This window comes from Triticum urartu, chromosome 4A (genome assembly GCF_056163025.1).
Source record: "Triticum urartu cultivar PI428250 chromosome 4A, HENAU_Tu73, whole genome shotgun sequence".
Classification (NCBI taxonomy): Eukaryota; Viridiplantae; Streptophyta; class Magnoliopsida; order Poales; family Poaceae; genus Triticum; species Triticum urartu.
The window spans coordinates 556,702,103-556,772,804 of record NC_141876.1 but is presented as its reverse complement, the minus strand read 5'-3'; the positions used below and the strand labels follow the sequence as shown (position 1 = coordinate 556,772,804).

At 48.6% G+C, this 70,702-nt stretch overlaps 4 protein-coding genes across 4 annotated transcripts; 2 read left to right on the top strand and 2 right to left on the bottom strand.

Moving 5' to 3' along the window:
* The first annotated feature begins 4,172 nt into the window (after window positions 1-4,172).
* On the top strand, window positions 4,173-10,419 carry BGAL3 (beta-galactosidase 3). Its single transcript, XM_048716413.2, has 19 exons — window positions 4,173-4,737; window positions 5,175-5,270; window positions 5,374-5,486; window positions 5,660-5,726; window positions 5,819-5,911; window positions 6,204-6,347; window positions 6,675-6,763; window positions 6,912-7,017; window positions 7,117-7,204; window positions 7,364-7,482; window positions 7,571-7,732; window positions 7,846-8,024; window positions 8,218-8,327; window positions 8,417-8,526; window positions 8,611-8,721; window positions 8,809-8,922; window positions 9,008-9,210; window positions 9,420-9,756; window positions 9,877-10,419. Exons 1-19 carry the CDS (start codon window positions 4,552-4,554, stop codon window positions 9,994-9,996), a joined length of 2,547 nt encoding a protein of 848 aa, XP_048572370.2. The 5' UTR covers window positions 4,173-4,551; the 3' UTR covers window positions 9,997-10,419.
* Window positions 10,420-19,212: 8,793 nt separating this feature from the next.
* Window positions 19,213-20,712, bottom strand: LOC125552744 (small ribosomal subunit protein eS27). Its single transcript, XM_048716414.2, has 4 exons — window positions 20,556-20,712; window positions 20,339-20,440; window positions 20,200-20,228; window positions 19,213-19,591 (listed from the first exon to the last, which is right to left on the bottom strand). The coding sequence occupies exons 1-4, from the start codon at window positions 20,556-20,558 to the stop codon at window positions 19,465-19,467; spliced, it is 261 nt and encodes an 86-aa protein (XP_048572371.1). The 5' UTR covers window positions 20,559-20,712; the 3' UTR covers window positions 19,213-19,464.
* Window positions 20,713-34,632: 13,920 nt separating this feature from the next.
* LOC125552745 (BEL1-like homeodomain protein 7) lies at window positions 34,633-38,112 on the top strand. Its single transcript, XM_048716415.2, has 4 exons — window positions 34,633-34,951; window positions 35,381-35,449; window positions 35,776-36,963; window positions 37,050-38,112. Exons 3-4 carry the CDS (start codon window positions 35,870-35,872, stop codon window positions 37,732-37,734), a joined length of 1,779 nt encoding a protein of 592 aa, XP_048572372.1. The 5' UTR covers window positions 34,633-34,951; window positions 35,381-35,449; window positions 35,776-35,869; the 3' UTR covers window positions 37,735-38,112.
* Window positions 38,113-38,227: 115 nt separating this feature from the next.
* Window positions 38,228-47,497, bottom strand: LOC125554869 (protein CHROMATIN REMODELING 35-like). The gene is made up of 8 exons (XM_087520909.1): window positions 47,068-47,497; window positions 44,640-44,817; window positions 43,146-43,734; window positions 42,760-42,849; window positions 42,024-42,257; window positions 41,320-41,487; window positions 39,130-40,901; window positions 38,228-39,016 (listed from the first exon to the last, which is right to left on the bottom strand). Exons 1-8 carry the CDS (start codon window positions 47,495-47,497, stop codon window positions 39,013-39,015), a joined length of 3,465 nt encoding a protein of 1,154 aa, XP_087377035.1. The 3' UTR covers window positions 38,228-39,012.
* Between the last annotated feature and the right edge of the window lie 23,205 nt (window positions 47,498-70,702).

Here is a 70,702-nt window from a genome sequence, read left to right as displayed (position 1 = left end):
CGGCGGCAGGGCAGAGCCTGCGTCCCGCCGGACGATGGATCCCACTTTGCACAGACGCGAGTCGGGCTGGGACCTGAGATACACACGACACGAGCAGGACATTATTTACTTGAGGTTCATCAGGGGCACCGTTTACTTTCCTTGTTGTTTTACCGTTGGCTTGCGCGCGCGCGCGTGTGTGCATGCTGAATCTGTGATCACACTTTCTCTCTAAAGACACCACGGCGCCGTGCTTGCTTGACCGGTTGGAGCACGCAGATTTGTTTGACCATCCGCTTTTGGACATGGAAGTGCTATCTAGTGGTATGCTATCAGCTTTGTGTGTTACTGCCTGGGGCATCTGGTGTAGTAAAACATGCTGGAGTAGTAGTAGTAGTAGTAGAATAACGAGGTTTTTTAGGCCAATTCCATCACGCGACCTCAAACGGACGTCCGGATTGATCGGATTTTGTCTCTTTGGGCTCCGATGGATTCGCCCGTGTCCGGCTTTGTCGGACGGGTCGTGCGTGTGCCCACCGCGGGGCCGCACCCCAAATCGTGTCCGGGATGGACGTGGATAAAAAAATATAAAAACTAGAATGAGATAACTAAAAAAGTAAATAAACGCATTTAAAAAAACATAAAACATATATAGGGGTTGGCCACATAACGGCCCAGTTTCCACGGCCACTTAAAATGCCCAGTTTCATAATTAACATATAAAAAATAATAAAAAAAGCCTCCCGCGCGCTCCTGCCGTGCCCGTCGGTGCCGTGGCCATCGCCGTCTTCACTGGCCGCCGGTGTCGTCGTCGTCGCTGACGAGGTCGACGTAGGCCGACGGTGTCCACAGGTGGGCCGGCGGTGCGTGGTAGACGGGGGCGGGTTGGACGACCGGAGGTGCCTGCACCACCTCCTCCCGGGGCGACGCCTCCCGCTCCGGTGACTGCGGCGGAGTGGGGCACCAGTTCACGCCCACGCCGGCGGCCATCTCCGGAGCAGTGCAGGACCAGCCCCACCCCTGGCCCAGCAGCTGTTGGAACGCGGCCGGCATCGCCTCCTCCGTCGCCTCCTCCGTGACGGCCGCCATCTGCAGCTCCGGGAAGGCGACGTCCCCGGCGGCAGAGAGGGCCATGGTCTTCTCCAGGCCGTTCCACTGCCGCTCGTCGTGCGTGTTCATGGAGTCGTCCATGACATGCTGCAGGAGACGGGCCTCCTCCTCCGCTGTCATGCGAGGAGGGGGAGGTGGCGACGGAGAGGGGGAAGGCGACGACGTGAGCGTCAGGCCGCGCACCCAGGTACGCCCCCGCTCCTGTCGTGGCCGCCGCGGCCCCGTCGAGGTGCCGGCGAAGAACGACGCGCGCCTGGTGTCGTGCTCGTCACAAAAGCAGGTGTCCCAGAGCCCGGAGTCGGGGCGTACCTGCAGTCGTAGAAGAGGTCGTCGGGGAGGCGGCGGCGGCGGCGCTCAATCTCCTTGTCGCGCGCACGGCCGCTCGTCGGGACCGGCGGGATCGGGACCCGGTCAGCGGAGAGATGCCAGTTATTGGGGAGATGGACGTCGCTCCAGGGGAGCGGCGTCCTCGTCTCCCAATAACGGCGGCACACCGACGAGCGGACGTAATGCCGGTCGCGCTCGCCGGTGAACGTGGGCGCGATGGAGAAGGCGGGCGGTGCGGGGGCCCGGCGTGGTGGCGATGGCGAGCCGCGGCGGCGTCCCGACGAGGAACCAGCCTCGCGGTCGTGCATGCCTTTGCGGCCCATGGCTGCGGGCGGCCGGCCGGCGAGGTGTTGCCTAGGGTTTGGGACTGGGGCTGTCGGGTTTCGAGGAGGACGCGGGATGGTGTGAGACAGTGTGGACGACGACCCGTCCATACTTCCCACTTAAAGAAGGACGGCGACCGTTCGACGTGTGGATGACAAGTGGGGCCGCCCGTTCGTGTGCATTGATGTGGGCGGGTGAGAGGTAGGTGGCCGTCTGCCACGCGGCCCTGACACGGACGAGGCGCCCGTCCGTTTGGTGTCCGTCGCGACCTAAACCCGGCGTAAGTTTGCGTTTGAAATGGATCTGCCCACACATTGTTGGGGGCCGCCTGCCCGATGGACCCGGGAGGGAGGGGCTCCTCTCCTCTGCGCGGGCATGTGGCCGTGGCGGTCAAGAGCTGACTCGGAGCACCACATGCATGCGCGGAACACGGGCCTGCACCTGGACGGCCACTGTGACAACGTTTGCCGTGTCCTATTTACACGTCGCTTTTACCATGCTCCCACCCGCCCAGCTCCAAGTCTGCAATCATCCACGACCGTGCCGACGCATCCAGCAAATCCCAAGCCATATTTCGTACTCAGGAGCCTGGACCACGGACGTCGACCGCGACGCGTCCACACAACTGTCCCTGTTTGATCGTACACGTGCAACAACACGGCGTACGCAGGCGCGCATACGCTGTGCATGTGACAACAACATACATTTGAAACGGATGGTTGGACGCCTACGAGTGATCGATCGAGCACCCTCGCCCACCGATCGCCGCGCAGGCAGCACCGCACGGCCGCGTCGGCACCGCCTCGTCCTGTTGCGACCTGTGAGGATGCTCTGGTCAATGACTGGACGTGCGCCGCAGTGGAACGTACACGCGCCTGGCCGTCCCCATGCCGCCGCGCTCTCCGTTCCCAGGCGGCCCTTGGCGCCGAGCGTGGGCGCTGCGCGCCGTGACGCGCCACGCCGGCCACCGAGCAGGCCCAGGCCACCACGAGAGCACCGCTAGTACTGGCACTGCACACGACGCGGAGGGGGAGATGGGCACAAATGGCTGGCGTGCGCGCGCAGGTACGTCCCGCCTGGACACGAGGCGAGCGCGAGCGGGTGGGATGGGTATGCCCTGCTCTGCTCTGCCCTGGTGGTTGGGGCTCGGGATCACGGGGCGTGGTGGCAAACGGTGTGGCCACGGCACACACACGGCCGCGGTGACCGATCATGGGGAACGGCGTGCACCGTGCATGCAAATGTGCTTTGGGTCGTTGGTTCAGCACAGCGTGGTGGGCCGCCTGTGCCGCCACTAATGAATCGCCTCCGACCTCTCTCTTTTCCTCCTTTTAATCCGCCCCGCTTTGCACAAAGGCGCTGCATCCTCTCTGGTGTTTGTCGTCAGCGGCCGGGGAAGGGATCGGTGGGCGCAAGCGTGCGTGCGTGCGTGCTGTTTCCGGTGCATCTTCGCGATGCGAATGTGCATCCATCTTCGTCCGATCCATCTTCGTATGTCCGTCCACTGACGCCTTTGCCTTTCCCTTGCACTGCCTGCCGCTACACACGCCTACACCATGCCTACATCGGTGCAACGTAGCCTGACCTCGACCTGCATTTCCAGGCTCGCTCGGCCACGACGAGTGAATTCAATGCGCTTGCATAATGACGACATACGCTCTCTCCAGGCTCCTGTGCCACCGTTTAGACACACAGAGGAGGAATGCGGCGATGGATGGTCTCTACAACCTACCGCGCTCTGCTCGCTGGGTCACTCTCGTTCGTCCCATGTGCCCTCGTCCAGAGGCCTCGCCGTACCGAAAGATGCCTTTCTCTTTCTCTTCCTCTTTTCTTTTCTTTCGTTCCCGTTGCATCAAAACGGCCGGTAACCAACCAGTCAGTCAGGCTTCCCAATGTGGAAGTAGCAGCAGCGAGAGCGAGGCGTCTGTGTAAGAGGCAGCAGAGCCGCTGCCGCTTTCGCTCGCCACTTTCTTTTGTTGGAACGGGACGAAAGCGGGTTCCGGCGCCAAACACTCAACGAGCACCGCATGGCCATGGCCTCCATTGCTTGCTGGATGCAACCAAGCTTAGCTCCTAAGCTACACCTACGAGCACAGCAGCAGTAGTACGTTGCAGCCTCGTGGCTGCGTCTTATCTTGGCTACACCCAGAATATCCATGCGTGACACGCTTACAATTACTATAGTTGCCAGTAATCATGTTTTTAGCAGGCACAACACACGCAGTTGTGAAGCTCCTTTTGATAAACGGACAGAGTGTGTACTCGCTCTGTGACGGAAAGACGAGCCCGGTGTCAGTGGCTCGCCGTGCCAGAGCTGGCCACGTCCATCTAGGTCATCAACACCGCGCAGGCACGGGGAGGGAGGCCACCATGGCATGCATCGCATGATGAGCTGCCATGTTTGTACCATTGCTAGCGCCACTACTCCGCGCTGTCCCACACACACACGCGCCTACAGTGGGTGGGACTCTTCTCTTTTCTTCCCTCTCCCTCCCTCCACCCTCTCTCACTCTCTCCGTCCAAGCAGTTTCGCTCGCTCGGTGTAGAGATTATAATATCACGATGGGCCAAAAGCTCCAGTGAGCCGCTGCCCCCACCGGCCGACGCTCCTCCCGAGAACCTCGCCAAGGAATCCTAGAATCCAAGAAACCCACCAGCAAAACACAGGCCAGCCAGGTCCGTCCGTGGTGGTGGTGGAGGGAAGGGAAGAAGACCAGTGAAGACCACGCAAGGCACAGGCGCATTTGCGTGCGCCCGTCCTCGCGTGCTGTCTTCTCCTTCCTCCTCCGACCGCCGCCTTCCCGGACAGTGATGGCGCGGCGGCGGGCGGCTGCGGCCCTGCTGTGCCTGGCCGTCCTGGCGGCGGCGGCGGCGGCGGCGGCGGCGGCGTCCGTGCTGGCGGCCGCGGTCACCTACGACCGGAAGGCGGTGCTCATCGGCGGGCAGAGGCGGATCCTCTTCTCCGGATCCATACATTACCCCCGGAGCACCCCAGAGGTAGCCCCCAGCTGCGTTCTTCGGAGACCGTCTCCTTTTCCTTTCCTTTTCTTGCTTTTTCCGGGGAAGGGGACGGGGGTTTCGTGTGTGGCTGGTTAATGGCGCGGTTCCCGGTTTCTTGCTTGGTAGAGCTGCCATGAAAGAAAAGTGAAATGCCGCTTGCTTGCCCGTACGTTTCCCCCTCTTTGCTTTGCGCTCAATGCTTTCAAGCGACAGATATCGACATTTCCCTATCCTTGCGGGCTCCTTTTTTTGTAGATTTTCTTGAAATGCTGCTCGTTTTGCTTGCTCCTGCGACCATTTTTGGGGCATTTTGCTTCCCCAGCACCGCTAATAATCTATAGTAGCTTGTTACTAGATTTTCGTTCACATATTTCCGAATCTCTGGCTGATTGACCGACCACTGACTGCCCATTGACGCTGCTCCTGTCCATCAGATGTGGGAAGGGCTGATTCAGAAGGCGAAAGACGGAGGCTTGGACGTGATCCAGACCTACGTCTTCTGGAACGGCCACGAACCAACCCCCGGAAACGTACTGCATCCACACTTATCATCACCTACCATTCAGACATTCAGTGTGAGCTGCTACTATAAGAGGTGTGGAATTCCAGTGGTAATTTTCTCGCTTGGTGCAGTACAACTTCGAGGGGAGGTACGATTTGGTCAAGTTCATTAAGACGGCCCAGAAGGCCGGGCTGTTCGTGCATCTCCGCATCGGTCCCTACATTTGCGGGGAGTGGAATTTTGGGTATGCACATTTACTCCTCGCCACCACTTGTTAAGATGAATCACCAGCACAGTAGAAATGGCACTATTTACTGGCATTGTGCTGCTGCTTCCAGTTTGGTGAATGCGTGTGATTTGCTTTTGTTTGTCACTCACTTCACTTGACTTGTGTCTGTCCACATGCAATTTATGCAGCGGCTTTCCGGTCTGGCTCAAGTATGTTCCGGGCATCAGCTTCAGGACGGACAACGAGCCTTTCAAGGTCCGTGGGAGTCCTCCACAATTTCTGGATCTTGTCTGGGATGCAGGTCTTCTTTTGCTTAGGTTTGTGGCAATGACCCTTTGTTTTTGCAGGCGGCAATGCAGGGGTTCACTGAGAAGATTGTGGGGATGATGAAGAGCGAGGAGCTCTTTGCTTCCCAAGGTGGCCCTATTATCCTTTCTCAGGCAAGTGTGTATAAACATTCTCTTCGAGCTAAATGCAAATCTTTGACATGGCATGGTTGTTTACTGCATGTTGAGATAGTTGCCAACTTGCCATTGTACATAACGCTGAAATAAATAAATTTTCTTCCATGACACGCGAAACTGCTCATTCATTTGTTGCAAGTGCTCTGCTTATTGTTGCCTTCTTTTCTTGCTTGAAGTTAGTGATTCAGCATTTGTCAACATGGTTTGTCTTAATCTGCATATTTTCCCTGGTTGCTCATGGTGTTGGCTGTTGTTATTTGGAGTGCAGATTGAGAATGAGTATGGGCCAGAAGAGAAAGAGTTTGGGGCTGCTGGCAAGTCATACAGTGACTGGGCGGCAAAGATGGCCGTGGGATTGGACACCGGTGTGCCGTGGGTGATGTGCAAGCAGGAAGACGCACCAGATCCAGTGGTATGTTGATCTTGTCCCATGCCGAATTAAAAGGATCATGGCGCAAATGTAGCAAACTGATGATTATTTGACATCTTAGATTCTTAAGGGTATTTTTCTTTTTCTTTTTTGGTCATGTAAGTTCACGTGTTTATTTCTGTGAGCTCAGTGCAGGTTATATCCATAAGGCATTCCATTTAGTGTTTTAGGTTTCTAAAATACCTGGTTCCAGTTCGTATACAGAATATAGACTCGTTTTACAACTATAATCAAATCAGTTTGTATGCTACATCTTGTCGAACTTGTTGAACTAGTAGTTCAAATTACATTTAATTGTCCTTTGTACAGATAAACGCATGCAATGGTTTCTACTGTGATGCATTTACACCGAATGCGCCTTCCAAGCCTACGATGTGGACTGAAGCTTGGACTGGTTGGTAAGTTCTCTTTCGAGGGAAATATCCAATCTACTGTGAGAAGTATACAGCTACAGTTTTCATTGATGCAGTTCACATGTTCATCATTTAGATTCTGTTGATCCTAGTGTTTCTTTGTACAATTGCATTAATATGAACAATAATGTAGGTTTACTGAATTTGGTGGGACCATCCGTAAACGACCAGTTGAAGATCTTTCATTTGCTGTTGCTCGCTTCGTGCAGAAGGGTGGTTCTTTTATCAACTACTACATGGTATGACAGAAAACAAGTTGTAGATATGCTTATTACCATTCGTAAGTTTTCTTGAAGCTTCCTGCGGGGAGATATTCACGTTTTTTCTTCTGAACAAAGTATCATGGTGGAACAAATTTTGGGCGCACCGCTGGGGGTCCCTTCATTACAACAAGCTATGATTATGACGCTCCACTTGATGAATATGGTAAGTTTAGAAATATAGTGTTGCTGTCAGTATGGTCACTATCTGTATCTATTATTTGTCTATTTTGAGCATGGTGGTGACTTTTGACATATAAATAATTGAATTTTTGCTAAATGGGCTAGATAATTCTTACCCAAACTCTGCTTTGTTATTAACCAGGACTTGCAAGAGAACCAAAGTATGGACATCTTAAAGAACTTCATAGAGCTATTAAGTTATGTGAGCCGGCATTGGTTTCTGTTGATCCAACTGTGACTTCCCTTGGAAGTATGCAAGAGGTTTGTCTTGATTACCTTTTCCCATCACTGAAGTGCATATATCCTATATGGCTTGATCTGTCACTTACATCTACAACCTATAATTCAGGCCCATGTCTACCGATCTCCATCTGGTTGTGCAGTTTTTCTCGCAAACTATAATTCTAACTCTCATGCGAAAGTTGTCTTCGACAATGAGCATTACAGTCTACCACCTTGGTCAATCAGCATCCTTCCTGATTGCAAAACAGTTGTTTATAATACTGCAACAGTAAGTTCCACTTGTGCTTATGAGTATGGTATTACGTCGTTCTCCGGTCTTGTTATTTCAATCCATTATATGTGGAGGTTGTTTAGCTGGTCCAAACTGCTTTATCTCCACAGGTTGGTGTTCAGACATCTCAAATGCAAATGTGGTCCGATGGGGCCTCTTCAATGATGTGGGAGAGGTATGATGAGGAGGTTGGTTCACTGGCAGCTGCTCCATTGCTCACCACAACTGGTCTACTGGAACAGCTTAACGTCACAAGAGACACCAGTGATTATCTTTGGTACATGACCAGGTAATTGCCACACGAATAAGTTACAGGCCTCTAAATCCAACTTCATGGGAGTTTGATCTGTTTGTAAAACTTTCTTCGTTTTCTGTTTATGAAAAAGCGAGGTTCATGCTTTTTGTTTTAGAAAAGGAGGATTATCACTGGCCTCTGCATCCTTTCATGCTGAAACATAATATGCTTAAAATGATTATTGTAGTGTGGATGTAAGCCCCTCTGAGAAGTTTCTACAAGGTGGCAAGCCTTTGTCTCTCTCTGTGCAATCTGCTGGCCATGCCTTGCATATCTTTATCAATGGACAGCTACAAGGTTTTCCACTTGAAACTGCTCTCTTGTCTATACAACACCAGCACTGTGGAAACTGAATAGTGAATAAAATAATTTTTGTTCTGGTGTAGGTTCTGCTTCTGGAACCAGGGAAGATAAAAGAATCTCATACAAGGGCAATGTTAACCTTCGTGCCGGTACTAACAAAATTTCACTGCTGAGTGTTGCTTGCGGGCTGCCGGTTCGTTCCCTCATCGCTGCATGAATTTATAAACTTACAGCTAATGATCTTGCATATATGACTGAACTATTCTTGTCCCTGTAGAATATCGGGGTTCATTACGAGACATGGAATACTGGTGTCAATGGTCCTGTTGTGCTTCATGGTTTGGACGAAGGTTCGCGAGATCTGACCTGGCAGACATGGACCTATCAGGTGAGTGCAGCATCTAGTAACTTTGTTGTTGACTAATTTATGTTCAAGTAAGAAAGAAGGTAAATAAATGTACCTTATCCATTCTAGGTTGGTCTGAAAGGTGAACAAATGAACCTGAACTCCTTAGAAGGTGCAAGTTCAGTTGAATGGATGCAAGGATCATTGATAGCACAAAACCAAATGCCATTGGCATGGTATAGGGTAAGGAAAAAAATCAATCTATGATAGGAACCCTTTAGCGGTATAATATTTTCAGTCCCACTCTTACAACTGCTTGTTTTAATAGGCATACTTTGATACTCCAAGTGGTGATGAACCTCTGGCTCTGGATATGGGTAGCATGGGTAAGGGACAAATCTGGATAAACGGACAAAGCATTGGACGGTACTCATTAGCATATGCAACTGGGGACTGCAAAAATTACAGTTACACTGGGTCATTCCGGGCAACCAAATGTCAAGCAGGTTGCGGTCAGCCGACACAACGCTGGTAAGACCATTTACCACAACATTTGAATTAGAGATAATCAGCCCGCTGCCTCGTCTTTTTTTAGTATCCAAAATCATGCTGCTTGATACTTGTCTTCCTTCACCATTAAAACTGGAGCATTCACTTCCAATTATTTTTTGTTTTTTGCCCTCGTTAGTAAAGTATTGTTGCTACTGCATTGACTAAATTGTTCAAACTGATATATTCAGGTATCATGTGCCAAAATCCTGGTTGCAGCCATCTAGAAATCTGTTAGTTGTTTTCGAGGAACTTGGCGGGGATACTTCGAAGATTTCGCTTGTGAAGAGATCAGTGTCAAGCGTCTGTGCTGATGTATCAGAGTTTCATCCAAGTATCAAGAACTGGCAGACTGAGAGCTCAGGGGAAGCTAAGCCTGAGTTACACAGGTCGAAGGTGCATCTAAGATGCGCGCCTGGGCAGTCTATTTCTGCCATCAAGTTTGCAAGCTTCGGGACGCCCTCTGGGACTTGCGGAAGTTTCGAGCAAGGGGAGTGCCATTCGACCAAGTCACAGACTGTTCTTGAGGTCAGTTAATTTCTTTCAGTAGTTTTAGACCGCTTGAATTCTCTGCACCGGAGTGCTACAGAATGCCCATGTTCACATTGTTATGCTACTTGCTGATGTTTCTTGTGTTCATTTGAACAGAAATGCATTGGGAAGCAAAGGTGCGCCGTCGCCATCTCCCCCGACAACTTCGGTGGAGACCCCTGCCCGGATGTGATGAAGAGGGTGGCGGTCGAGGCGGTATGTTCTCCCGGTACATAGGCGACTCTTCCGACTAGACTAATTTAAAGACGGCGCAGCAGCCTTGTGTGTGACCGATCAAGCACATGGGAAGTGATGTGGGGAGGTGAGAGTTCAACTGTAAAGTACTACCGACTCGATGTAGACGTGGCGCTGGAGGATTAGAATTCCATCTCTAGCATTGTGATTCAGGTTAGGATTGGTGCTCTACCCTGCATCTCCATGAATTGTTCAAAAGCGACCAGCTGGTAATTTGTGGTTGGTCCTAGATGGAGTGTAGGGAGAGTAGAGGCAAAAGATTGATGCATTCTTTTGCTCGTGTCGTCGGTATGTTTTGGCTGTGTCACTGCCATCTTTCTTGAAGAAGAGAAGATGCTGTATCCTTACTTTTGAAATACTTGCTTTTAATTGTGCATGCTGTGAGCATGAATATGCTGATGATCACTTGCTCTTTGTTCTTGAGTCGTGTTTTGCTGGTGATTTTGTGCTCGAAGAGCCTGAAATCTGAAGAAAACTTCATTGTCATGTGAAAACAAAGAAGCAAATGGCAGGAAACATGGTAAATAATCGACATGACAGTTTCCTCTCTGAACAAACATGAATGGGATTTTGGTCTGCCTTTTCTTTCAAAAAAAAGAAAGAGAACAAACATGAATGGGATTTTGGTCTGCCTTTTCTTTCAAAAAAAAGAAAGAGAACAAACATGAATGGGATTTTGGTTCTGCCTTTTCTTTCAAAAAAAAAGAAAGAGAACAAACATGAATGGTGGCTCAGTCTTAAAGACAGTGGACTGGCTGCCTACTGGTCCTCGCTGATAACCTTTGCAGAGGCCGGTGCCAGACAGCTCCATGCCCGACAGAGCATTATCCTGAAAACCATAGAGGTGGACCTAATAATGAAGCCGAGTTATTGACAGGCAAAGTATGTAGGCGTGCACTAGCATAGCTGGAGCTCGAGCTCGAGCTCGAAGAAGAAGAATTCTCTACTCTTTTGATTAAGGCCTCCTTTGGTTCATAGGGTAGGAATATCATAGGAATAGGAAAATTATATGAAGCGAGATGTCATCTGATTCATAGGATATGATTTTTTCCATTAAGTCTAGACTAATATTTTTTTTCCTTTGAAATATGAAGGATTGATTCCTATCCTATATAGGAATAGGAATCCATTCCTACAAACCAAAGGGCTCCATAGAAATTTTTCTTACAAAAATCCTATCCTCTAAAATCCTACAAGATTCCTCCAAACCAGAGGAAGAGGAAGAAACCCGCGGAAGCTGCCACGCACAACCCAACACAATCATGCGGTTGGGGTTGGGGTTGGATGCCTCTCTTTTCTTTTTAGAGGATCATCATGCGACCTACTCCCTCGTTTCTAAATATAAGTCTTTTTTGAGATTTCAACAAGTGACTACATACGGAGCAAAATAAATGAATCATTTTCGATAAAGGGTGCTTTCTTATTGACTCATAGTGTAGCATCGAGGGATACAATCATAACGAGTACACACACGGCCTCTGCACAATTAGGATGCACACAGCCAACACAACACACGCACCCACACGTCACTTCGGCAAAGAGCAAAGTCATAAAAGACCGAAGCTATGCCTAGGTGAAGAAAAGAAAACCCGAAGAATTGAAAGCAACGATAAACGATATACAGCAGTGACCATCGGCGTCAACCATCTCTTCACAACACAAGGACTACGAGAAAGGCTCTCCAAAAGCGACGCCTTCAGAAAGGGAACGACGTTGAAGCGCCGCCGCCGCCGAATCCAACTACCAAGGTTAGATCATGGGTTTTCACCCTGAAGGTGTTGTCCGAGCCAATTCCGAGCAATGCCCTCATCAGGGTAACAACGCAAAAGAACGCGCCATTGCCAGATATGACCAACTAGGGTCAAACCTATGGTTTTCACCACGGAGCTCGAGACTAGGTACTGCAGAAGTACCACCCAATCGAAGTAGTCTTGTGCCTTCTCCTCCACTTTTCTCAATCCCAGTAGTTGCATATGCGCACGGTCCTTGTGCCGGGGGATGTCCACACCCGTACGAGCAAGCTGACAAGACGAGACAAGATCTTCTCTCGCCACCATCCGACGAAGACTTTGACGGGGAAGTGTAGGTGTCTAGCCTACTCATTGAACCACGGCGATCATCGGAGACAAGGAAGAAACAAGAGAGAGAGAGGACACGAGGTTTCCCGGCGCACAAATGCCTCCGGCCGCATGAACAGCCCCTTGTATTTCCGGCGAGCTCGAACTCTGCCACACACACCATCCCACGGCGAGCACACATACACTCCAAGAGGCTACATCTCTCTCTGGCTCCTCTCTCTCTACACAACACCAGCAGCCACTTAAATATGCAAGGCCACGCACAGCCTAGCCGCCTCCATCGGCCACTAACAACACTTACTAACTACCATGACGCCACACCTCCATGCACTAACCAACTCAGCTAGCATGCATACTAGAATCACTCACGCCCAGCTTTGTAGCTAGCCCACTAACTAACCAGCCATGCATGTAGATGGAATCCCGGCCGCTACTCACGCATGAACGTGACTCGGCCAGGTCGCTGCATGAGGCTGCGATCAAGATTAGTGCTGACAGGAAGAAGGACTGTCGGCACCACCAAAATCCCGGGATGGGGACACTCTGAAGGCCTACACCATCCTCACAAGTAGCAGATGTTGGCTGATCTGTATCAGACGACAGCTCCACGAGCTGCCACTACCTCAAGCGTTTTCGCACCAGTGGACGCACATCATTCAGGTTTGAAGCTCTTGAGGTAAGCAGTCTAGCCCACAACCACACAGCAGCCTGCGGACCAGATTCACGGCCGAACCTGAGGGAACAACCACCATGAGCACTACGCACCAACGCCAAAGATGCACCCATGGAGCAGCGGCCCTAGCATGGGTGTGCTCTCAGGTTGGATGCATCGGAGGAAGTCACAGCACAAGACGCAGAGGAGCAACAGGTGTGCATGCTCCAGTGGTCCTGTCGATGAAGATGACTGCGTCGCGAGCGCACATGGTGCTGACCTAGTTATCCCAAGCCATGCTTCCGCCAGATACGTGGAGCGCTGGAGCCGCCGCTGCAGCATCAACCTTCACAGCGGCCAGCCACCATCTGCATCTCGTTGAATACGTTGCCCAAAGATCCACGGGAACGGAACCCTGCTGCCGCCGTCAGCCGCCCGAGCAAGCTCGATGACGCCGACTGGCGGCGGCGAGGGGAGGGCGCACAGGGACGACGCCGGAAAAAGCGGATCGAGCCGCCCGAGTCGCCCAGGCGGACGACGCGGGGGCAGTTTTTCTTTTGGTATGAAATCTTTCTCTCCCTTCAGGCTCAGTCAAATGAGTGAATCTATATTCTAAAATATGTCTACATATATCCGTATGTTATATTTTATTTAAAATGTTTAAAAAAACTTATATTTAAGAACGAAGGGAGTAGGATCATCATGCCTATAATACTACATCTACGTGACCTGTTACGTGATCCTATGTAACCTTGATTTTCATGGCTGTGGGCCCCCCTCACTCCCCTTATTACAATTAAAATTTGCAAAATCAGCAGCATTACGTAAACCTTACGTAGCTTTGCGTGGATGTAGCATTGCTCTGCTACAGACGCGGGAGCAGCGTAGAACGCAAAGGGTGATTGAAAGTAAAAAACAAAAAGAAGATTCTAGGAGCAATGCGGTGCGGGGGTGCAGGATTTGTCTGTCCGACTCCTCCGACCTGTAAAGCATGGAGAACCAACCCTAAATCTAGCGAAAGAAAGACACAAAGACGGCGTGCCGCGGCGGGCGGACCTCCGGTGCAGTGCAGGCGCGATGATAGTAAAAGAGGGGAGCTAGGCTGCTAGGGTCCCTTTGACGATGTGCTCCCTCCTCCTTGGCCCGGCGTCTCGGATGCGGTCGCGGTTACCGACGCCCATCCGCCGTCTCATCTCCGGAGTTCTTTTCCTCGGTGTGTGCGTACGGTGCAGGGCATGGACTGGACTTGTGGGTTTTGGCTCAGGCCCTCGTCTTATGCATTTGTTTTGTGGGAGATGGTAAACAATTGCTCTCACCCTCTCGGTCGTATCGTATGGTTAGCACCCCGGCTCCTGCAGCTGCCAATAATGTCAGTATCCACACCTTCATGTGCATCTGCTATAATGTTTAAGTATCCACATCTTCATGTGCATCAGCTGTCAGCGTGTCAGATAGTTAGACAATACATCAGATCTCAGATGCCGGCTGCCACAGTTTAATGAAGGGATGCATCGGTGACTTGGGTGGTCGAGGGGTGCAACTCCGGACATCGCTTTATGCGGACGACGCGGCAATATTTGTTGCACCGATCAAGGAGGACGTCCAGGCCATCTCCACTATATGTCTTGGAAAGCTTTGGAGAGGTGACCGGACTGGCTACAAATTTCCAAAAAACGCTTTGTGTGGCACCCATCCGGTGTGAAGGATTGGACCTTGAAGACATCATGCAAAGCATGCCCGCGGTGCGCTCGACGTTCCCCTTGCGCTACCTTGGGCTTCCCTTGTCGATTAGGCGCTTAAAGAGGAGCCACTTCCAGCACCTCATGGACCAAATCACGACGCTTGTCATTCCAGCTGAGGTTCTACAAGCCATTGAAAAGATCCGGAGGGCCTTGATTTGTGCGGGTTCCGACAAGGTTTCTGAGGGCAAAATGCAAAATTAACTTGACTTCTGTGTGCCGCTCCATGATCCTCGGTGGCCTTGGTATCCTTCACCTTGCAAAGTTTGCTCGTGCACTCCGCCTAAGGTGGCCATGGCTTGAGTGGATCACGCTGGAAAGACCTTGGGTGGGCACCGGGAACCCTTGCGACAAGGAGGACATGGGCCTTTTTCACGCCCTCACGAAGGTCACGATAGGAGATGGGCGCAAGGCGAGCTTCTGTGAGTCGCCTGGCTTGATGGGTTTAGACCTAAGCACATTGCACCACTAATTTTTGACATTTCCAGAAGCAAAAGTTGGAGTGTAAGGAAGGCAATTCAGAATGGTGCTTGGGTGGACAAAATTCGGTTCTCAAATGGCCTAACAGTGGCGCACATCCAAGAATTCATCTCGCTTTGGACTTTGGTGACCCAGGTGCAACTACAAGACAACCACCCCGACACCATCACTTGGAAGCTCACCACCTCAGGGCATTATTCGGCAGCCACTGCATACAAGGCACAGTTTTGCGGCATCATGGCTTCTAGCTTCAAGAGCATGATTTGGAAGAACTGGGCACCGCCAAAATGCAAGTTCTTTGCCTAGTTGATCACTCAGAACCGAGTTAGGACGGCTGGCTGCCTTGTTAAACGTGGTTGGCCAAATTGTGGCAATTGTTCGTTGTGCAACCAAGTTTCGGAGTCGGTGTCACACCTACTCTTTCAATGTAGGTTCTCCATAATGGTGTGGACCATGGTGCGTGACTGGCTTCAGCTTGAAGGGTTACACCCAAATACTTTTGGGTTCGAAGATGTCCAATCTTGGTGGTAAGCCATGGTTCATGACGGCTTTGGACGTCGTAAGGCCATGGCTTCTACTACAATGCTTGTGTCTTGGGAGATACGGAACGAGTGCAACGCAAGAATCTTCAACAACAAGTTCGCCACGTCGGCAGTAATCATGGCCAAAATCCGGTGCGGGGCGAAGAATTGGGGGTTGGCAGGCGCAGCCCATTTGTGTAATCTTATGTCGGGAGAGTAGGCTTTTGTTTTACCGGCTACTTGCCCTAGGGCGGCCAGCCAAACCTGTTCTAAACTCTCTCTTAATTAATGAATGCCGCAAGTCTTTTGCCCTTTTCAAAAAAAGGTGTCTTTACATTATACTCCCTCTGTAAAGAAATATAAGAGTAGTGATCTAAATTCTCTAACATTCTTTATGGTGGGAGTATTTCCTTATTTTCATCGTTTCTTACTCTTGTTTCCCAGCACACAACGGTAATATTAATATTTTTATTATTTTAAAAATAGGTGCAGTATATATACTCAACAGAGTGCGGGTTAGTCCTATGTTGATAAGGCGCCGAGAGATGTGTAGTTATAGGCCCTGGGCACTCTCCAAATTTTCTTTTCCTCAACATTGGACCAAATCATACGAGACTCCTAGAACTTGATCTTACAGTTTTTTGAACGAGTCTGGGAGTTATAGTGCTCTTTTGTGCGATTTTATTCAGGTGGTGAATGAGTTGCATACCTACAAGGTTTATGTAGACTAAGGTTACCACAGGGCTTATGTAGCTACACCATACACGTAGGCTCTGCCTTTAGCTCTGACAATTGAAACAAAAAAAAAGCCTTATTCGTGTCAAAATAGAAGATATGTTAGCACCACCATGCGAAACATATTCTTCCTTCCTGCCATTTTCTTTGTCAACCCCTCACTCTGCCTTCGAATCTGTCCCGCTTTGCCATAAAAACTACATCCTCCCTTTCTATCAACGGCAGCTACATGAAACTTCATTCCTCGTCTTCTATATGGTTCTTTGTACATAACTAATTAAAAGGTGAAAGATTTATTGGCATTGCTAGTTTAACCATGGCAACAATACCAGGCGATACCAATGCTAGGAATATTAGTTTCACTAAATTCACTAATAAGAACATTAGTATAGCACTTGGCGCCGTCTTATGGCAATACATATATATCACTAGTTCTTGGAAGAGCTACAATGATCTATACAAAACGATAATGAAATCACGGTGGGAGGGGTAATGGAGGTAATCTTTGATCCTTAATTCCATGATGGACTAGGAGAGAGGATGAGTCAATAGCTCGTGGTGGACCAATCCCTCTCATCTATCCACCTAGGTGGGTTTCTTTTCTTGGGCTTCCTTATTGACTTGGGCCTCTTTTCCATTAACTATTTCTTAGTCTTATTATTTTTCCTCCATTCACTTGTTTGACCATAGTTGGTTGCTTCACTTGACCTTGATGATTTGCCAATTATAGGTTTGGTAGGACTAAGTAGGGCCTTGAGTAAGATTAACTGCTCCACAATCAAACATCACTAGTCACTCATAATTAGCCAAGAAAAACATGAGATGTTTCCTCAAGGAATCGGTCTTATATAGACATAAGAAATTAAAGATGACTCAAACATCTAATGTGGACTAATTTTTTCGCCACTAATGAAGATCAACTTGAAAGTTAGGCATTTACATGACACCCCTCGATTAAACAAGGCGTGTGCACAAGAGACAAACATTTGCTCTTCACTGGGTAACTTGACCAAATCTTCGGAATCCACCGCCCTTGTGCCCTTGAGTTATTCTATTCCAGTGCACTGACGACCTAGAAGCTAAGTTGGCAACGCAGGACGAAGAAAGGAGATGCCAGCAACAACTGGAGGGTTTCTCCAAACCCTATAGTGGATCCCAAAAACTGGTTACCTCTCGCATGCCTTAATCTGGTGCACTCCATCTTTTATATAGCTTTTTTTTAGACAACCTTGCGAGGCTTCATTTAAACAATCACAATGTTTACATAGACGAACGGAACCCCCACGGGCTGGTCTAACCAGACATGGCGGCCAGGCCCCAAAGTTAAAGCATGTCTCGCTAAGTTGTGAGCTCAGCATTTGAGCTCCTAAATTCATGAACTAAAATACAAGAAATAAAAGCAGATTTTTGTTGCTTGATCTCCTTGATAATTGCCCCATAAGTAGCTCCGCTTTCCCTCTTGAATTTCTTTGACTACACCCTTGCAATCCGATGCCACCTGTATTTGCTGGAGATTCAAATCTGCAATCAGAGCTAGCCCTTCTCGAATAGCTAATGCCTCTAAAGTAGCCGGATCTGCATTGTTGAATACCATAGCAGAAGCTCCAAGAAAAGCCCCTGCTCGGTCACGCCAGATAGCTCTGACCACTCCAACATGCCCATTACGATGTACAGTAGCATCTACATCGAGTTTTGAGAAGTTCTCCGGCGGTGCAATCCACCCTGAAGGACGAATATCCGTTGTTCTTCTAGTATTTCTGGCTGGCCCGTTTGTTTTTATTTCGCCCAGATAGGAGTTGACCTTTTATATAGCTGCCCTACGCGGGCTCAACTCTTGAGGCTCAAGTGGATTTTAATTCCTGTAAGAGCAACTTCAACAGGCCGATCCAAATGGACGTCCGACTTGTCGCTTTTTATCCTTTTGGTTCGGCCGAGCGGACAGATTTGTCCACTTTTTCATGGTCGCCCGGTGTGCCCAACCGCAGCCGGATGCATTTGTGACATATCAGTCGCTTCATATCTGCGCCCCGCACCCCGCGTCACGTGCTCGCGCCTGCCCGTGCTCTGCGTCACGCCTGCACCGTGCTCCGCACCCCACCCCGCTCCCTGCGCGCCTACCCATGCCCCGCGCGCCCGCGCCCCACCGCGTGCTGCTGCTCGGCCGCGCTCGCCCGCGAGCTCGCCGAGGTTGCAGCAGCCGCCGCGCGCTGCCCCAAGCCAAGCGCGAGGACCTACAAGCGGGCACAAACGCCAGCGTACATTGGCCATGGCCGAGACAAGCGATACCCACGCGAGCGCGTGCGAGAGGTGCCTGACGGCGGCGACCACCAGTTCCTACTGCTTGAGGTCGGAGCGAGGCTAGGCATGGCAAGCACGGCGCGACACCGGCCAGGCGTGGGGCGAGGCCAGCGGCTGCAGTAGCGCCAGCCAGGTGGTGCACGTCCGCTGCGGTGCGGCTGTTCAAGTCCAAGTAATTCTTACCTTGCCTGATAGCAGAGTATGTAGACACTTCGCCATTGGGTCGCTGCTCTAGCGCCGAGTTCATCCACTTGATCCAGGCTAACTCAAACTCGCCCAATAAATGGTAACGACCTCTACGTGCCAGTTCCCAGGCCACACAAAATCGTTCAGACAAACCTCTCAATGTGACATATGTACATTCCCCTCAACTCATGATATACTTTGTCAAAGCCCAAGACGAGAACTTTCCATCTATGTTGGGTGGCTTCCTCCTCTCTTTACAAGATGTGAATCACCGCTCCAAGTTAGAGGGGCAAGATCCTGTCTTGATCCACTATGGCAGACGGTGATGGCACGGTCACGGCGAAAAGCCACATGAAGTTAGAAGAAAGTTATGTGGCACTCTAGTGCGTGCTGCTGAAGGGAGGAATGTTGCTGCGCAGATGCTCACGCTACGTTTCTCATCTTCTTCACCTTATAGGTGATGAAGGACAGATAAATGAGCATAGATACCAAACACTGAACACCATCAAGAAAATGCAGCAGGCTATTACTGCTACATAACAAGAACCAAACTTAGATATCACCAGGCAGCCAGACAAACAGAAGAACCAACAACAGGCGACTCAAAAGTGCATGACATAGAACACGTTGCTACAACGTTCAGGCTGGCAAACGGGCAGGCATAATTAACAAAAAATTGACCAGTACACATCGGGGATAACTAGTTACTTGAAAAGTAAGGTTCAGCGGGGCTTCATTTTTCCCATAAACAGGCGTGCAGCTTAGTCGCCCTTCCGGCGGAAGGAGCATCCCTCGGTGAGCCTCGCCTTTCCTCCGGTGGGTTGGCAGAGCACCGTCTGGCAGCCAGGGCACACCACCACGGTCTGAGAGTGGCTGAACACAGTCGTTCTGTCACAAGGCAATAGATGGTTGGAAACATTAATCATCATGTGAATTTTCCATGGAACAGATATATGATATGTGAATCAAGCAGAGCAAGCTTCAGTCATAATGAATATAAACTGGAATTGGTTGATACATAGATATAACTCAAGTCAGGGGCAGACAAACAACATGACACTCAAGGAGGTGACAGAAGAAATTAGCAATCAGCTCAACATTTCGAGCTGAACTACCAGGTGAAGTGTGTATGTTCTATAACTGCACGAAAACTAACCCAACTTAGCAAATTAAGCAGAATAACTACTCGTTCAGGTTCAGTACTAACTGCAGCAATAGCAGAGGCGACAAGAGCGCATCAGCGAACCATGCCACAGTACAAGATGCACATATATTGCTAAATCTACAATCTGTCATACAGCAGGCAGTTCTATGTGCATAAACTTAACATTTAAGCCATTCTTAAAGCAGATCAACCTAAATCATTGATAGCATCTTGTTTAAATCAAGTAGCCAAGTCAAGAATCCAATCCACCCTCTTAATGTTACTGTGTACTACAGCAGTATATTAACTATGAACACAAAACTGAAGGGCCGAAAAGATCATAAGGTCTTACATGTTGAAGCAGCCCTGGCACTTGACATCCTGCACGCAAGGAACACAAAGACAAGCACAAGATTAAGGGCCGAGCCAGGAGAGCAACCAAAGGAACGTGAACCAACAGATCAATCCTACGTGATCTGATGCGCACGTACCATGAAGAAGGAGTTGGGGGACTGCACGAGGCGCTTCTTCTTGTGCTTGAGCTTCTCGAGCTCCGCCGGCGGGTTGAGGAGGTCGATGTCGTTCTGCAGCACCTGAGACCACAGACAGATTAGATCACGGGAGATGCATACGTCTCGGATCAAACGAAAGAGCAAACATTCGGGAAAAATCGAAGGGGATCAAAGCCGCGATGTATCCCCGCCGTACCATCTTGACGAACGGCGGCGGTCTTGGCGTGGGAGACGATGCGGGGAAGGGGTGGCGGCGGGGGAGAGGAGCGGAGGCGCTAGGGCTGGAGACCGTGGGCGTGGGGACTTCGTGGTGGCTTTATCAGTAGGCTCGGTGCATCTGGGGCGTCCATCCCGTTTGATCTGGCTTCGTACGGCGGTGCGGCCGTGCTGGGCTGGGCTGGGCAGTAGGTATAGGGCCGATACGCATGTGTCGTAGTTCGTCATCTCCACCTTTCCAGTTGCGGCAAGGCGCAGCAATCTGTGAGTTTTAACAACCCTCAAGAAAACAATCTGTGAGTTTCAACTTTTTCATAAATCTATTTATTCAAACGTTTTATCTTTTTAAAGCGTGTGTCCAAATCGTGGATCATTTTCATCGTTTGATTTCCCGCGTCGAGATTTTCGAAACTATATCCATGTTAACAGGTTTCGACGAACTTTTCTTCACGAAAAAATTGAGAAGAAAAAATGAGCTGGAAGCACAGTTTCTTCATGAATAAAATCTGTGCTATTCGCGGAAGCAAAAAAACGCATTTTTCTGCTTCCCGGGAGTGCGGAAGCAAACCTGTGCCTCCACAAAAAGCAAGTATGTGCCTCTCGTGAAAAAAAAACGCGTTATTTACCTTTCTGAGAAGCACAACTATGCCTTCACGGAAGAAAAAACGTGTGCCTCCACGAGAAGCAAATCTATGCCTCTCGTGGAAGCAAAAAACCACATTTTTTGTTTGATTTTTCCCTTCCAAAACCTAAGGAAAATCGGGCAAAATTCAAAAGCCAAAAAAAAAGGATCTAAAACCCAAAAACACGTACATAATAATAAAATACTGAGGAAGCGCCCAGCACGCGAGGCACGACATGTTGTGGCGGTTGAGAGGCAGCCCCCACCCCCTCCCCCCCCCCCCGGGGCCCATGTGTGGGGCGCCCTTTTTCATTTTGTTTTTTCTGTTTGTTTCCTTTAAATAATTTGGGATTTCAAAAAGTCCCAAATTAATAAAACTGACAATTTTAAAACAATGTTCAAAATTTTGGTGATTTGAAAAAAAATGTTCATGATTTTTAGAAAATGATCATGTATTCAATGTAAGTTTGTGAATTTGAACAAATGTGTGTGAATTCAAAAGATGTTCATGAATTACACAAAGTTTATCAATTCAGAAAATATTTCATGCATTTGTAAAACGTTTGTCAAAACTAAAAAATATTCTTGGATTTCAAAAATTGTTCGCAGTTCGAAAACATGTTCATCAATTCAGAAATTTTCACAAGTTTCATAAAAAGTGTTTACAATGTTTAGAAATGTTTGCGAATTTGTAAAAAATGGCCACAAATTTTAAAAATATTCTTGAGCTTGAAAATATTCTTGATTTCAAAAAAATGAAAAATTAAAAAGAAGTGAAATCTAAAAGTAAAAGAAATAAAAAATGAAAAGGAAAGAAAGAAAAGGAAAAACGAAAATGAAAAATATAAAAAAGGAAAAAAAAGTAGAAAAACAATAGAGAGAACCCAAATTCGGAAAAGAGCTAATGGGCCGGCCCAAAGTGTGGCTGCTGCCGGTAGCTCGCATACACAGCGCCCACTAATGTGCCGGACCACTATGACACTTTCCTGCGCTAGGGAGCAGGGTTCTAGTGGGCAACTGGTACTAGAGGATGAAGATTTGCCTAAAATAAAATCTAGAGGATGAAGATTTGGACGGGTTGAGTTACCCTCTCTGTTAGGGTTTAGCGACCCGCCGTGAGTTCGGAAAAAGTTTGTGAATTACAATGCATTCATGTATTCAAAAAAAGTTCATGTGTTTCAAAGTAAGTTCATTAACTTTTGTGTCTTATTTGGTTCATAGGGTAGGAAAATCGTAGGAATAGGAAAAACATAGGAAATGAGATGACATGTATCTCAAATCCTATGAGTAGGAATAGGAAAGGAGATGCCCTTTGATTCACATCATAGTATTTTTTCCATTGAGTCTAGGCTAATATTTATTTTCCTACGAAATGTGGAGGATAGGAAGAATTCCTCCATAGGAATAGGATTCCATTCATACAAACCAAAGGGGTCTAAAGGAGTTTTTCCTATAGAAATCCTATCCTATGAAATTCCTACAACATTCCTCTAAACAAAGAAGGCCTTAAAAAGTTCATGAATAGGATTTTTTTCAAGAATTTTAGAAAATTTTGCGCACATGAAAATTGAAAGGAAAATAAAAAAGAAAAGGAAAAAAGCCAGAAGAAAATGCACAACAATTCCTAAATGGGCTGGGTCGCTCAATCGGAGGGGTGTGCGCCGGTTGGTGCTTAAGACGACTTCATCAAAATTACAGTCATGCTATGGGTGATTTGGCATGCCCATCTCAAAGCTCTCCACGAGCAGATCTTTCAAAGCCACCATGGAAAACGAATAGCTTTGTTAGAAGTTATATCAAGGAGCTTGCTGATTGCAAACTAAGAAGGCGCAAGTGCTGGCTTCTACAGCGACAAGACAACCATCCCATAGATGGATCCTTTCTGTGGCCAGTTTCGCAAAAATTCGGGTAGATGGAGCAATCTCGACGAGCTCGAATGAGGGATCTTACATTGATGTTTGCAAAGACTCAAGAGGTATGTGCATGGCGCTTCGGTCATCAAGTGCTCGGGTATAACATATCTGACCACCCTTGAGGCACTTGTTGTCGGGAGGCATTAACAGTTGCACATGATCTCCTATTATCACTTGTGGTGGTGGCTTCAGATTGCTAGGTAGTGACTTATGATGTCCGGAATGACACTGGTAGATCATACAGACATACACAAGCATAGTCAAGGAATTTAGACCCACTCCTGATGAGTTCCAATATTGCAACTTCATCTTTGAAAGTAGCACTACAAATTTTGAGACACATAGTTGAATGAATAAAGTGTGTTTAGATGCAAAAAAAAAACTTAAGGCGCGGAACAGGATTAGTTATGCAGCCATCCCTGAACCAAGAGAAACGGGCGGACCCATGGGTGCTCCTATGTGGGTGGCGCCTTAAGCGCCACTTGAGGAACCGGCGCTCACGGGCCCTCTGCTTGTGGGTCGGCCCATGTAAATGGAGAGTGCTCAATCGACTTGACCAGTGTACCTAGGTCGCTCGATCCCATTTTAGCGGTCGCGGTTGATTGGTCAAGTGTTGACTTTAAAAATATGGAAGAAAAGAAAAAAAAATCGCAAAAAGCGAAAAATCTAGTGAATTAAAAAATGTTCATGGAATTTTTTAAAGTTCGCCAACTTTTAAAAGAGTTCACAAAAAAATCATTGAATATACAAAATGTCAGGAAAATTTAAAAAAGTTCATTGGATTTGGAAAAAAATCATCGAATTTGAGAAAAGTACATAGAAGTTAAAGAAAAGTTCATCGCATTTGAAAAAGTTCATCGGTTTTCAAAAAAGTTCATCAATTTAAAAGAAAAGTTCATCAAATTTGAAAAAAATGGTATAATTGAAAAGGTTCATAAATTTTGAATAAGCTCGTGAATTTTGAAAGAATAAAAACAGAAAAAAGCCGGCCAAAAACAAAAACCCAAAAAGCAAATAAACATGTTGACATTGTTATTTGAAGAAGAAGGAAAGCGGGCCTAGTCTGACGGGCCGGCCCTGGTGCGGCACTCGTGCAAAGCCCCCGCAGCACGGCCCGGCACTCTCGGTTGGTGCTGTACCACAGAGAAGTAGCCGGACCTCATGAGTCAAGGGAAACAAGGAAAATTTGCCTCAAAAGAAAAAAAGAGAAAAAGGAAAATGGCGGGGTATGTACGTGTACGTCAAGCCATCTGCCGTGCCATGCCATCAATTCACGCCGGCCGTGCACGGCGCACCGCACCGCCTCCCGGCCTCCGAGTGCGCACGTACGTACGTACATTCATCATCGTCAAGATTCCTACACATGGATTTGCCATTGCACCCGTCCATCTGTCCAATGCCCAGCTCGCCATTGACGAGACTCGTCGCCGCACGCGTACAGAATATGGATCCGTCGCCCGCCCATGATGGTCGCCCGCCTCTGTGTCCTGCTTCTAGACGTGGACGGCGACGACGATACCAAGTACAGGCAACAATTATTGGCCGCCACCAACGCTAAGCCGTGCGTGCCTCTATTCCATGCCATGCCATGCCATGCATGCATGCTTTTACAACGCCAGCCGTCTCAGTAGAATCTAGAGAACGAGGTGGTGCCTGTGCCTCTACTTGGTACCGTGTTCGTGCGATGTTCCCCGCGCGGCCGGGCCGGGCTCCCGTGCATGCGCAGAACCATTTCGAGTCAAATGGATAGAAGGGAATCAAGGAGATGCTTGGAGACCTGGACACGCACAGTACGTACGTGGCCCGGCCACCGCCACCCCACAGCGTCAACTGGCTGACCGCGTGCAGCTCAAGTGGAGGCGTGTCGACCAGGAATTTGGCCGAACGCGATCCAGCCTCGCCTACGCCTCGTCGGCCAACGCTGAAAGAAAAGCGCGTGCTCCTGCCGACGCCTTTGTGGAAAGCATACTACTACGCGCGAGATCTTGATAGCATTGATAGCAGGATGCAAAGGACAAAACACGAGGAAAAGGCGGGAGATGCTGGACGCCACATGCAGTATAAACGAGTAAACAACTCGGCTGGAGCGTTGCACGCTGTCAGTAGTTGACTCCGAGCATCCGAGCAATGGATGCACAGTCTTTCTTTCCGTCCATTCTTCTTCTGCAGCGCCCCGTGCAAGGCGCATCTATCCGGCGCCGGATGGGGGCAGCGGCGCCACTGCAGCACGCCCCGGCGGTGCTCATCTCGGCCGTATTCCGGTCCCTGCCGCGCGCCGACGGTCTGCATGCGCCGTACCTGAAAGCCTAGGCCCTGCCGACGCACCGTACGCACGCCGGCGTCCAGCTATCTTCCGTGCCAATGCCATCACGCGGGCCGTGCACCGCACCGGCCACGCCGTCGACATTCCCGCACATGCATGTCAGTTGGACGTCCCCGTACCTGTCCATCCAGCTCGTGGCCATTCGTGCGACTCGCCTCGCGGCCGCATGTATAGACCCGTCGCCCATGCATGCATGAGGTGCTCCCGCCATTTATCTTGTACTGTGGCCGTGCATGCGCATGCGGTGCAGTGCCGCGGCGTGAGACGACGACGACACGTGGTAGTACAAGCTGGCAGTACAAGCAGCAATTATTGGGCACCGATGCCAGTGCGTGCTTCTGTTCCATGCCTTTACAAGGCCGCTGGTAGAATCTAACGCCGGAGGTGGTGCGTGCGCGTGTACTTGCTGCCGAGTTCGTGCGATGTTCCCCGGCCCTGTGCGGAGAATGATTTCGAGCTAAAGGGAGGAAAGAAGGAAGATGACTGGACCTGGTGGACTGGACTCGTACAGTCTCCACGGCTCCACCAGACCAGAGGACGTACGTGCATGCATGCACTGCAGCAGCAGCGTCGACTGGCATGCATCTAAGTGAAGAGCGTGTCGACGTGACACGGCCTCGCTTTTTCGGCTTAACGCGAGCCCCGTCCTTGTGCAACCGCTCCCTACTCAGTTGCCTAAGGGCATCTCCAGCCATTCGCCCCCCCCCCCCCCCCTCTACTCAGTTGCCTAAGGGCATCTCCAGCCATTCGCCCCCCCCCCCCCCACCGGGCGCCTAAATAAAGCGGTCTGGGGCGTGCCGGCGCTAGTTCGGCCCCTGGAGGCGACGAGCTCCCAGTCACGCCCCCACGCGCCGGTCCCAGGATGCGGGAAATTTAAACTTGGTCGTTCCCGCTCTCAAAAGACGCCGCAAATCCGGCGATCGGACGTAATCTGGCGTTACAAAAAACAGAGCGCCGCCGCCGCAAGTTCGCGTGCGCAATGATTCATTCGGCGGGGTCGGCTTCAGGCGTTGGCGGAGTCGGCGTGCGCGGATTCGGCGGTGTCGGAGCTGCTTCGGTGCTGGGCTGTGTCGGCGCGGCTTCGGCACTGCTGGGCGGCGATGTAGAGGTGTCGCTCGGGCTTGGCGTCCGTGTGGTCGTGGGCATCGTCGGCGTCGTCGGCGTTGCCGTTGGCAGCTCGCTCAGGATGAGGCCGCGCTGCACCAGGTACCACGCCTTGAGCTTCTCGTCGTTGCTCTGGAGCATGTCCGCCCCGCCCATCATAAAAGCCATGTCGGTGTTCCTCTTCTTCGCGGCGACGTTCGTCCGGAGCAGGTCGAGCTTGATGGCGTTGTTCTTCATCAGCGACGACCACCGCGCCTCGGTCTTCTCTTCGCGTAGGACGGCCCGGGCCTGGGCGTCGGCGAGGCAATGCTCGATGGACTCCTGCACTCGCGCGGTCGCCGCGTCGGCGTCTTCCCCCTTCTTTGCCAATTTGTGGCCGTCCGGCCGCCCCTCTGACGCGCCCGGAGTCATCGCGTCCGGCTTGTATGTCTCCTTGGCCTTGTCGAGGGCACGTCGAACTTCCGCCCACTTCTCACACTTGTCAATGCGCTTGTAGACGTGGAGGTTCTTGAAGTCGGCATCTTGGTTGTCGCCCTGATACATGGCGAACATACGCAGCAGCTGCGTAGAGGGACGAACAGTTGGCGGGCGGCGGGCGTAGACGACGAAGATATGCGGGCGAACGGCGTGCGTACCTGATCCTCAACGCTGGCGCCGCTCTCCGGGCGAGCCGCGACCTCCTCGACGATTCCATGCCATTTATTGCACACCAACTGGATACGCCCCCAATGGTTCGCCATCATCTTGGAGCCGCGCTGCATGTAGACGCCTTTGAAGTAGGGGTCGAGGAGCTTCCACTCGTCGAACTCGGCCTTGATGCGGTCCCAGTACGTCTCCAAGCTCTGGTTCGCGCCGGTGGTCGGGTCGAGGCAGACGACTTTCCATGCTTCGGCCAGGGATTCCTCCTCCTTGGACGTCCACTTGATGCGCGGTTCGCCTGACCTGGCCGCCCGCTTCTTCTTCTTCTGTCGCCCCTTCGTCGGAACAGGAGCCGGCTCCTCCTCCTCCTCCTCCTCGTCCTCCTCCTCCTCCTCGGGTTCCTGCGCGTCCTCGCCGTAGACGTAGCCGAGCTCGGCCTTCATGTCGCCGCTGAGATCCACTACCTCGTCCTGGGTGGCGAACCCCGGAGACGCGGCGGCCGCGGTCGATCCTGTCGCGATGATGTCGTCCATGTCGGCTCCCGTGTCGTCGGCGTCGCCGAGGTGCGAGAAGGGCAGCGGTCCATGGTAGAGATGGGGCGTCGATGTGGACGCGTAGGCGGCGGGCGGCGAGTAGTTGTATGGAGGGTACTGCACGCCGACGAAGGCGGGCGAGGGCGTGCGCGTAGCGGGGTGACCATGAGGGAAGGTCACATTTGGGTTGAACCCACCGTGCGCGTCGCCGTCGGCATAGCCGGGCGACGATGAACCCCATGGAGATCCGACGCCTTGCTGTCCCCAGGGCGCGTACTGGGCGTGGCTGACGAGGGGTGGATTCATCCCCACCTGGTCGACCGATGAGGAAGACGCCGCCGCGCGCGCCGCGTTGTCGCGGGCCTTCTTGGCTATGGCCCTGTTCCGTCGGTCGGCGGTGACTGCTTCGCGCCGCTGAACTTCCACCCTCCACTCGGCGTTCGACAGGCCCGGTGGCTTCGATGGCGGCGCCCTCGGCTTCCTCTGCTTCGGCTGGGCCACGGTGCCAGTAGCGGTTGCCGCCGCGCGCGGCATGGCGTACTTCTTCGGCGGCATGGCGGTGACTGGGAGGCGAGCGGGAGGGGGTTTGGCGGGAGAAAGGCAGAGAATGGCGGGAGGAAGGCGAGCGAGCGGGAGAGATGCGAGGGGAAAGCGTCAAGAAACGGCGGGAAAAGGCCCTCGGGTCACCTCCAGGGCAGGCCCACGCAACTTTTTCGCTTGTGCCGGCTCCCCAAGCGCCCCCCAGAGCGCCGGATTCGGCCTGGGTCCGCCGGCACCAGTTTTGACCCGAGCCGGCGAAAAACGGGCTTCTGGAGGCGCGACTGGGCCTTTTTTGGCGCCGGCGTGGCAAAATCGCCTGGGGAGGGCCTGTTGGGGGCGCGGCTGGAGATGCCCTAATGCCAACTCTAATTGATTCTCTAAACCAAACGGAGAAGGATAATTTTTACTCCCCTGCCAGAAAACCCCCTCCAACCCTTCAAAATATGCTCACTGCTTGCATGGCCGAGTAAAAGTGACGTCCTCTTTCTCCTCTGCCCTCGCGCCTTCTCCATTCCCGCTACTAACCACTGATGACTGGTCCTCCTGCCGGAATGGATAGCCCAGACCCTTCCGTCACCCCGTCGGCCACCACCGCGGGCTTGTCGCCGCCGGAAACTACCCTGCACCGCTGCTCGCGCCGAAGAAAAGGTTGGGGATTAAAAATCTCCAATTGCATCAAGCTCCGTCTCCAACCGCGGCAAAGGCCACCGGGGTGGCGACTGGCACTCCCGCGACGGCCCGCCGCCCTCCTGGCGCTCCCACCGAAGTCAAGGGAGCTAGAAAACCGACAACGCCTAATCCAGCGTCTCCGGCTACCCCTACCGCTACTGCAGCGGCGCGTCCGGCGGCCGCAGCCGGCAAGAAGGGCCGCGGTTGCCAAGTGCTCGACGAAATGCCGAAAGGGTAAACAAAACCATCTTTCACATTTTGGCCAACAAATTTTAGTCGGTGATTGTTGGTGGCTGATGGTGATGGAGTTTGTTCGTTTTGTTGTACTAGTGTGGAGATGGACACGGTCGAGTTTTTAGCGTCTTTGGAGTCCTCGATGGCAATGGGGCTAGTTGATCTCAATTTGGGATCGTTCAGATGTGGCCGAAGAAGAGGAGGTGGCCAAAGAGATGGAAGAAGAGGAGGTGGCCGATGAAGATGAGGTTGTGGAGGTGGCCGAAGCAAGCACGCGGTCGTCAAGGTCACGCACCGGCAACTACAATCAAGTTGAAGATGTTGCTCGATGCTATGCTTGGATGAACATCTTCATGGATGCAACGATTGTAACAGATCAAACCAATACTATGTTTTGAGAGAGAATTATGGACTACTACAGTAACTCTGTGAAGGTGCAATCAAGCTGTACGCAATGTTCTCTTGGGCATCTTGAAGCACCATTCACGACCAATCCAACCCATGGTCCGGTTGCATCAATCAAGTGAATCATGCATCATCGATTTTTTTTACTCCACTAAATTTAGAAAATCGACTAAGTGCGGCCATCTATAGAGGAATAACCCCCACGCTCTTCGAACCCCGCCAGGAGTAGTGTTCCTACAGCGGACCCCCTGTACTCTCTATCTTCTATCAATAGAATATACTCTATTCGTTCTTAAATATTTGTTTTTTTTTAAATTTCAAATGGACTATCATTTACGGATGTATAGACATGGTTTTAAATGGACTATCATTTACGGATGTATAGATATATTTTAGAGTATAGATTCACTCATTTTGCTCCGTATGTTGAAATCTCTAAAAAGACAAATATTTTCTCTGTAAACTAATATAAAAGCGTTTAGGTCACTAAAGTAGTGATCTATACGTTCTTATATTAGTTTATGGAGGGAGTACCACACAAGCTTTGCAAACTCGTGGAAAAAAAATCACGAGCCCCGTTGGCGTCGTCCATGGCGCCAACTCGAACACGCCGCATGCATGCCGACGCCAAGGAAAAAAAGTAGAGTACGACCAGATAAGATCCTGATAGGCCCTGTTTAGATCTATGGGTTAGAGTTAGTTTGGTTTAGTTTGGACTGAACTAACCCAAAAATATCCAAACAGAAGGGTTAGCTTGGGTTAGATGTATCTAACCCATCTAAAAAATCTAACCCACCCAAGGAATGCTTATTTGGGTTAGTTCTTCTTGGGACCACTAAAAAACACCTTTTTCATCCCTCCCCACTTCCTCAAAGCTTCTCGTCCTCTTCCTCCCTCCCTCTCACACCTTCCGTGAAGGTGCCTCGTCGTATCCGCGCTTCATCTAACCCTATCATCCAAACATCACTTTGGCTAAAGTTAATTTAGGATTAATTTAGGATTAGAATCTAACTCTAATCTTTAACTAAGTTAGAGTATCCAAACAGGGCCGTAGAAAAGCAGAAGGCGGAAAAACGGGGAAAAGCGGAGAGAGTCGAGCTCGAGCAGAAGCTACAATCTCTCGGGCCGTGCTCATGCGGCGTGCATCTGGACCGTCCATGCTTGAAAAGAAGCAGGACACCGTGATGGCTCATGCATCTGGACCGTCGATCCAGAGCACGTGCATGCAGGCCGTAACATCGGTCACATCAGTCGAAAGCTCCGTCAGTTACCACATCGGGCCATGCATATGGCCAGCCGAGCCCCGATTGGCTCCACCCCACCGCCACCAGGGTCGATCCTCCAGGCTCGCCGACAGTCCGATCGCAGAGTGCAAAACCGGCCTGAAACAGGCCAGAAAGACGGCGACATGCATGGCAAACAATGCCGTTCCAATCCAACACGAGACGTGTTACCGGGTTAGGTAGCCTCGCTCATCATCTATCTAGCCGCATGAGATCCATTTCCTGACGCAACGAAACACAGTACAAAAGCAGTGCCCGTTTTCTATGGCCGCCACGACCACGATCGATCGAGAATACAGTTTCCTTGTCCTTGTAAAGATCAACCCTTGTCGCTACTCCCCCGATTTTCCTCTCACTGTCAATTGCTCGATATACAATCCATTCAGAGCCTGCCACTGCACTTATACTACTATAGGATAATGTGAGCGTACGTGCTCCTGTCCTCGCCCAAGTAGTAGACCCCTAGGTATCACCCCCACATAGGCCTACCCAGCATAGCATAGGGCATAGGCTGAGCAACGTTCGCGTGAGACTAGCCACAGTGGGAGTAACTTCAGTAGTAATTTCGAGTCTAACTCAGTAAATTTGTCTATGTGGCAATGAGTTAATGAAGAGAGAGGTCATTCTAGTAACTTAGCTAGTTACTGTAACATCACATCTTTCAATGCAATATGAGTCTATAACTTAATATATAAAGCTTTGCATGACACCACACCTAAGTTACTACCCACTATGAAGGTAGTAACATAGCCTAGGAATATGTGTATGTTATTAGTGTATATTACTCTCCACTGTGGCTAGTCTGAAGCCGCCACTTGTTCTCTCTCTTTCTTTCTTGTTCATCGGATATCTCTCCTCTCCATGCCTCTTCTCCCCGTCTCTTTTCCTTGGACGTGACACCTTAATTCATCTTTTTCTTTTCTCTATCGCCGATGATTGGTCACACTCACACTCACATTCACACCCCGCGCGCGCTGCTCATCCCGTCAACAAAATGGCCTTTCAACGCACTGCTCATCAGCAGTCCACGGAAGTGCCGGGAGTTTGTTCTCTATTATCCCGCACTCCCACACCCCCTCGGATTAATCAATCATTGGAAACTTCCGCCGGTCACCTCGTCCTCCGCACAATCGGACAACCCGTCGGCGAATCGCGCGGCGACACCGCGCGCGATCCGCCTAATTCGATCCGGTGACGGACTGACAGAACTGAGGTCACCTATAGCCTGATTAACAATTTGAGATAAGCAAGGGTGGGTCAAGCCGAGGACGATCGCCAGACAGCTAGTAGTTAATTAGCTACCAGCAATTGGTTAATTGTTAAAGGCCTTGGACAAATTTGGTGAGGTCTCGGTCTTTCAGAGGAGAGACACGTAGCAGTGAAGGGAGCCTGCTAGCTACTACAATGGCCGTTGGGTTGGGTGGCAGTGGCACCGGCGGGTCTGAACTCTGAAGCTTCTTCGTTCCCGGGGCCGGCCGGCAGGCCGACAGATCTGTTAGCTAGCTGTGGCCTGTAGGTGGCGATGTGAATCGCTTGACGGGATCTTCGTCGTCTATAACTAATCGCGACATGACCTGCGTTTCTTGGAAATTAAGGATTGTGAGCTTCACATTTCCCTTCCTTTATATATGTGTCAACATGAGTGCTGTTAGGAATGATTACGCCTGTGTTTCTTCAGAAATAAGGATTGTGAGCTTCACATTTGTACCTATCAATTACGGGCCGGCCTCTAAAATTAGTCCATGCCAAGCATGCATCTGGATGAATATATGGTAGTAGTGGTTGATCTCTACTGAACTATGATGTCATATCTTGTAAAGGTTGTAGCCTCATAGGAGAATGAGAAAACCCAAGACCCTATAATTGGACAAAATACCACATTAAATCATTTGAACTTCGGAGGAAATAAAGCCGCTGGCAACAGCTCACTCGAACCTATGAAGATCACTGTCACCACCACACTGAATAATGTTGCCATGCATTGAAGACTCTCTAGTTTGATTCCCCGGCCTGTGGTGATTAGAATTCTGGGTTTTCACAAAATAAAAATAGATGGAGGAAAATAAATTAAATGGGATGTGACCTATGTTTCCTGATAATAAAGGCATGATGGTGACATTCAAAAGTATCTTCTGTTTTTTTTGAAAAGTATCTTCTGATAGCATGAAATGAATCAAACCTCACAAATTAGTAAAATTATTTTGATGATTTGATTTGCATATCTCCTAGATATTCTCTCAAAACTACGAATAATCACAAACTTGATACGTGCACACTATATCTATCTATTCGAGCCGAGCAACAGAGACAATACTCCCTCCGGTCCTTTTTACTCTGCACATTGGATTTGCCGAAAGTCAAACTTAGCTAAGTTTGACCAAATTTATATTAAAAATTATTAGCATCTATAATATCTAATAAATATAATATGAAAATATATTCCGAGATGAATCTAATGATGTTGGTGTTGTTATGTAAATGTCAACAATTTTTTACATAAAATTGGTCAAAGTTGGATGAGATTGACTTCAGACAAATCTAATATGCAGAGTAAAAATGACCGGAGGGAGTACTATACACATTTCATCACAATCTGCACCCCGACTGTTCACCGGATTTCCGCCGAATCCTGCGCCTTTCGGGGCTGGCCCGCCGCTCAGCGAGACGACCCGCAAAGCAACGGCGAGGGGGTTGAGGGGTCAAATTCATGATTGTAGGGGGACCACGGAAACACTCGTCCTTGCACATCACTACCACATGTCCAATTTCAAAAGCAAGTGCTGCCACCAAACGGAAAAATAAAGGGTCTGTGGGGCATTAGTTATCTCATCATCATGCATATCTGGTGTTAGCTAGATAGGGGCCTCCTGTTCATGCACTTTCTTCAACCGGAGAAGAGAAGAGTAGAAGATTTGGTCGTGCTGCAAATGTGTATGTGTGTGTGTAGATGTAGGTAGGGCTGGCTTTCTGTGAGATGTCAGCGTCGTCCCCGGTGATGCAGTTGCTTAGGAGCATCTGATGATCAGCTGGGAGATACGGAAGGTTGGGAGGGGGGAGGGAAAGAGGGTTTTAGGTCTACCAACTGGTGGTTAGGGGACTAATACGTCTTAACAGATGCCATCACCTACTGAAAGTTCTCCGATTGGCGCCCTTGCAATCAAGGCGCCGGGGAGAATCAGCTAGAAATGGCAACTTGGGGGGCCTTTTCAGCTGAGAACACACCCAGCAAGTGAGGAGGGTAATGGGCCTGCTTTGCTTTGCTTTTTTGTGCACTGAGTGGACTAACTGAACCGAACTGGCCAACAAGTATGCTTGCTGCAAGGTCACTCAAAACTGGCAAGAATCTACGGGTTTCTATAGTGGCATAAAAGCGAGGGCTCCATTTTTTTCCCCACTCCGGTCCGCGGCGTCCGCGTCAAATTTGAAATTTTGATTTGTCTAATTGTTCAGAACGAAAATGAAAAACAACACTTGCATGTGGAAGCATATTCTTCAGAGTTAGCAAGATACCTGCAACCAACCGTGTGATATATCTTGGTTTTATCATGTGAGCCACAACTAAACTAAAGTACATACTATGTATGTATTGCATGCCTAAAAGGCGCATCGGTCTCATGCCGACGGCCGAGATCGAGCGTCGGTCTCCCGATCTCGGCCGTCGACGTCCCTGTGGCCTGAGCGTGACGCACGCGCGCAAAGCAGCAAGCCTACGTGAAAAAACGAGTGAGGTAAAGAGAGGAGATAGGGAGGAATAAGCGAGAGGGAAACAAACAAAAACGGTGGTGGGGTTTCTTTAGGATTTGCGGGAGGATAGTGTTAGGCAGGCCCTCCTCATTGGCGCAAGCAGCCCCGGAGTATATTATTGCTCAGGGAAGGAGGCAGGAGGAGCTACAACAACCAAAAGAGAAGGGACGAACACCAAAAGCAGCAAGATACAATCCCACGAGTGTTCTTGGTTATTTTAAGCCCACACCCTCGCTGCTAATCCCCTCTTTAGAATCCCCGGGAGGATCGGCCCTCTGTCCCCGGCCGGTCTTCTGTCAGAAAAACTCTGAACAGATAGCAGCCAAGAAGAAGCTCTTGCTTGGCCTCAAAGCCAGTTCTTGCAGAGGTATGTGTAGATACAAGCTTATCTTAGCAAGCTTGCCTTGCCCTTTGCGTCCATGAATCTGTAGATGATTCAGTGAGCAGCAGGTTTCGGTTAGGTGTTTTGGTTTCTGTATGGATTCTTGGTGTGGTTCTGGCTTCTTGCTTGTTGAGGTCTCTGTTCCTGGTTACCTACTTGTGGTTGGCGGGTGCAGCACCGTACCAACTTGAAAAATTGCTTCATGTTTTAGCTGATTCTTGGCAAGTTTGGCCTCTGAATTGCAAGTAGTAGTAGCTGATATTTTTTTGTGTTCTTAGTTTATCTCAGGTCATGTCTAGTTAGACCTTTTCCCCCTTGATAGGTACTACTACTGATTTGGACTGGTGTTTTCCTGAAATTATATGCTGGTTTCATCAGCTGAGTGGAAAGGCTTCGGTTTCTTTTTGTATGCAGGTACTTCAGAAAGAAGATTGAGGGATTGTGTGCTCGGGAAGTACGGTGACCTGAAGTTTATCCTCCCAGGTAGATATATAGATGCTTTCAATCCTGTTGGATCCATTCTATCCTTTTGATTTACTTCGCTTGCAGTAGAATTCTTTCACTCCTCTTGTAATTTTCTGAATGAATTTGCAGTTATTCTTGACTAGTCCACTCATGTCATACTTCTGCCTAATTCACTACAGTGTGTCGATGCACAGTTGCACTTGCGCACCATGTTTTTACCATCTTTCCTTTGCTCCAAATCTTGCTATTTCCGACTGTAATTTGAATTTAGGAGCAAGATGAAATTGCCTTCTGACAATTCTGAGCAGGATTTACTGACAGTTTCCAATCCTCTATTTCTTCAGTTCGACACTGAAGACAAAACTTAAACCTTCCCACGCGTCGACAGTGGTACCCTTCTGATGATAGACGACTGCATTTGCGTCTGAAGAAGATCGGATGGCCACGTTCTTCTCCACTTCAAACGATCAGAGGGGCCTCGCCGGCGGCGGCGGAGGCGGCGGAGACATGTCATTCCACCACCACTACCCCATGTCCAACCAATACCCGGACTCGTCGACCGGCGGCCTGATCCCGCTCCCGGCGTCCATCGTGCAGCAGAGCCACATAGCGCACCACGGCGGCGGCGGCGATGGCCGAGACGACGAGCCGGCCGCGTTCATGAGCTCGAGGGACGGCTCCGAGCTCGGCGGCCTGCAGACGCAGATGCTCATGGGAGACGGCGGCGCGTCGGCCGGGCAGCGTAGTCACCAGGGCGGCCTGTCGCTCAGCCTCGGCTCGCAGGTGCCGGTGTCCCTCTACCAGTACGGCCGTCCGGGTGGCATGGCTGCGGCCGCTTCCCCCACCTTGATGAGTCCGAACCAGTCGGCGATGGCGATGGCGGCGAGCAGGAACGCGCAGGTGAACGTGTACGTGCAGAACTCGAGGTTCCTGAAGGCGGCGCGCGAGCTGCTGGACGAGGTGGTCAGTGTCCGGGACGCGATCAAGAGGAAGGGGGACAGGAAGGACGACTCGGCTGGCAACGGCGAGTGCGGCAAGGTCGAGGGCGACAAGGGCGAGGAGAACGAGGGGAGCTCCGCCGCCGAGCTGTCGCCGGCGGAGAGGCAGGACCTCCAGAACAAGGTGACGGCGCTGATGGCCATGCTGGACCAGGTGGATAGGCGGTACAGGCACTACCACCAGCAGATGCAGATGGTGGTGTCGTCGTTCGACGCGGTGGCCGGCTCCGGCGCGGCGAAGCCTTACACGGCGCTGGCCCTGCAGACGATCTCCCGGCACTTCCGGTCGCTGCGGGACGCGATCGGCGCGCAGGTGCAGTCGGCGCGGCGTAGCCTCGGCGAGCCTCAGGACGGCTCCGGCGCGGGGGGGCTGTCCCGGCTGCGGTACATCGACCAGCACCTCCGGCAGCAGCGCGCCATGCAGCAGTTCGGCATGATGCAGCAGCCGCAGCACGCGTGGCGGCCCCAGCGCGGCCTCCCGGAGTCCGCCGTCTCCGTCCTCCGCGCCTGGCTCTTCGAGCACTTCCTCCACCCGTAAGCTAGCTACCCACCGCGCCGCCCATGCAGCTGGTCACTCTACTCCTCTGTGCTCGCTCACTGATCCGCCATGATCGATGCAGGTACCCGAAAGACTCGGAGAAGGTGATGCTGGCGAGGCAGGCCGGCTTGTCCCGGGGGCAGGTGTCGAACTGGTTCATCAACGCGCGCGTCCGCCTATGGAAGCCCATGGTGGAGGAGATGTACAAGGAGGAGTTCGGCGCGGAGATGGACTCCACCAACTCGTCGTCGGAGAACGCCGGCAACAAGCACGGCAAGGTCGACGAGGCGGCATGCTCGGAGGACCAGGACCGGGACGAGTTCCAGAGCACGTCGACGCACGCCGGCGCGAGCCAGCTGCTCAACGCCTACAAGTCGGAGCCGGTGGGCAGCATGGACGCCGGCCCGCTGTCCAGCCTCGGCGGCGGCGACATGGGCACGACGTACGCGCCAGCAGGCCTCAGCCTGAACCACCACGGGCCGGGCGGCGGCAGCCTCCTGCAGGACGCGTTCGCGCACCACGGTGGCGACGACGCCAGGTTCGTGACGTACGGCGGCAGCATGGGCGACCTCGGCGGCAGCGTGTCGCTGACGCTGGGCCTGCAGCACTGCAACAACAACAACAACAACAACGCCGGCCACGTGCCGCCCGAGCAGCAGGGCCTGCTGTACGGCAACCCCGGCGACTTCGACTTCCTCAACGGCGGCGACGACCGGCAGCGGTTCGCCTCGTCGTCGTCGCAGCTGCTGCACGACTTCGTCACTTGAGCTGTCGACCACCTGGACGCACAGCATGGCACTGAATAACGCAGGGGGCGGCGTGCCAGAAGCCTGGGCGGCCGGCCGGCGCCGCCGCCGGTATGCATGAAGAAGCAAGCAGAACATGCATGGTAGTACACGGTAAATCTGAAGCAAGTATATACGTATATCATACAAGTATACAATTGGTGTGGTAAATGAAGTAGGTTGTATAACTGTATATGAGATGGGGGTGTAGCTTGCTGTAGAGATAGTAGATTGGTATTTTTTTGCTAGCCAGCACAGATTGGTGTACTTCATTGACGAATGGATTCAGGATATTGATGATTTGTTGATCCAAATAGACACCAGTTTCTTGATCTATACCAGTACAATACAAGTTTTTTTCGCGTTTGCTATCTACTAGTACTCGCTCCGCCCGGAATTACTTGTCACAGAAATGAATGTATTTAGACGTATGTTTAGTTCTATATACAAACATTTCTGCAACAAGTAATTTAGGGGGGCTTTTTTTATAGACGGTGTCCGAGCTCAAGACGGTGTGGCGGAGGCTTGGCGTCGCCGGCAGAGGAGATGAAGGGACGGAGAAGGAGATGGGGAAGACTGCTGGGAGGAGGAAGATGAAGGAGAGCCGTTGGATAATTTCTAGGGAACTTACAAATAACTCCAAGTTTTGTTTAGCCCTTAGCAATGCAGACGTATCATGGTTCTGCCCTCCGTACGTATCACTCTCCTGAACTTCTGAAGACCTGCTGCCATTTACAAGCTGGAACAAGAAAAAAAGACCAGGTTTTCTGAACCTGATAAGGAGACAGTGTTGACAAATGCATCATGACACCGCGTGATGTTCAGATTTTGTCCATGGACAAAGACAGACATAGAATCATCAGATTCAGGCAGCCGAAACATAGACAATGGCTCGTGACAGTAAGGTTAAGAGTAACAATTCTTATACAGTTGAAAACTTGTTCAGCGGACAGACAACATCACACAATTGGTTCGACTCACATGACAGCAAAAGTTGAACTGAAACCTAGATCACTTGCATTGGAATAGTCATAGCAGTACCACATTACCACGACTCGTGAAATTTATCATCATTTTAATGGAGACAGAAAATGCCAACAAATAGACACTTTTAACATTTGAGAGTGCAAATGCTTGTTATATCTCTCATACTACCACACTTCAGATGATCAGACAAAATACTGCAAAGAAGCCACTTCAGTTCCTACCTAGATTATTCTTCCTCTTTCTTTCTCACTGGTCAGCGATTGCCTCCGTTGTTCACCTGCAAACAAAACCAAGTATATGGGCGTATTCATTGATGCATTCAACCTCCTAGCAGAAAAAGAAAAAGGTTTAAACAGATTCGTACTCATGGTTAATCAGATTCATACATACCTTCTGTACAGAGATTTGACATCTTGTCGCAGTGCCTCGTGTTCGAGAAACCTGTCCCCGCTCTCTGAAATATCCACAGCGGCAAGCTCAAAATCATCACTGCTGCAAAGCTCGTTCCATTCGAACCACATCTTGGACTTCCATTCTTTTCCGGAGGCTGTCATGTGATCCTCCTCTTCTGGGGAGTCGGCGGCAACAAGGCGGTAGCAATGCACCATTCTGGACTGCCCTGGTCTGAATGCCCGTCCAATTGCCTGTCGCGTCACAGAAGGATTTTCCTGGACCTCCAGAATGACAACGCGTGATGCGCCAACAAGGGAGATGCCCTCGCCGCATGCCTTGATGGAACCAAACAAAACTTTAGCATCCGCTGAGTGGTTGAATCTCTCAACCGCCTTGTCTCGCTGCTCTTGTGTTGATTTACCATTTAATTTAAACATGTGCACCTCTGGTTTCCATCCTTTCATTCTTATGAGCAGCATTTCCAAGAAAACCAGAGGGTTCAGATACCGGCTGAACACGAGTACCTTCTCTCCTGCAGCTTCTGAAAGACACAACAAATTGTATATAAACTTTGCCTTTGCCCCAACCTTGATATCAATTCCACTTTTTATGATGGAATCAATCTTCTGAACAGCAATATCTCGATTTTTCCCTTCAACGTTTTGAATATTCTTTAAGCACGGATGAAGATAAACAGCGCTGCATGCTGTTTTCCTGCTAAAATTATCTAGTCTTACCAAACTCCTAAGGATATTTTCCTGCTCGGTACTCATATTCAGAAAAACGGTGAAGTCCACAAGTCCGGGTAGTTCCTCCAAAAGCTCACCTTTATAATAGTGCAGCACATTTGCGGTTAGCTCGCGTAGATTCTGGATGATCATTACTCTCATTTTATCATCTGCATCCTTTTTAAGGTTTCCTTCAACTACATCATAGAAGTACTTATCTGAAGTGTACTTTGACCGTGCACTCTTCCCCAACATGTCAACCTTGCTTAGTATGCGCTTCACTATTGCACGAGGTTTCTCCATCTTCAGGAATTTTGGCCGCACAAGGTTCAGAATGTTGAAAACCTCTCTTACATGATTCTGAAACAAGGTTCCTGAGAGAACCACTTTTCTAGGAGTTCTTATACTTCCAAGTGCAGTGAGTAAGTCAGTTTGCTCATTTCTCGGAGTGTGGCCTTCATCTAGAATGACAAGGCTTGGGACCTTCAACAACTTATCTCGGCACATGACAGCTTCTATTTTATAAGTATTCCTATCAGATACTATGCATGCAAATTGATGATACCCTAGCAGCAATATGCTTCTCTTTTCTTCCCACAAGTTCAAAACCTTGAGTTGTTCAGACCGGGTATTAGCTTTGGAGGAATAGAAGTCAAACAAGGGTATGGGCATGTCCTTAATTTGCCAATGGACAAATTCTGTTCTCCATGTTGCCAGAATGCCCTTTGGAAGGATAATCAATGGCCTTCCTGCAGGGTATCTGGCCAGGAAGCTTTGAACAAAGCTAATTAGCATAAAAGTCTTTCCAGAACCTGGTGCATGTGCTAGAATACAACCTCCAGGGTTGTTCTCATCTGCCAGGTTCTTGACCAAGAAATTAAAGCCTTCCACTTGGTGAGGTTTCATCTGTTCTGAATGCTGAGAGTGGACTGAGAGAGCACTAGGGACAACTTGAAGAATATTTCCTGAAGGACTGGTAGTTGCCTCCAGCTCATTGTAGTTTCTGGGTTCTGGCGCATAAGTTCTGTGGGATTGCTTACGCTGATGCAACAAAGAGGAAATGAGAGATGTGGCTCCGCCAGTATGGAAACAGAAGTGAATTGCTTTTTTTGAAAATCTACATCTTAACATTTGGGGTTGGTATAGGATTTACTTGGTTTATTTGAACTATATCCCAGTAAAATCCTCATTCAAAAAGAACTAATCAATGACTTGATTGACATTTGTTAAAAGCTAAAACACATGCAATGGGTGTTCGTACAGGGCATTTGTTTGATCTATCAATCATTAATGACAAATAACCGATGAAGAAAGTTTATAAACGATAACATACAGAACCAATCAATGAGTTGATTGACAGGACACTATTTACCAGTTAATGTTATTTGAATCTTTTAATAATTATCTTCAGAGTATTCAAGAAAATAAATTGGACTAATTTGGATCAGAAACTCCGTACCTTTTTCCAGTTTATCTCAAAAATATTCTCGATACGTTGCTGGATCAAACCACAAACACGACATACAATGCCCAAATCATCTTTCATCAGGAAGTCGTGATGACAATCATCCACTACTTCAGAATTGTTCTTCTCCGACGGAACAATACTGTGATCGCTTCCAATGGTCTGGTTAGATTAAGTATGTTGGTCAGATTCATCAAGAAGGAAGTAATGGTAGACAAAAGAACAAAGCAAATGCGTCAAGGGGTAAAATTAAGAAAACAGTAGTATGATGATGGTAAAGCATTAAAGTATATGTGTGAGAACCAAAAAGGACCAGAGGAAAATGCAAAACTAGCTGTTTCAAAACAACCAGTAAGATCATGTGCTCCTGCTCTAGACCTTCAAGTAATAAAATGCAAAATGTGTCACATAACTGGCCTCAAGCATCATGTGGAAGACAACAATCACATTTTCCTTTTCTTTTTGACAAATATACACCAAGTAGATAGAGAAATGGTACTTTAACTATAGGCATGTACTACAAATACTATTTTCTATGTGGCATACTTGCTGAGAACCATTCCATCAGTGCAGATATGAAACCCATTATCAAGTAAGCAAGGCCCTGAGATCATGAAACATTGAAATCTAACCTGATATAAGAAACATAGAAGAGAATATATCTAGAGACAATTGCAATGAGTTTATTAAACAGATACCTTTGAACATGCCAATGCAACAGACATTTCGTTCCAAAGGTCATCCAGGTCATCAACTGGATTGTCATTGTTATCATAGTGATTATAATGTCCATTTGCCGTTGAATTACTTTGTATGACCTCACAAGATATTTCACAAGAATCTGCAACAGATATATTGTTGTTCGCCATGTGTTGTTTACTTTGGACATCCTCACCTTCTCCTTCCCCTGTTTCTCTCTCCTTGTCACGACTCTGTTAAAATGCAAGATAGTGAACATGACAGGGAGAAACAATTCCATTTACCAATCCAGATATTGAGATTAAAAAACAATAGTATCTCTCATATAGTCATATCTGAACTAAATCAATCAGTTTTCATTTTTTTGAAACTGAGTAGGCATATCTTCTGGAAAAAAGTTATGAAACAAAAATCAAATTTGTTTGTAACTAAACAGAGCAAAAGCGGGATATTCAAAAAATGTAAAACATATTCCTGTAAAAAGCACATATCAGAAATTTACTTCAGGGACATCATTGAGTAACTTGAGTTGAATCAAGTGCAATATAACAATATCTTACTAGGACATGCAGTCCTTGGGGAAGGACTTTTGATGTTATTGAGAATATGATACTGATTAGCATCTAGGCATAAATATGAACATACTCAGTGATTACCAGTAGTTCTCTAATCAAACTATATAGGAAAAATACAGCAATATTGACTAACATTTCCAGAGTTAATATCGAAGCAGACCTCGGCGTAAATGTTTATGTCATTCTGTCCTTGCTTGATCAGTTGTGGCTCTGAAGTACTATGGCCATCAAATAAAGCAATTTCCTTGGGCTTGAAATATAGATGGAAGCTAGTCAGTAATAAGTAAATTCAGCACAATGCAATTTATCATGCCAGCATAAGTTTAGACAAACTTGATACTGTTAAGCAGTTTAGACAAAATAAATAATGAGACAATTGTGCATAAAAAGATGACCTATGGGTTTAAAGATCACATAAGCTATTTGCGAGCATGGGAATGAATAATGTCTATTTCCCTCCTCTCTTATTCATGCAGTTAAAAAATGCAGAATTGTGCATTATATTAGATGCATTAAGAAACAGAAGATATGATGAGTTGAATGCACCTCATTGTCAATGTCCATGCTGTCCTTTCCTGGCTCAACTACAAGTTGAGCTTCAAAACTGATGTCCTGGTATTGGCAAGGCTGCTCAGCCAGCATGCATTCTTGGATAAAATCAGTATTTTGCTTAGAATCAGATAAATTTCCATCTACAAAGGATTGAACCGTGTCCTCATCATCAGAATCAAGTAAGCAAACAGTTTTCTGAGCCCCAGTATTGTCCATGGTAGCATGGGTATCATCTCCAACATTGTACAGATCCAATTCTATAATATTATCAGAACTAATATTGTTCCCACTTTGTGCTTCATCATGTAATGTCACATTTGATGACTTGAGAGCTACACTGGCATAGGGCAACTTGATAGGTACAAGTTGCAGCTTTTCAAGGGTGCTGATAAGTTCATGCCTCTTTCGATTGATTGCCTTGTAATCTTCAGTGACACTCCCGTACTTCAACTCATTGAATTCTTTGAGAAATCTAAGACGCACAGATCTGTTATGACTGATGATGGTTGACAGGGACTGGGTGCTGGGCGAGCTATCACGCCCGATTTCATGCTTCTGCATTTTGTAGTTAGTAGGATCAATGCTGAAGAAGAGAGCAAAAAATACTCAATGTATCGGGGCGTTTAATTTCTGAAATTAATTGATGAATGGCTTCAGAAAATAATTGATTTCAGGAATATCCGAACTGCAATTTTAAATGATTTCAGAAAATAAATCATTTTTAGGTCCTTCAGAAAATAAAAACCACCAGGAACAGGAAGGAAAAGCTCAGCCTAATCCAACCATCTCAACCTTAGGAAACATCAAGTGGATTATCATCAAAATGCACAGCAAATCCAGCGAGCAAACGGAGGATAACATCATCACAATTTTTTTTTGCTCGAAAGTGTGCAGACCTCGGTAACAACTAGTACACCAAACCTAGCTAGCGTCCAGAGCCCAATATTAACTGACGTGATTTCGTACTTCTGACCTCAATAAACCAGTCGATTTTTAGACCTACAAACTACAAAACCCTCCGGTATGAAAGACAAGGTCAGTAAAATGATCCTACCAGAACAAAAGGAAACTCCCATCGACGGCAAACTCGATCGATCTCCTCCTCCCCTGTCAGTGTGAGCGTGTGACTGCTGCTGCTCTCCGCACGGGCCACCCAGCCCCGCAAGCGCGTTTGAATGAGGGGCAGGGGAGAAGATAGAAAGGAGGAGGAGGGGGAAGAAAGGCACGACGGTGGCGGCAGTAGCCGGTGGAGCCAAGGGAGGGGAAATGAGAGGAAGAAAGGCACGAATCCGGCAGCCGACCCACGGGAACAAAAGGAAACAGCGCCGGCCGCCGGCCGCCGGAGATTGGACCGCCGAAACGCCCCCCAAAACAACCAAAAACCCCAGACCCTCCCCCCACCCAACCCCAAGCCGCGCGCGGTCAGAACAGCAACCAGAGGGCAGCGATACCTTAACTGAAAGAGGAGGCAAGCAGAGCAAACCGTACCACGGAGGAGCGGAGGAAGACGATGCCGGCCGGGGATTGCTTGGGGGGAGCTCGAATCCTGCGCTTGGGCTAGAGAGCAATGACCCCTCCGATGTTCTTGCAGCAAAGAAGTGGAAGCGTTGGGTGTTGGACGCTTCAGGTGGCCTGCACGCGAATCGTTCGGGATCGTTCCAGGGAGCTTTTTTTTTTTTTGAAACGGAGGCAAAAAACTTTGCGCATCCATTAAGTAAGAGAGAAAAGAGTTTGTTACAAGTCATCCAATTACACGTCATGCGAATTATTCTCGCAAAATTAAAGACCCTAGATTTTTTGCACCGGCGACGATCCAAAGGTTGGCCTCAGTAGAGATGGAGGAGAGCAAGATTGTCGGTGGAGCGCTCTTATGTTTGAAAACTCTTGCGTTACGCTCGTTCCAAATTGTTCATGACACGAGCATGATGAGGGATGCCTTGGCTTGTCGGTTTGGCGTGCCGTCGGCGCAAGTACTCGCCCACCAATCTTTAACCGAGTCAAAGAAGGGCCAAGCAGAAGTGTCTAGCCCGAGAATGAGGAATTTCTCGCTGACCAATGACCAGAGCCTTCGAGTATAGCAGCATTTATAGAAGAGGTGAGGTCCGCATTCTTGCACCCTCTTGCAAAAAGGGCAAAGATCACAATTTGGCCACCCATGCTTTGCCAACCTATTGGCGGTCCAAATTCTATCTTGGAGCGTCAACCAAGCAAAGAATTTGATTTTTGAAGGTGCCCAAACCTTCCAAACCATCTTATCCATGGGTGAGACTTGAGAGGACCATCCCTAGGTATTGCGCCTTGTATGTGGAGGCCACCGAGTATTGCCCACTTGCCGTATGTTTCCAAAGGATGTCGTCCTCGGTGAGATCGTCGAGATGGACCTCAAGGAGGAGCATCCAAAGAGCGAAGAACTGTGTGACATGCTCAACAGAAACAATGGTGGGGGGTTTGATCTTAAGGATCCACGCATTGTGCTTGAGCGCCTCCCGCACCTTCCAATTTTTTTCTCTTGGAGGCCGCATAGATGAGCGGAGAAATGTCCTTAGGCTTGCGCCCAAGGAGCAGTCCCAGAAAGGGGTCTTCGCGTCGTTACCAATGATGATGGTGGTGGAAGCATAGAAAAAGTTGAGGTCCTCCTCGTCGCATGGGTTTCCCATCCCCACCCACATCTTGGTGGCCTCCTTCCATTCATACCACAGCCACCACAACCTGAGAGCCCGACTGCACTTGTCGATGTTGAGAACCCCAAGCCCCCCATACTCAAGAGGCCGGCAAACAATCTCCCAATTCACCTTGCATTTCCCCCCGTCGTCTTGTCCGAACCAGACCATAAGAAAGCTCTCTCGAGCTTGTTCACATTGAGAAGGATGGTTGGTGGAATGACCAGCGGGTGGCGAGGTAGACCACTTGGGATGTGATCACGAACTTGACAAGGGTCGTTCGCCCGATGGTGGTGATGTTTTGACCATCATAAGTTGATAACTTTCTCGCAACTTTGTCTCATCCCAAAGCTTTGCCTCATCCATTAAGTAAGAGAGAAAAGAGTTTGTTACAAGTCATCCAATTATACGTCATGCGAATTATTCTCGCAAAATTAAAGACCCTAGATTTTTTGCACCGGCGACGATCCAAAGGTTGGCCTCAGTAGAGATGGAGGAGAGCAAGATTGTCGGTGGAGCGCTCTTATGTTTGAAAACTCTTGCGTTACGCTCGTTCCAAATTGTTCATGACACGAGCATGATGAGGAATGCCTTGGCTTGTCGGTTTGGCATGCCGTCGGCACAAGTACTCGCCCACCAATCTTTAACCGAGTGAAAGAAGGGCCAAGCAGAAGTGTCTAGCCCGAGAATGAGGAATTTCTCGATGACCAATGACCAGAGCCTTCGAGTATAGCAGCATTTGTAGAAGAGGTGAGGTCCGCATTCTTGCACCCTCTTGCAAAAAGGGCAAAGATCACAATTTGGCCACCCACGCTTTGCCAACCTATCGGCGATCCAAATTCTATCTTGGAGCGTCAACCAAGCAAAGAATTTGATTTTTGAAGATGCCCAAACCTTCCAAACCATCTTATCCATGGGTGAGACTTGAGAGGACCATCCCTAGGTATTGCGCCTTGTATGTGGAGGCCGCCGAGTATTGCCCACTTGCCGTATGTTTCCAAAGGATGTCGTCCTCGGTGAGATCGTCGAGATGGACCTCAAGGAGGAGCATCCAAAGAGCGAAGAATTGTGTGACATGCTCAACAGAAACAATGGTGGGGGGTTTGATCTTGAGGATCCACGCATTGTGCTTGAGCGCCTCCCGCACCTTCCAATTTTTTTTCTCTTGGAGGCCGCATAGATGAGCGGAGAAATGTCCTTAGGCTTGCGCCCAAGGAGCCAAGGAGAGTCCCAGAAAGGGGTCTCCGCACCGTTACCAATGATGATGGTGGTGGAAGCATAGAAAAAGTTGAGGTCCTCCTCGTCGCATGGGTTTCCCATCCCCACCCACATCTTGGTGGCCTCCTTCCATTCATACCACGGCCACCGCAACCTGAGAGCCCGACTAAACTTGTCAATGTTGAGAACCCCAAGCCCCCCATACTCAAGAGGCCGGCAAACAATCTCCCAATTCACCTTGCATTTTGCCCCCGTCGTCTTGTCCGAACCAGACCATAAGAAAGCTCTCTCGAGCTTGTTCACATTGAGAAGGATGGTTGGTGGAATGACCAGCGGGGTGGCGAGGTAGACCACTTGGGATGTGATCACGAACTTGACAAGGGTCGTTCGCCCGATGGTGATGATGTTTTGACCATCATAAGTTGATAACTTTCTCGCAACTTTGTCCACGAGAAATTGGAGGTCCATCAACTTGAGCTTCCAAACGGAGAGGGGCAGCCCCAAGTATCACAAGGGGAACGAAGCCCGTGTTGCCAACAAACTTTGGGTCAGGCGGCCCAAATCAAGATGGTTGCAGTGAATGGGCACCATAGAACTCTTCTGGAAATTGGTGCATTGGTGCAAAGGCCCATAACCTCTCCGAAACCCCTCAAAATGCTTGCAAGGTTGTCCACATCCTTTTTGATCGGGGCCAAGAAGACGGTTGCGTCATCCGCGTACAGAGAGGTCCTCATCACGGCTGCCCTACCCCGGATTTTATGGAGGAGCCCCTTTCTCGTAGCTACATCTAGAATTCTTTGGAGCGGATCAATGGCGATGATGAAGAGAAACGGGGAGATGGGATCTCCCTGCCGAAGACCTTTCCCATGCTTGATGGGACACCCGGCAATACAATTGAGAACGATCCTCGAGGATGAAGAGCTAAGGAGGGCCGTGATCCAGTCCCAGAATTTACTTGGGAAGCCTCGCCGTTGGAGAAGATCAAGCAAATACTCCTACTTAACAGAGTCGAAGGCCTGGCGAATATCAAGCTTGAAAAGGAGGGAAGGTGTCCCCCTCTTGTGGAGGCGCCGAGTGAGATTGCGAACATACAAAAAGTTGTCGTGGATACTTCTTGTTTTGATGAAGGCACTTTGGGCGTTGGAGACGAGGTTTGTCATGTGTGGGCCGAGCCTCATGGAGAGCACCTTCGCGATAATTTTCGCAATTGCGTGGATGAGACTGATGGGCCTATAATCAGCGATCCCCTCCGCCCCTTCCTTCTTAGGCAGGAGCACCACGTTTGCAGAGTTTAGCCACTGGAGGTTTGGAGTGTGTAGGGAGTCAAAGTGCGTGATAACCCTCATGAGGTCGTGCTTGATAATGTCCCAACACTTCTTGAAGAAGAGGCCTATGAAACCATCCGGCCCCGGAGCCTTGTCACTTGGCATGTCGTTGATCGCTTCGAGAACCTCACTCTCAGACATAGGGGAGTCAAGGCCATGCAGATCGAGAGGTTCGAAATTTAGCTCCTCCCAATTGAAATCTTTGCGGCTTTTAGGGCCTCTGCTCATGAAATTTGAAAATTGGTCTTGGATTAGCTTCTCTTTGGCGTCATGCTCGGTGACCCAACCAAGCTCGTTCTTGATTCTATGTATATGGTTTTTTCTTCTCCTTGCATTAACACGACGATGGAAGAACTTGGTATTGCCGTCCCCTTCTTTGAGATTGAAAATTCTTGCACATTGTTTCTTGCGAGATCTTTCGAGCGCACCCAAGGAGATGACCCTTCTCTTGAGCCTGGCTCAGAGCTCGAGTTCTTCGGTGGAGAGAAGCCTATCCTCTTGGGCAATGTCGAGGCGTAGAATCACCAAAAGCGCTGCCTGAAGGTGAATTTTAGCCTTTGAGAAAAGGCCCCTACTCCACTTGGAGAGGCGGAGCGCCGTCTTCTTGAGCTTGTGATGTAGGATTTTGGTATGGCTCAGTGTGTTTTGCCCTCTCGTTCCATGCCTTTTGGACCACCGAGTTGAAACCGGGCATGGATGCCCAATTTTTTTCAAATTTAAAGACCTGAGGCCTTCTTGGTCCCTTGTTGTCGGCAAGAAGTCGTGGACAGTGGTCGGAGAGGGAGGAGGAAAGCGCATTAAGGACATGGGTGTTGAAGGTTGTGTCCCACCCGGCGTTGCAAAAGAACGAGTCTAGTTTGCACAAGGTAGGGTTTGCCCTCTCATTGCTCCACGTAAATCTCCGGTTTTGGAGGTGAATTTCTTTGAGCTCACAGCTCTGAAGTGTTGCCCTAAAACGATTGATCCTACTGCGGTTAACATTCCTCTTGTTTTTATCTCTAGCCTGGTATATTTGGTTGAAATCTCCGGTGGCAAGCCACACCGTCCCAGGTGGCGGCTTCTCTACCAGTAGCTCGTCAAAGAAAGCATCTTTGCAGGAGTAATCCATGGGGCCGTAGACGGAAGTGATCTTGAAGAGGACGTCGGTCCCTCTCACCCGGACCATGGCGGAAAGGCAGTACATAGTGAAGTTAATGCAGGAAACATCAACAAGCAGATCATCCCAAAGCATCAAGATGCCACCCTGGTACCAGTTGCTGGTCTCTGCGCGAAGCTATGCAACCTATGCCTGCCCAGGAAGGTTGCCGTGAACTGATTGGCATGCTGGAGCTTTGTCTCTTGGAGGCAAACGACATGACAGGACGAGGAGGCGATCGTGGCATTGACAGTGGAGCGTCGATCTGGGCAGTTGAGACCCCTCACGTTCCAGCTCATGAAATTGATCGTTGTTCTATCATATTAAAACCAGGAGCACCTTGTAGCCTGGCCACATGGTGGAGGTGGCCGAAGCAGCGGCAACAGGGGCATGAACATGTTTGGGGCGCACAGAGAACAACCAGCAAGGTTTGAAAGTTGCACATACAACAGAACATTGCCATCCAGAGGAAACGGAACATAGCCCACTAAGGACACATGGCCACAGGCCAACATACAGACTACTCCAAACACACAGAGCGCCCTTTCACATGGACCAAACACCTAGCGCTTCATGATTTTGTACTAACACATTGAGACTAAGAATCCCAGCTGGACAGAGCCAACGAGCAGTCAGGTGGCCGCCGGCTGAGCCGCGGTGCCGGCGTCACTCGTCTCCAGATCGAGAGCACCTCCTCCTCCATGCGCAATGAGGGCCTCCTCGACATCCGCCGCGCTGTCGTTGTCGAGTTTAAACAGCCCTCGCATGGCCATGATCACGTCAGGTGGCAGCTACTCCTTGAATCGCTCCACGAAGGCATCCATCGTGGCGTTAGTGACGTCTTCCCCATCCTCGAAAATGCCTAAGGTGTGGCACACTAGCAGCTCAGCCTCCCTGGCCGCCGGAGGCGCCTTTGGGCGGCCTACAGCCCACGGTTTGCTGATGGAGAAGCCTCCACCGATCTTGGAGATGTTGATCCCAGCCATTGTTTTCCGACGAGCCACTGGCGCCCTGACAGGTGTTGGGGTAGGGGAGGGCAAGATGGCGTCCTGGCGTTCTTCGAAAAGTGGCGCGAGGCACTGCAAGCCCACCGCACCACCAGCAGCAACGGCAGCCCTGCGCAGCTGCACCGACGATGGTGTGCGCTGCAACGGACCACTGGGCATCAGGGGAGGCATCTAACCCGCCGGTCTCCGGCCGTGCCCATCAGTGGACAAAGGAGGGGCAAGCACAGGCAGCGATTTGACGGCGCGTGCCGCGTCCCCACTTGCAGAGCCAGAGCCTAGGAGCACCGCGGCATGCCCCACGGCCGGGGCAGGCTCGGCAGAGCGGTGACGGGACACCACAACCATATCAGCAGTAGGGTAGCAGTCATCCTCAGCTGCAATGCTGCATGGTGTGCGGCAAGCGTCAGTGATGAAGGGCAGAGTCTGCGTAGCGGAGCTCATCAAGGGAGAGGCCTCAAATCCTGGAGGGCACGATGCAGATGAAGACGACGAGGGTAGCACAGGCCTAGCCGAAGAGCAAATGCAGAGAGCTTCATTCGCAGTAGAATCAACCACCAACACGGTCGACAGAGGCGCTTGCTTGGGCGGGGAAGAATCACGAGAGACTGTATGATCGGCAGCAACATTGTCCACAAAATGACGGACCACCCTGACATCCGCTATGCTCGCGCCTATCACAGACGCAAGTGCCATTGCCACGGCCTTGCAAGAAGCATCGGATTGCGCCCCCGCGAGCCAAACAGTCGCCGCGTGAACTGAGCAGAGAGGTGCTTGCTTCAACGCATCCGGAGTAGTGGAACCTCCCACCCGTAGAGTAGCGTCACCAAGCTGCGGCCATGCCAACGAGGGCGACATCTGGGCTTGCGAAGGAGCAGGCCAACCATGAGCTGGTGGCCGGAGAGCGAGGGGAGCCACGGGTGGTGATGCCGCTGGCCGCTGTAGGGTCTTTAAGTCGCTGAGCGGAGATCCGTGGTCGCAGATACTCGCGGCCTAATTCGTCAATGACATTCATAGCCCACACCGAGCTCCTCGCTAGGGTAAACGCAGTTGCCTCTTTTTAACCCAACCAACACCTATAGGAAAATCACGTTTTGCCGTGTGCTAGTCTATATAAGCTATGAGCTATTTTGCGGCCACTAGGCTTATGATTCTCTAAGCCGAGTGCCAAATGAATCACACTCGGCAAATAAACGACACTTGGCCTATAGTGTCATGTAAGCCGAGTGGTCTCAAAAAGCCCTCGGCTTACATGCAGCACACGGCTTCTACGCGAAAAAGCACTCGGCTTATGTGTGGCACATGGCTTCTACACGAAAAAACACTTTGCTTACAGCAGGAACCCGACAAAGATATCCGTCGCGTGTCTAAAATGAAGGTGTTTGACGGTGCCGTCATGGAGCAACCTATAAGTCGTGTGCCCTGTGAATGCTCTCGGCTTACATGAGATATAAGCCGAGTGCTTCCTGCATCTATTCGGCTTATGTTTTGAAGATTTTTCTACAAGCCTATTTTTAATGCAAAAATAGTTTCAAAATGATTTCCATTGCATTTATAATTACTATTCGAATAGTATTTCTTTCCATTCTTTGATTCTTTCTCGCTGATTTTCTCTGACTAGTTTCATGCGTCTTATTTTTTATGCCCTCAATTTTTCTATCTCTCTCTATTTACCGCCATTGTAATATTATAATGGGTCTTATTTTTGATGCCCTCAATTTTTCTATCTCTCTCTATCTACCAGTTACCTCACAAACATGACAGTCCCCCGGGAATGTTCCACACCTACAGTGTTGGTTGCACACTGAGTGCTGATGAGAGGAAATCTTGTGAAGGCATGTGCTCAAACTTGGTCTGGCATGTCACCATGGCCTACCATAACACAAACCAAAATGAGTTCACCCTGGTCAAACCCCTATAGAGTCCAGTTAAAGGCGTAGATCGCACGAGCCCTACGAATTGGCTCATCTCCGAAAACCGTGAGAGGGAGGGTAGGAAGACCACACTGAAGGAAATATGCCCTAGAGGCAATAATAAAGTTGTTATTTATATTTCCTTATAGCATGATAAATGTTTATTATTCATGCTAGAATTATATTAACTGGAAACTTAGTACATGTGTGAATACATAGACAAAACAGAGTGTCACTAGTTTGCCTCTACTTGACTAGCTCGTTGAATCAATGATGGTTATGTTTCCTAACCATAGACATGAGTTGTCATTTGATTAACTGGATCTCATCATTAGAGATGTGATTGACTTGAACCATCCGTTAGCTTAGCACGATGATTATTTAGTTTGTTGCTATTGCTTTCTCCATAACTATACATATTCCTATGACTATGAGATCATGCAACTCCCGAATACCGGAAGAACACTTTGTGTGCTACCAAACGTCACAACATAACTGGGTGATTATAAAGGTGCTCTACAGGTGTCTCCGATGGTGTTTGTTGAGTTGGCATGGATCAAGATTAGGATTTGTCACTCCGATTGTCGGAGAGGTATCTCTGGGCCCTCTCGGTAATGTACACCACTATAAGCCTTGCAAGCAATGTAGCTAATGAGTTAGTTACGGGATGTAACATTACAGAATGAGTAAAGAGACTTGCAGTAACGAGATTGAACTAGGTATTGAGATACCGACGATCAAATCTCGGGCAAATAACATACCGATGACAAAGGGAACAACGTATATCGTTATGCGGTTTGACCGATAAAGATCTTCGTAGAATATGTAGGAACCAATATGAGTATCCAGGTTCCGCTTTTGGTTATTGATCGGAGACATGTCTCGGTCATGTCTACATAGTTCTCGAACCCATAGGGTCCGCACGCTTAACGTTCGGTGACGGTCGGTTTTATGAGTTTTTGTGTTTTGATGTACCGAAGGTAGTTCAGAGTCCCGGATTTGATCACGGACATGACGAGGAGTCTCGAAATGGCCGAGACATAAAGATCGATATATTTGATGACTATGTTTGGACATCGGAAGGGTTCCGAGTGAAGTTCGGGCATATACTGGAGTACCAGGGGGTTACTGGAACCCCCCGGGGAGTTTAATGGGCCTTATGGGCATTAGTGGAAAGAGAGGAGGGGCTGCCAGGGCAGGCTGCGCGCCCCCTCCCCCTCTGGTCCTAATTGGACTAGGAGGGGGGGGGGCGCACTCCTTTCCTTCTCCCTCTTTCCTCCTTCCTTCTCCTACTCCTACTACATGGAAAGGGGGGAATCCTAAAACGTAGGAGGGCCGGCCCTCCCCCTCCTCCAATCCTTTATATACGGGGGAGGGGGGACTCCATAGACACACAAGTTGATCATTGATCTTTAGCCGTGTGCGGTGCCCCCTCCACCATAATCCACCTCGGTAATATTGTAGCGGTGCTTAGGCGAAGCCCTGTTCCGGTAGCAACATTATCACCGTCATCACGCCGTCATGCTGACGAAGCTCTCCCTCAAAGCTGTACTGGATTATGAGTTCGCGGGACGTCACCGAGCCGAACGTGTGCAGATCGCGGAGGTGTCGTACCTTCGGTGCTAGATCGGTCGATCGTGAAGACGTACGACTACATCAACCGCGTTGTCATAACGCTTCCGCTTACGGTTATGAGGGTACGTAGATGATACTCTCCCCTCTCGTTGCTATGCATCACCATGATCTTGCGTGTGCGTAGGATTTTTTTAAATTACTGCGTTCCCCAACAGTGGCATCCGGGCCAGCTTTATGCGTAGATGTTATACGCACAAGTAGAACACAAAGGAGTTGTGGGCGTGGGTATATACATATTGCTTGCCGTCACTAGTTGATTCTTGATTCAGCGGCATTGTTGGATGAAGCGGCCCAGACCGGCATTACGCGTACGCTTACGCGAGACTGGTTCTACCGACGTGCTTCGCACACAGGTGGCTAGTGGGTGTCTATTTCTCCAGCTTTAGTTGAATCAGATTCAATGAACAGGGTTCTTTCTGAAGATCAAAAAGTAATCACTATACCACGTTGTGGTTTTTGATGCGTAGGTAAGAACTGTTCTTGCTCAGCCCGTAGCAGCCACGTAAAACTTGCAACAACAAAGTAGAGGATGTCTAACTTGTTTTTACAGGGCATGTTGTGATGTGATATGGTCAAGACATGATGCTAAAATTTATTGTATGAGGTGATCATGTTTTGTAACACAGTTATCGGCAACTGGCAGGAGCCATATGGTTGTCGCTTTATTGTATGAAATACAATCGCCATGTAATTGCTTTACTTTATCACTAAGCGGTAGCTATAATTGTAGAAGCAATAGTTGGCGAGACGACAACGATGCTTCGATGGAGATCAAGGTGTCAAGCCAGTGACGATGGTGATCATGACGGTGCTTTGGAGATGGAGATCAAAGGCACAAGATGATGATGGCCATATCATATCACTTATATTGATTGCATGTGATGTTTATCCTTTATGCATCTTATTTTGCTTAGTCGGCGGTAGCATTATAAGATGATCTCTCACTAAATTTCAAGGTATAAGTGTTCTCCCTGAGTATGCACCGTCGCTACAGTTCGTTGTGCCGAGACACCACGTGATGATCGGGTGTGATAAGCTCTATGTTCACATACAACTGGTGCAAGCCAATTTTGCACACGTAGAATACCCGGGTTAAACTTGACGAGCCTAGCATATGCAGATATGGCCTCGGAACACTGAGACTAAAAGGTCGAGCGTGAATCATATAGTAGATATGATCAACATAGTGATGTTCACCATTGAAAACTACTCCATCTCACGTGATGATCGGACATGGTTTAGTTGATATGGATCACGTGATCACTTAGATGATTAGAGAGATGTCTATCTAAGTGGGAGTTCTTAAGTAATTTGATTAATTGAACTTTAATTTATCACGAACTTAGTACCTTATAGTATTTTGTGTTCCTAGAGAAAGCTAAGTTGAAAGATGATGGTAGCAACTACACAGACTGGGTCCGTAACTTGAGGATTATCCTCATTGCTGCACAGAAGAATTACATCCTGGAAGCACCGCTAGGTGACAAACCCGCTGCAGGAGCAATGCCAGATGTTATGAACACTTGGCAGAGCAAAGATGATGACTACTCGATAGTTCAGTGTGCCATGCTTTACGACTTAGAACCGGGACTTCAACGACATTTTGAACATCATGGAGCATATGAGATGTTCCAGGAGTTGATGTTAATATTTCAAGCAAATGCCCGGATTGAGAGATATGAAGTCTGCAATAAGTTCTATAGCTGCAAGATGGAGGAGAATAGTTCTATCAGTGAACATATACTCAGAATGTCTGGGTACCACAACCACTTGACTCAACTAGGAGTTAATCTTCCTGATGGTAGTGTCATTGACAGAGTTCTTCAATCACTGCCACCAAGCTACAAGAGCTTCGTGATGAACTATAATATGCAAGGGATGGATAAGACGATTCCTGAGCTCTTCGCAATGCTAAAGGTTGTGGAGGTAGAAATCAAGAAGGAGCATCAAGTGTTGATGATCAACAAAACCACCAATTTCAAGAAAAAGGGTAAAGGGAAGAAGGGGAACTTCAAGAAGAACATCAAGCCAGTTGTTGCTCAAGTAAAGAAACCCAAGTCTGGACCTAAGCCTGAGACTGAGTGCTTCTACTGCAAAGGAATTGGTCACTGGAAGCAGAACTGCCCCAAGTATTTGGCGGAGAAGAAGGATGGCAAAGTGAAAGGTATATTTGATATACATGTTATTGATGTGTACCTTACTAATGCTCGCAGTAGTGCCTGAGTATTTGATACTGGTTCAGTTGCTAACATTTGCAACTCGAAACAGGGGCTACGAATTAAGCGAAGATTGGCTAAGGACGAGGTGACGATATGCGTGGGAAATGGTTCCAAAGTTGATGTGGTCGCCGTCGGCATGCTACCTCTACATCTACCTTTGGGATTAGTTTTAGACCTAAATAATTGTTATTTGGTGCCAGCGTTGAGCATGAACATTATATCTGGATCTTGTTTGATGCGAGACGGTTATTCATTTAAATTAGAGAATAATGGTTGTTCTATTTATATGAGTAATATCTTTTATGGTCATGCACCCGTGATGAGTGGTCTATTTTTTACTAAATCTTGATAGTAGTGATACACATGTTCATAGTATTGAAGCCAAAATATGCAGAGTAGATAATGATAGTGCAACTTATTTGTGGCATTGCCGTTTAGGTCATATTGGTGTAAAGCACATGAAGAAACTCCATTCTGATGGACTTCTGGAATCACTTGATTATGAATCACTTGGTACTTGCGAACCATGCCTCATGGGCAAGATGACTAAAACTCCGTTCTTCGGAACAATGGAGCGAGCAACAGAGTTATTGGAAATCATACATAGTGATGTATGTGGTTCAATGAACATTGAAGCTCATGACGGATATCGTTATTTTGTCACCTTCACAGATGATTTGAGAAGATATGGGTATATCTACTTAATGAAACATAAGTCTGAAACTTTTGAAAAGTTCAAAGAATTTCAGAGTGAAGTGGAAAATCATCATAACAAGAAAATCAAGTTTCTACGATCTGATCGTGGAGGCGAATATTTGAGTTATTAGTTTGGACTTCATTTGAAACAATGTGGAATAGTTTCACAACTCACGCCACCTCGAACACCATAGTGTAATGGTGTGTCCGAACATCATAACCGCACTTTATTAGATATGGTGCGATCTATGATGTCTCTCACTAATTTACCGCTATCATTTTGGGGTTACACTTTAGAGACGCTGCATTCACGTTAAATAGGGCACCATCTAAATCTGTCGAGACGACACCTTATGAACTGTGGTTTGGCAAGAAACCCAAGTTGTCATTTCTTAAAGTTTGGGGTTGCGATGCTTATGTGAAAAAGTTTCAACCTGATAAGATCGAACCCAAATCGGAGAGATGTGTCTTCATAGGATACCCAAAGGAGACTGTTGGGTACACCTTCTATCACAGATCTGAAGGCAAGATATTCGTTGCCAAGAATGGATCCTTTCTAGAGAAGGAGTTTCTCTCGAAAGAAGTGAGTGGGAGGAAAGTAGAACTTGACAAGGCAATTCTACCTTCTCCCTTATTGGAAAGTAGTTCATCACTGAAATCAGTTCCAGTGATTCCTACACCAGTAAGTGAGGAAGCTAATGATGATGATCATGAAACTTCTGATCAATTTACTATCGAACCTCGTAGGTCAACCAGAGTAAGATCCGAACCAAAGTGGTACGGTAATCCTGTTCTGGAAGTCATGTTACTTGACCATGACGAACCTACGAACTATGAGGAAGCGATAATTCAACAGCCCGGAGAGTCAGCCCGAAAGCTTTGGAATAGATTTCTTACGAAGAAGAATCAAATCGTCGACTGCCCGGATGCCGAAGCCTTAGCGACTTTCAAGGACAATGTCCGTGACGAATGGCTCGCCAGACACCTCGGCCAGGAAAAACCGAGGACAATGACAGCCCTAACAAGCCTTATGACCCACTTTTGTGCGGGCGAAGATAGTTGGCTGGCCTGTAGCGGCACCAGCAACCCAGGCACATCCGAAGTCAAGGATGGCAACGGGAAACTGCGACGCGACAAAAGCAAGCGTCGAAACAATGAAGACAGCCCAGACAACACAGCAGTAAACGCCAGATTCAGGGGCTCTTGACCCGGTCAACGGAAAAAGCCATTTAAAGGCAACAGAGATGGACCGTCCAGCCTAAACAAGATTCTAGACAGATTATGTCAGATTCATGGCACCTCCGACAAACCTGTAAATCACACCAACAGGGAATGCTGGGTCTTCAAGCAGGCCGGCAAGCTAAATGCCGAACACAAGGGGAGGGAGACACCAAGCGAAGACGAGGACGAGCCTCGCCAGCTGAACACCGGGGGATAGAAAAAATTCCCACCAGAGGTCAAAACAGTGAACATGATTTACACAACTCACATACCGAAGAGGAGGCGCCAGCGCGCACCCCGAGACATATACGCCATGGAGCCCATCACCCCCAAGTTCAACCCTTGGTCGGCCTGCCCGATCACTTTTGATCACAGGGATCACCCGACTAGTATCCGGCACGGAGGATCGGCTGCCTTGGTGCTAGACCTAATAATTGACGGATACCACCTCACCCGAGTCCTTATGGACGGCGGCAGTAGTCGTAATCTGATATATCAGGACACCATCCGCAAAATGGGGATAGACCCGACAAGAATCAGCCAAAGCAATACTACCCTTAAAGGAGTAATACCAGGCCCAGAGGCCCGCTGCATGGGCTCTCTAGTACTAGAGGTTGTATTTGGTTCTCCCGGCAACTTCCGAAGCGAAGAATTAACCTTCGACATCGCTCCATTCCGAAGCGGCCATCATGCGCTACTCGAAAGAACGGCCCTCGCTCATTTTAATGCAGTACCGCACTACGCTTATCTTAAACTTAAGATGCCCGGTCCACATGGCATCATCATAGTTAGCGGAAACATAGAGCGTTCCTCACGTACGGAGGAATATGTGGCGGCTCTAGCAGCCAATCATAGAACGGCCTCTCCAACCAGAATAAATGATAGGTCGTCAAGACCGCGGACACGGTTAGACGAGTCCGGCGCACCACTAGCTATAACAGCTCAGATAAACCTAAGATTGGGTCGATGGATATACCCCCATAGGTGGTGCTAGGGACTTCCTGCATGTAAAAAGGGCCACAGTTCGGCTTGACCCTATTTAGATTACATTTTAATGGTTCATTAAGAATAACCAATTTTTCGTATGAAGACTTTCACCTGGGTTTTTCTCTTTTACAGATGATCATCGTGCTACACCCTTCCAAGATACGGCACAACGGAGACACAGGCACAGGCGTGCAACAGGGCCCCGCTCAAAGGCTTCTTTTTAGATTAAGCCCCTGTGTAAATCTTTTTTTACTGTCTCTTGTTGCTTCACTCCCTTCGGATACTCAACACAACCGAAAGGGATGCTGGCGTTATTGACATTTCGTCACGTCAGACTAATGCAAGTACCTGGAAATTCAGGGCTCATAATCGAGGGTGTTACTCAGCCCAATATATGTTGTAAAGTCCGAATACCTTAGGGAGTGTTCGGCATCGCGAGTTTGGCCTTATATGCATCAGCTCCGAATCATGTCTTTGGTCAATAGTTGGGTTTGCCCGGCTCCCGTGTTTTTCTACCTTACGTTCCGCTCTATCGGCTAAGGTGGCACAGGGAGAACTACTGTGATTGTGTCCTGGTTCATCTGGATGAGCACCTCAGTAGAGAAAGCCGAAAACTGACTGTCATGATAAAGCACGAGACTGGTCAACCACTCGATGACTCAGCGGAATCTTCGCGATTCCTCCGCATTAACGAATGACTGGTTTCCCGGTCATGTATGTATGCGCACCGTATTTGGATGAGCGTGGAAGTACCAGGGGCTATATAGTAGCCCCACCATCAAACTCCTATGGCTAAGTGAAAGTGTTAAAGCTATATAGCCCAATTGCCTTGTTCGCCGTGCTATCACCTCCTTAATGGACCAAGACGTTGGGTCAAGTGTGAATATGCGCTTTTCCGAACACCCCCGCATTATGTGCGTGGGGGCTGAAGCCGACGACTGCAAACTTTCAGGTTATATACATACATAAATGGCCACACAGGAGGCATCATAATACTTTCACGCAAAAGTATAAACACAGCCTTTATAATCCAAATAGCATTGTTTTTACAATTGGGATACATGTCACTTGAACATGATACTCTTCCAGCACTGAGCCTCTATTAAACGAGCGCCTTCTAGGACTTCTTCAAAATAGTGCTCAGCCGAGACCTGGCCTATGGCCGGATCCGAGGTTGCAACAGCGGTGGCCTCCATGTCCGCCCAGTATGTCTTAACACGGGCAAGAGCCATCCGCGCACCCTCTATGCACGCCGACCTCTTTACAACGTCGATATGTGGCACAGCACCAAGGAATCGTTGCACTAAACCAAAATAACTATTCGGCCTTGGTCCCTTTGGCCAAAGATGGTCCACGACAGACCTCATGGCAAGTCCGGACAACCTATGGAGCTCGGCCCACTCGACCATTTGTTCATTTAACAGCAGCGGACGCGTTGGAGCACTGAACTGCGATCAGAACAATCTTTCCACTTCATGATCTTTCCAATCTTTGAAAAATTTAGTCGCATCAGCAGCACTCATTGCCAAGTCCAAGTACGTGTCTGCATCACTCCATAATTGACCCAGAGGGCCATACTTCGGATCTCCGAACTTCGTCTGCAACAAAAAGGGCTTCCCAGCCGTGATATCTCCGGCTTGACAGATCTCCTCCTTCGCCGCTCTAATTTCAGAGCGGGTTTCCTTGGCCGCTTCCATGACTTTCTTCAGGCCAGCCACTTTCGCTTGGCTTTCCTTTTCAAGGAGCTCATATCGGCCGGCGGCCTCTTTCAGCTCAACAGCCATCTTGGCTATTTTATCTTCGCTCTGGCGATGAGCAGCCTGTTCGGCTCTTAAGTCTTCGACTGCCTTTAGGGCGGCCGCATCACTTCTCCTGGCTTGTTCCTTGGCTCGGGCAAGTTCCGCCTGAAGGGTCTCCACGACGGCAGCTCCATCTGCAGTCACAACATATTATGGATACTAGCATCATGCTCCTCTTAATATTTGTTGACCACCCGAAAATACATACCCCGTGCCTCGTCAAGCCGCTTGTTCACAAGCGCAATGTCGGCATCTGCCGCGTCAAGTTGCCGCCTCAGTCCGATAGACTCAGCAATCCGGCCAGCCACCGGACCCTCAGCCACCTGCACATGAAAGCAGTGCGATCATTACCTGGGACTATGATCCTTTGTTTGCCGCCTCTGGACAGCAACCAGAGTCTCAGGGGCTACTACCTGTATAGAGCACACCTAGCGTGTGTGGTACCATCAATTTTTTTTGCATACCTCAAAGCCTCTTAGCAGGCTCGTAAAATCCTCATGCAACCCACTTTTGGCGGATGAAATCCTCTCAACCACCGTACCCATTAAAGTATGATGCGCCTCTGAGATAGTCGCTTGCTCCAAAAGACCCATCAGTGCGTCCGGTTGGGCATCGGACAATCCCAAACTCTTTCTGTTCCTCTCCTTAGGAGCCGAATACTCCGGACTTCGGGTGGCCGAAGGGTTACCTTCTGGCCTTGGCGGATCAGGAGAAATCCTCCGTGATGAGACCTCAGGGTCGTCCGCCCCAGGAGGCGGGGAGACAGGGGGAGGCATTTCGCTCTCCATCATCTCCGGAAGAAGATCCCCCGAAGACGAACTCTGTCGAGAAGGGCTATGAGCCGGACTACAAGATATATGTCTCGGTTATTGTCCTTGGAGATAAAGCAGGATATATTTGCCAAAATACTCTTGTTCACTTACAGCTCGGTGGAGGGCTGGCCCCCTTGCGGGCACTGTGCGGTAAGGACGCCCTCCGGGACAGGGCCCCTTGGCGAAGATTTCTTTCCTCGTTTGGAAACCTTTGTTTCCAAGTCTTCAGAGGCGGTCCTTTTCCTTTCTTGGGGAGAGGGGATTCTAGATTCTTCTCCCCGATTATCCTCCTTCGCGGAGACACTAATTCCCCCGGTTTGGATGAGTAATGTGTGAAGCCCACTTTCGGCTTCTTTATTCCTCCCTTTATCTTCCCCTGATGGCACTTGATAAGGTGTGTGCTCAAGCATCTTGGCTAGTACAAGATCCGGTGAGCCTTCGGGAAGGGGGGCCGAACACCTGATCCTCTCCGCCTTTCTTATCCAGTCCTGGCCGAGAGCGATTTTTTCAGAATGATGTTGTGACAAATAAAAAGACAGCATGTTCGGCCGCAGAATTACTTACGTGGGTATCTAGACGATTGCAGTTGAGACCCGCATCCTTGGTGGTGTCCGGACACTTTATTCGTGATCCGAAGAACAATCCATACATCTCTTCAAGCGTCATGCCAAAGAATTGCTGAATAGTTCGCGGTCCTTCCGGGTTGAACTCCCACATACAGAGAGATCGATGTTGGAATGGCAGGACCCGGCGAACTAGCATGACTGGCATTACCTTGACAAGACTGACATCCCTCTTGAGGAGATCTCGGATGCGACTTTGCAATGTCAACACGTCATTAACTGGCCCCCAGTCCAGCCCCTTGTTGACCCATGACGCCAGTTGCGGCGGGGGGCCCGAGCGAAAGGCGGGGCAGCTGCCCACTTTTTACTTCGGGGAGCTGTGATGTAAAACCACTCCCGCTGCCATAAGTTGGACACCTCCGGGAAGGAACCCTTTGGCCGTAGAGCATCGGCGCCTTTGCTTATTATGGCACCTCCGCATTCTGCGTGTCGCCCATCGATCGTCTTCGGCTTCACATTGAAGGTCTTGAGCCATAAGCCGAAGTGTGGGATGATGCGGAGGAAGGCCTCACACACTACGATAAACGATGAGATGTGAAGGATGGAATCTGGAGCTAGATCGTGGAAATCGAGCCCGTAATAGAACATAAGCCCTCTTACAAAGGGATGAAGACTAAAGCCTAGCCCTCGGAGGATGTGGGAAACGAATACGACACTCCCGTTGGGTTCGGGAGTGGGGATGACCTGCCCTTGAGCAGGCAGCCTATGCGAGATTTCAGCGGTCAGATACCTGGCTTCCCTTAGATTCTTGATGTCCTCCTCTGTGACAGAGGAGGCCATCCACCGACCTTGAAGGTTAGATCCGGAAATGGTTGAAGGTCCGAAGCGCTTAGCCTAAACCTTGGGTGTTGGAAATCGAGGTGGGGGAGGGGAAGGATCGAGCGCGAGAAGAAAAGGACAGGCTGTGGCCCCTTTATAAAGAGGGTGAATATCAAGCGTCCTCCGCGTGGCCGTTTGGAACTTGCCTAAAATCGAGGAGTCATACTAACAAGCACGATTGGGTTACCCACACTCGTATTGATGACCATGATAAGGGGAACACGATCTCTGCTTCGACAAGACGTGCCAATAAAACCGCCTCGCAACATGTGCAGTGGCAATCTGGGAAAAACGGTTAGTAATGACCGGACCACAGCAGACGTCGCGTTATGAAAAGTTGTCAGCAGATTGGATTTGTGGAATATTATACTCTCTATGGTGGTATGTGGAATTTGTTTTATAGAGCCGGACACAATCGTTGTGTTCAACATCTTCTATGGAGTATTCGGAGAAGGAACCCGCCTTGCAATGCCGAAGACAATCTGCGTGCCGGACTCATCGTCATTGAAGCCTCGTTCAGGGGCTACTGAGGGAGTCCTGGATTAGGGGGTCCTCGGACAGCCGGACTGTATACTTTGGCCAGACTGTTGGACTATGAAGATACAAGATTGAAGACTTCGTCCCGTGTCGGGTGGGCCTCTCCTTTGCGTGGAAGGCAAGCTTGGCAATTCGGATATGTAGATCTCCTCCCTTGTAACCGACTCTGTGTAACCCTAGCCCCCTCCAGTGTCTATATAAACCGGAGGGTTTAGTCCGTAGGACAACAACAATCATAATCATAGGCTAGCTTCTAGGATTTAGCCTCTGCGATCTCATGGTAGATCAACTCTTGTAATACTCATATCGTCAAGATCAATCAAGCAGGAAGTAGGGTATTACCTCCATCGAGAGGGACCGAACCTGGGTAAACATTGTGTCCCCCGCCTCCTGTTACCATCAGCCTTAGACGCACAGTTCGGGACCCCCTACCCGAGATCCGCCGGTTTTGACACCGACACCGATGACAAAGGGAACAACGTATATCATTATGCGGTTTGACCGATAAAGATCTTCGTAGAATATGTAGGAACCGATATGAGCATCCAGGTTCTGCTATTGGTTATTGACCGGAGACATGTCTCGGTCATGTCTACATAGTTCTCGAACCCGTAGGGTCCACACGCTTAACGTTCGATGACGATCGGTTTTATGAGTTTTTGTGTTTTGATGTACCGAAGGTAGTTCGGAGTCCCGGATTTGATCACAGACATGACGAGGAGTCTCGAAATGGTTGAGACATAAAGATTGATATATTGGACGACTATGTTTGGACATCGGAAGGGTTCCAAGTGAAGTTCGGGCATATACCAGAGTACCGGGGGGTTACCGGAACCCCCTGGGGAGTTTAATGGGCCTTATGGGCCTTAGTGGAAAGAGAGGAGGAGCTGCCAGGGCAGGCCGCCCGCCCCTCCCCCTCTGGTTCGAATTGGACTAGGAAGGGAGGGGCGGCGCCCCCCTTTCCTTCTCCCTCATTCCTCCTTCCTTCTCCTACTCCTACTACATGGAAAGGGGGGAATCCTACTCCCGGTGGGAGTAGGACTCCCCATTGGCGCGCCATAGGAGGGCCGGCCCTCCCCCTCCTCCACTCCTTTATATACGGGGGAGGGGCACCCCATAGACACACAAGTTGATCATTGATCTTTAGCCCTGTGGGGTGCCCCCTCCACCATAATCCACCTCAGTAATATCGTAGCGGTGCTTAGGCGAAGCCCTGTTCCGGTAGCAACATCATCACCGTCATCACACTGTCGTGCTGACGAAGCTCTCCCTCGAAGCTCTACTGGATCGTGAGTTCGTGAGATGTCACCGAGCCGATCGTGTGCAGATCGTGGAGGTGTCGTACCTTCGATGCTAGATCGGTCGATCGTGAAGTACGACTACATCAACCGCGTTGTCATAACGCTTCCGCTTACGGTCTACGAGGGTACGTAGACGATACTCTCCCCTCTCGTTGCTCTGCATCACCATGATCTTGCGTGTGCGTAGGATTTTTTTTAAATTACCGTGTTCCCCAACACACACCACCTGCATGTGGTCCAAATATGTGTATGAAAGGTGGTGTGCTGTTTGAATGCCCAATACACAACTTCGACGCGTCGCTAGCTTGCCTCACAAACACGACAGTTCTGCACCTGCAGTGCTGGTGCCGCACTTAGCGCCACCGAGAGAGCATCTTGTTAAGACATGTGCTCGAACTTGGTCTAGCATGTTGATAACACACAAGTATAGGGGATTGCAACAACTTCCGAGGGTAGAGTATTCAACCCAAATTTATTGATTCGACACAAGGGGAACCAAAGAATATTCTCAAGTATTAGCAGCTGAGTTGTCAATTCAACCACACCTGGAAACTTAGTATCTGTAGCAGAGTGTTTAGTAGCAAAGTAATACGATAGTGGTGGTAACGGTAACAAAAGAGTAATGAAAGCAAAGTAATATTTTTGGTATTATGTAGTGATTGTAACAATAGCAACGGGAAAGTAAATAAGCGTAAACCAGTATATGGAAAGCTCGTAGGCATCAGATCAGTGATGGATAATTATGCCCGATGTGGTTCATCATGTAACAGTCATAACATAGGGTGACACAGAACTAGCTCCAATTCATCAATGTAATGTAGGCATGTATTCCGAATATAGTCATACGTGCTTATGGAAAAGAACTTGCATGACATCTTTTGTCCTACCCTCCCGTGGCAGCGGGGTCCTAATGGAAACTAAGGGATATTAAGGCCTCCTTTTAATAGAGAATCAGAACAAAGCATTAGCACATAGTGAATACATGAACTCCTCAAACTACGGTCATCACCGGTAAGTATCCCGATTATTGTCACTTCGGGGTTAACGGATCATAACACATAATAGGTGACTATAGACTTGCAAGATAGGATCAAGAACTCTCATATATTGATGAAAACATAATAGGTTTAGATTTGAAATCATGGCACTCGGGCCCTAGTGACAAGCATTAAGCATAGCAAAGTCATAGCAACATCAATCTCAGAACATAATGGATACTAGGGATCAAACCCTAACAAAACTAACTCGATTACATGGTAAATCTCATCCAACACATCACCGTCCAGCAAGCCTACGATGGAATTACTCACGCACGGCGGTGAGCATCATGAAATTTATGATGGAGGATGGTTGATGATGATGACGGCGACGAACCCCCCTCTCCGGAGCCCCGAACAGACTCCAGATCAGCCCTCCCAAGACCGAGAGGTTTTAGGGCTTGGCGGCGGCTCCGTATCGTAAAATGCGATGAATTCTTCTCTCTTATTTTTTCTCCCCGAAAGCAGATATATAGAGTTGGAGTTGGAGTCGGGAGGTCTCCAAGGGGCCCATGTGGTAGGGGGCGCACCCTAGGGGGTGGGGGGCGCGCCCCCACCCTCGTGGACAGGGTGTGGGCCCCTTGGTCTTCATCTTTGATGAGGATTTTTTATTATTTATTGTAAGATATTCCGTGGAGTTTCAGGTCATTCCGAGAACTTTTGTTTTCTACACATAAAACAACATCATGGCAATTGTGCTGAAAACAACGTCAGTCCGGGTTAGTTCCATTCAAATTATACAAGTTAGAGTCCAAAACAAGGGCAAACGTGTTTGGAAAAGTAGATACGACGGAGACGTATCAACTCCCCCAAGCTTAAACCCTTGCTTGTCCTCAAGCAATTCAGTTGACAAACTGAAAGAAATAAAGAAAAACTTTTACAAACTTTGTTTGCTCTTGTTGTTGTAAATATGTCGAGCTAGCATTCAAGTTTTCTGCAAAGATTATAACTAACCATATTTGCAATAATTCTCAAGTCTCATGATTACCCATATCAATAGCATAATCAACTAGCAAGCCATAATAATAAATCTCGGATGACAACACTTTCTCAAAACAATCATAATATGATATAACAAGATGGTATCTCGCTAGCCCTTTCTGAGACCGCAAAACATAAATGCAGAGCACCTTTAAAGATCAGGGACTGACTAGACATTGTAATTCATGGTAAAAGAGATCCAATCATAGTAACACCCAATATAAATTAACAGTGATGAATGCAAATGACAGCTGCACTCTCCAGCTAGTGCTTTTAATAAGAGGGTGATGACTCAACATAAAAGTAAATGGATAGGCCCTTCGCAGAGGGAAGCAGGGATTTGTAGAGGTGCCAGAGCTCGGTTTTGAAATAGAGATAATTAATATTTTGAGCGGTATACTTTCATTGTCAACATAACAACCAAGAGATGGAGATATCTTCCATGCTACACACATTATAGGCGGTTCCCAAACAGAATGGTAAAGTTTATACTCCCCCTCCACCAACAAACATCAATCCATGGCTTGCTCGAAACAACAAGTGCCTCCAACTAACAACAGTCCCAGGGGGAGTTTTGTTTTGCAATTATTTTGATTTAGTTTGCATAAAGCATGGGACTGGGCATCCCGGTGACCAGCCATTTTCTCGTGAGTGAGGAGCGGAGTCCACTCCTCTGGGGAATAACCCGCCTAGCATGGAAGATACAGGCAGCCCTAGTTGATACATGAGCTATTCGAGCATACAAAACAGAATGATTATTTGAAGGTTTAGAGTTTGGCACATACAAATTTACTTGGAACGGCAGGTAGATACCGCATATAGGAAGATATAGTGGACTCATCTGGAATAACTTTGGGGTTTAAGGGATTGGATGCACAAGCAGTATTCCCGCTTAGTACAGGTGAAGGCTAGCAAAAGACTGGGAAGCGACCAACTAGAGAGCGACAACAGCCATGTACATGCATTAAAATTAATAAACATTGGATGCAAACATGAGTAGGATATAATCCACCATGAACATAAATATCGTGAAGGCTATGTTGATTTGTTTCAACTACATGCGTGAACATGTGCCAAGTCAAGTCACTTAAATCATTCAAAGGAGGATACCACCCCATCATACCACATCATAACCATCTCAATAGCATGTTGGCACGCAAGGTAAACCATTATAACTCATAGCTAATCAAGCATGGCACAAGCAACTATGATCTCTAATTGTCATTGCAAACATGTTTATTCATAACAAGCTGAATCAAGAATGATGAACTCATCATATTTACAAAAACAAAAGAGGTCGAGTTCATACCAGCTTTTCTCATCTTAGTCAGTCCATCATATATCATCATAATTGCCTTTCACTTGCATGACCGAACGATGTGAATAATAATAAGAGTGCACGCGCATTGGACTAAGCTGGAATCTGGGAGCATTCAATAAACAGGAGAAGACAAAGCAATACGGGCTCTTTTGTCGGATAAACAATAATGCATATAAGAGCCACTTCAACAATTTAATTATGGTCTTCTCCTATCGACCCCCAAAGAAAGAAAAGAAATAAAACTATTTACACGGGAAAGCTCCCAACAAGCAAAAGAAGAACGGGAAATATTTTTGGGTTTTCTTTTTAATTACTACTACAAGCATGGAAAGTAAATTAATTAAAAGCTACAACTATTTTTTGGTTTTTTCTTAAGGTTTATTAAACACACAAGAAGAAAGCATAAAAAAGGAAAATAAACTAGCATGGATGATACAATGAAAAAGTATGAGCACCGACATCTAGCAATGAGTGTGTGTGAACATAATGTAATGTCGGTGGGAAATACGTACTCCCCCAAGCTTAGGCTTTTGGCCTAAGTTGGTCTATGGCCACAGCTGGCCTGGCTGATATCCATAATAATAGTTGTTGGGGTCGTACTATGATGAAGAAGACTCTGACTACCATTGGCTGATAGCCATCTCCGGATCCCAAAAATAAACAGACTGTCGTGGAGGCTCCTCTTGTGGTTCCGGTTCCGGGGCTGGTGCAGGGTTCCGGTAGGCGTGAATAGCCGCCAACGGAACAAGGTACGTGCCTATAGTCAAATCAAACAAAGAAGGAGCAGGCAAGGTAATAGTCTCAGGATGATGTTTATTAAAGAACAATTGATATTTAAGCTCTCCTTCCCTATTCTTAACAATAAAATCATGTGCTACCATACTTTTATAATCTAAATAAACACGAGGTGACACCTTTTCTTCCTTCTCATAATGCCTAATAGGTATGTTAAAATGTGTAGCGAGGCGTGAAGCATAAATGCCTCAAAAGATGGGACCCTTAGTACGGTTCATACTTAACCGTCTAGCAATAATGCCGCCCATACTAAAAGAGTTATCACCGTATAAGCCGTGGTGCAAAATAATAATATCAGGGATACTCAGGTGTCCACAGTTTCCGACACCAATTAAGCAATGACTAGCAAATAATACAAAGTAGCGTAAAACAGGAAAATGTATGCTAGTGTTTCGTGCATCGGAAACCTTCCTTGTTTCCCCTACAGTGATAGTGTCAATAAATCCCTCCACATCATCACGATGTGGTTCTTCTGTCTTGCCCCCAAAAGGGACTAAACAAATCCGACAGAAAACATAAAGTGACATCTCCTTATGCTCATCATATAAATGAAATTCCACCGTAGGCGATGAGTTCTTAGAATGAAAATGAAAGTTTTGCACAAAGGTATTTGTGAGCAAGAGATACTGATCGCATTGGTCGTGGAGGAAAGTGGTAAGGCCCGCAGTCTGAGCCAACTCATGAAAATCTTCATAAATCCCGGCTGCTCTTAAGAAATCCTCGGAAGGCCATTCACACGCCCGAACCTCCGCGGTGCGAGGCAAATTATACTTAGGATTTGGTGCCTTATCCTTCGAGCTTTGGCTCGATGAGCCCCTCAATAGTCTCCTCATCATTTTCTGAAAAATTCCGACATTTTTAGTAACTTCAAAATAAAAGTAAACCAAACTCAATAATATTGATAGCAACCACTCCTACAAGTGCCTAGAGCCTATATCATGCGTCAAAACTACTTTTGACCATATAAATTTGACATGCAAGCTCAAGAACAGGGTCACCTAAGCAGCAAAAATTTGCAATGAATAAAACACTAGAACAAAAACTAATTGGAACAATGGAGGAGTCACATACCAAGGAACAATCTCCCCAAGCAGTTTTGTGAGAGGTGCGTTGAGCAAGGAGATCGAAAATTACAGCAGAGAGGGATGGAACTCGTGCTTGAGTTGGTTTTTCGTGTTTGTGGGAGGAAGAAGAAGAGGATGGGTGAAAGGATAAGTGGAGGAGTGCCACCATGGGCCCACGAGGCAGGGGGCGCGCCCTAGAGGGGTGGGCGCGCCCTCCACACTCGTGACCAGGTGGCAGCTCCCCCCGCGGCAATTTTTGCACCATAAATCCTCAAATATTCCCGAAAAAATCATATTAAATTGGCATGTCATTCTGAGGACTTTTATTTTCGGGTCATTTTTATATTGCATGGGTAAATCAGGAAACAGACAGAAAAATACTATTTTTACTTTATTTCAACTAAATAACAGAAAGTATAGGTACAAAAGGTTGTGCTTCTAGTTTCATC

Coding starts and splice junctions, on each gene's coding strand:
- BGAL3 (XM_048716413.2), top strand. CDS start 4,552: ATGGCGCGGCGGCGGGCGGCTGCGGCCCTGCTGTGCCTGGCCGTCCTG. Junction 7,018..7,116: donor CTTTTATCAACTACTACATG/GTATGACAGAAA, acceptor TTCTGAACAAAG/TATCATGGTGGAACAAATTT. Junction 9,757..9,876: donor AGTCACAGACTGTTCTTGAG/GTCAGTTAATTT, acceptor TCATTTGAACAG/AAATGCATTGGGAAGCAAAG.
- LOC125552744 (XM_048716414.2), bottom strand. Junction 20,229..20,338: donor CCCCCAACTCCTTCTTCATG/GTACGTGCGCAT, acceptor CCTTGCGTGCAG/GATGTCAAGTGCCAGGGCTG. Junction 19,592..20,199: donor TGCCAGGGCTGCTTCAACAT/GTAAGACCTTAT, acceptor GCCTTGTGACAG/AACGACTGTGTTCAGCCACT.
- LOC125552745 (XM_048716415.2), top strand. CDS start 35,870: ATGGCCACGTTCTTCTCCACTTCAAACGATCAGAGGGGCCTCGCCGGC. Junction 36,964..37,049: donor TTCGAGCACTTCCTCCACCC/GTAAGCTAGCTA, acceptor TGATCGATGCAG/GTACCCGAAAGACTCGGAGA.
- LOC125554869 (XM_087520909.1), bottom strand. CDS start 47,497: ATGGACCTCCAATTTCTCGTGGACAAAGTTGCGAGAAAGTTATCAACT. Junction 44,818..47,067: donor TTCCACCACCATCATCATTG/GTAACGGTGCGG, acceptor AAAAAAAAAAAG/CTCCCTGGAACGATCCCGAA. Junction 41,488..42,023: donor TTGCATTGGCATGTTCAAAG/GTATCTGTTTAA, acceptor TAATCTAACCAG/ACCATTGGAAGCGATCACAG.